This window comes from Trachypithecus francoisi, unplaced genomic scaffold (assembly GCF_009764315.1).
Source record: "Trachypithecus francoisi isolate TF-2019V2 unplaced genomic scaffold, Tfra_2.0 Lachesis_group3, whole genome shotgun sequence".
NCBI classification, from domain to species: Eukaryota; Metazoa; Chordata; class Mammalia; order Primates; family Cercopithecidae; genus Trachypithecus; species Trachypithecus francoisi.
The window spans coordinates 124,220,953-124,284,292 of record NW_022681468.1 but is presented as its reverse complement, the minus strand read 5'-3'; the positions used below and the strand labels follow the sequence as shown (position 1 = coordinate 124,284,292).

The 63,340-nt window shown below is 48.0% G+C and overlaps 1 protein-coding gene, 1 long non-coding RNA gene and 1 other non-coding gene across 5 annotated transcripts in view; all 3 read right to left on the bottom strand.

The window, feature by feature from the left end:
* The window catches only part of LOC117070498, a 13,794-nt gene extending 2,005 nt beyond the window's left edge, over positions 1-11,789 (bottom strand). Inside the window, exon 1 of the long non-coding RNA XR_004431941.1 lies at positions 11,554-11,789. This is a non-coding gene — a long non-coding RNA (uncharacterized LOC117070498). The remainder of the gene's footprint in view (positions 1-11,553) is intronic.
* A 10,851-nt stretch (positions 11,790-22,640) lies between these two features.
* PARP16 (poly(ADP-ribose) polymerase family member 16) lies at positions 22,641-56,185 on the bottom strand. 3 transcript variants are annotated; one of them, XM_033189742.1, is made up of 6 exons: positions 55,472-56,182; positions 36,950-37,087; positions 32,882-33,088; positions 29,144-29,315; positions 25,437-25,578; positions 22,646-24,090 (listed from the first exon to the last, which is right to left on the bottom strand). In XM_033189742.1, the coding sequence occupies exons 1-6, from the start codon at positions 55,643-55,645 to the stop codon at positions 23,955-23,957; spliced, it is 969 nt and encodes a 322-aa protein (XP_033045633.1). In that variant the 5' UTR covers positions 55,646-56,182; the 3' UTR covers positions 22,646-23,954. The 3 variants fall into 3 exon arrangements, with proteins under 3 accessions (XP_033045635.1, XP_033045633.1, XP_033045634.1); XM_033189743.1 differs by lacking the exon at positions 32,882-33,088 and having other exon boundaries at positions 55,472-56,184; XM_033189744.1 differs by lacking the exons at positions 32,882-33,088; positions 36,950-37,087 and having other exon boundaries at positions 22,641-24,090; positions 55,472-56,185.
* Positions 54,674-54,804, bottom strand: LOC117071883. The gene has a single exon (XR_004432611.1). It is a non-coding gene; the product is annotated as a small nucleolar RNA SNORA24 (small nucleolar RNA).
* Positions 56,186-63,340: the final 7,155 nt, after the last annotated feature.

The following is a 63,340-nucleotide window of genomic DNA, read 5'->3' as shown; positions in this document are numbered from 1 at the left end:
AGCTAGCAGGGGCAGGAAGTACGAAACGAGACTGCAATGGTGGGCTAGGGCCAGGCCCCTGGGCACTGTAGGCTGGGTAACGGTATTGATCTTCTGCATAAAAGTTGTGGGAAGCTGGTTGGGTGCGGTGGCTTATGCCTGTAATCCCAGCACTTTGGGAGGCTGAGGTGGGCGGATCACGAGGATTGAGACCATCCTGGCCAACATGGTGAAACCCCGTCTCTACTAAAAATACAAAAAATTAGCCAGGCATGGTGGCGGGCACCTGTAGTCCCAGCTACTCGGGAGGCTGAGGCAGGAGAATCACTTGAATCCCGGAGGCAGAGGTTGCAGTGAGCCGAGATTGCGCCACTGCACTCCAACCTGGGCGACAGAGCAAGATTCCATCTCAAAAAAAAAAGGTGTGGAAAGCTGTTGAAGGGTCACATACTGGAGAGTGATATGAACAGATTTACAACTTAAAGATCACTTTGGCTGCTGTGTAGATGGCCCCAGCCAGACGCTGAGTCAGGCCTGGGAGGGCTGGGAACCTCCTATCTGCAGTTCCTCCCCTCCCCATGAGACTCTCCCACACAGGCTGAAGCCAGCTGCAACCTTGGCACTATACTTCCTTGCCTGAGATTTCAGGCTGAGCACCCTATACTTAACCTACTCAGTCCCTCCTCCCAGACACAGGAAGTCCTGCCATTTTGCATTACTCAGTGAGTCACTCCTTATTTGTCAGTCAGTGGGTGTAATGGATTAAAAGGTGGTCCCAAAAGACGTGTCTACATCCTAATTCCTAGAACCTGTGAATGTAACCAAATTTGGAAAAAGGGTCATCATGGATGTAATTAATTAAGGATTTTGAGAAGAGGAGGACATCCTGGATTATCTGGGTAGACCCTAAATTCTATGTGTCCTTAGGGTCTTATAAGGAGTGAGGCACACGGGAGATTTGATTAGAACAGAAGCGGAGGAAGTAGTGTGACCACAGAGAGGGAGATTGGAGTGATGTGGCTACAAGTCAAGGAAGGCCAACAGCTGCCAGAGCTGGACGAGTCAAAGAACAACATCTCCCCTAGAGCCTCCAGAGGGAGTATAGCCCTGCCAACACCTTGATTTTGGCCCAGTGGTCTGATCTTGAACTTCTGGCCCTCAGAACTGTAAGAGAATAAATCTCTGGTTGTTCTAAGCTGCCCAGTCTGTGGTAATTTGTTACAGCAGTCACAGGAAATTAATGCAGTTGGGTGCTTCTCAAGCTGCTCCTTCCTGATGAGCTGTACAGGCTCCTTCTCCTTCAGGGGACCTCTAAATGTTGGGGTGCCCCAGGCTCAGTTCTCAGACTAATTTTTTCTCTACTCTCTGTCCCTACATTATCTCATCCATTCACTTGGCTTTAAAATACCATTTATTGGCTGGACGTGGTGGCTCATGCCTGTAATCCCAGCACTTTGGGAGGCCGAGGCAGGTGGATCACCTGAGGTCAGGAGTTTGAGACCAGCCTGGCCAACATGGTGAAACCCCGTATCTACTAAAAGTACAAAAACATTAGCTGGGTGTGGTGGGGCCTGTAATCCCAGCTACGTGGGAGACTGAGGCAGGAGAATCGCTTGAACCCGGGAGGCAGAGGTTGCAGTGAGCCGAGATGGTGCCACAGCACTCCAGCCTGGGCAACAAAAGCAAAATCTCTGTCTCAAGAGAAAAAAAAATACCATTTGCTAATATCCTCAAATTTTATCTCCACCCAGACCCTTCTCCTGATGCCCAGCCATCCCCAGAGGTAGATGAAAAGAGAACTCTTGTTCCAAGCTCACCACCACACCCGTCCCTGGCCCAGGCTGCTCCAGCCACTCCGTGCTCAAGTTGGGATGTCATAGCTATCCTGGGTTTCTCCATTTCCCTCATGCAGTTTATCCAAACTGCTAGCAAGTCCTGTCTTGTTGTTTAGATCTTATAATCTCTCTCAAATCTGTCCACTCGCCTCCACACTGCCATCACTGCAGCCACAGCATCTCTCACTCAGGTGACTGTGCCAGCTGCCTGGTGACTCCCATGTCGACTCTCATCCCCTCCATCCCTTCTCACAGCAGCCAGGGTGATTTTTTAAGAAACAAATTAGATCAGGTTGCAGTAGTTTTGACATACACCCATGAAAGCATCAGTATAATAAAGATAACAACCATATCCATGTGCAGTGGCTCTTGCCTGTAATCCAAGCAACTCAGGAGGCAGAGGCAGCAGCATTGCTTAAGGCCGTGAGTTTGAGACTAGCCTAGGCAAAATAGTAAGACCCCATTTCAACAAAAAATAAAAACCAATTAGCCAGGTTTGGTGGCATGTGCCCGTAGTCCCAGCTACTTAGGAGGCTGAGGTAGGAGGATTCTCTGAGCCTGGGAGTTTGAGGCTGCAGTGAACTGTGATTGCACTACTGCACACCAGCCTGGGTGACCGGGTGAGATCTTGACTCAAAGAAAAAAATGAAGGCCAGGCGTGGTGGCTCATGCCTGTAATCCTAGCACTTTGGAAGGCTGAGGTGGGCGGATCATGAGGTCTAGAGATTGAGACCATCCTGGCCAACATGGTGAAACCATGTCTCTACTAAAAATACAAAAATTAGCTGGGCGTGGTGGCTTGTGCCTGTAGTCCCAGCAACTCAGGAGGCTGAGGCAGGAGATTCGCTTGAACCCGGGAGGCGGAAGTTGCAGTGAGCCAAGATCATGCCACTGCACTCCAGCCTGGCAACAGAGCGAGACTCTGCCTCAAAAAAAAAAAAAAAAAAAAAAGAAAAGAAAAGAAAAGAAAAAGGAAAGGAAAGGAATAAAAGTAAAAGAAAAAATGAAAAAGCACTATACCTATGACCTCCAAAAGTCTTCTCATGCTCCTTTGAAATCCAACTTCCCTTCCCCACTTCCCATCTCCAGGCAATCACTGATCTGCTTTCTGTCATAACAGACTAGTTTGCATCTTCTGAATTTTATATGAGAGAAAACAGTATGTACTTTTTTTTTTTTGAGACAGTCTTGCTCTGTCGCCCAGGCTGGAGTGCAGTGTGGCACGATCTCGGCTTACTGCAAGCTCTGCCTGCTGGATTCACGCCATTCTCCTGTCTCAGCCTCCTGAGTAGCTGGGATTACAGGCGCCCGCCACCAGGCCCAGCTAATTTTTTGTATTTTTAGTAGAGACGGAGTTTCACCGTGTTAGGCAGGATGGTCTCCATTTCCTGATCTTGGGATCTGCCCACCTTGGCTTCCCAAAGTGCTGGGATTACAGGTGTGAGCCACCATGCCTGGACTTCTTTTTTTTTAAGACAGGGTCTCACTCCATCACCCAGGCTGGCATGCAGTGGCTCACTGCAGCCTTGACCTCCTGGGCTCAAGCAATCCTCCCACCTCTGCCTCCCAAGCAGCTGGGACTACAGGCATGCACCGCAACGTGCCCAGCTAATTTTTTTTTCTTTTGTGTTTTGAGACAGAGTCTTGCTCTGTCACCCAGGCTGAAGTATAGTGGCACGATCTCTGCTCACTGCAAGCTCTGCCTGCCAGGTTCAAGTCATTCTCCTGCCTCAGCCTCCCAAGTAGCTGGGACTACAGGCGCCCGCCACCTCGCCCGGCTAGTTTTTTTTTTTTCTCGTATTTTTAGTAGAGACGGAGTTTCACCATGTTAGCCAGGATCGTCTCAATCTCCTGACCTTGTGATCCGCCCACCTCCGCCTCCCAAAGTGCTGGGATTACAGTCATGAGCCACCGTGCCCGGCCAATTGTTTTGTATTTTTTGTAGGATGGGGTTTCATCATGTTCCCCAGGCTGGTCTCAAATTCCTGGACTCAAGCAATCGCCCACCTCAATCTCTGAAAGTGCTGAAAGTACAGGTGCAAGCCACTGTGCCTGGCCTATGTACTCTTCTTTATATGGCTTAATAATTTTGAAATTCATCCATGTTCATTGTATCAGTATTTTTTTATTGCTGAGTGCTAAGTATTTCATTGTATGAATGTACCACAAGTTTTTACCCACTCACTTGATGATGAACATTTGGGCTGTCCAGTTTTTAGCTCTTATCTGCAAGGCTGCTGTCATGTATAGGTGTTTGTATGAGCTTCTGCTGTCGTTTTTCTTGTGTAAATACTTAGGAGAGAAATGACTGGATCATGTGGTAGGTGTATTTTTTTTTTTTTTTGAGAAATTGCCAAATTTTCTTTTTTTTTTTTTTTTTTTTGAGACAGAGTCTCGCTCTGTCGCCCAGGCTGGAGTGCAGTGGCGCCATCTTGGCTCACTGCAAGCTCTGCCTCCCGGGTTCACGACATTCTCCTGCCTCAGCCTCCCGAGTAGATGGGACTACAGGCACCCGCCACCATGCCCGGCTAATTTTTTCTGTATTTTTAGTAGAGACAGGATTTCACCATGTTAGCCAGAATGGTCTCGGTCTCCTGACCTCGTGATCCACCCACCTCGGCCTCCCAAAGTGCTGGGATTACAGGCGTGAGCCACCATGCCCAGCCTCTATTTTTATTTTTTTGAGACAGAGTCTCGCTCGGTTGCCCAGCCTGGAGTGCAGTGGTGCAATCTCGGCTCACTGCAACTTCCGCCTCCTGGGTTCAAGCAATTCTCATGCCTCAGCCTCCCGAGTAGCTGGGACTGCAGGTGCACACCACCACGCCTGGATAATTTTTTGTATATTTTTAGTAGAGATGGGGTTTTGCCATGTTGGCCAGGCTGGTCTTGAACTCCTGACCTCAAGTGATCTACCTTCCTCAGCCTCCCAAAGTGCTGGGATTACAGGCATGAACCATTATGCCCATCCAAACTTTTTTTTTTTTTGAGATGGAGTCTTGCTCTATTGCCCAGGTTGGAGTGCAGTGGTGGCACGTTCTCAGCTCACTGTAACCTCCGCCTTCCAGGTTCAAGTGATTCTCCTACCTCAGCCTCCTGAGTAGCTGGGGTTACAGGTGTATGTCACCACACCCAGCTAATTTTTGTGTTTTTAGTAGAGACAGGGTTTCGCCATGTTGGCCAGTCTGGTCTCGAACTCCTGACCTCAGGTGATCCACCCACCTTGGCCTCCCAAAGTGCTGGGATTACAAGCATGAGCCACCATGCCCAGCCAGTTTTTTTTTGTTTTTTTTTTTTTTGAGACGGAGTCTCGTTCTGTCGCCCGGGCTGGAGTGCAGTGGCCAGATCTCAGCTCACTGCAAGCTCCGCCTCCCGGGTTCCCGCCATTCTCCTGCCTCAGCCTCCCGAGTAGCTGGGACTACAGGCGCCGGCCACCTCGCCCGGCTAGTTTTTTTTGTATTTTTAGTAGAGACGGGGTTTCACCGTGTTAGCCAGGATGGTCTCGATCTCCTGACCTCATGATCCGCCCGTCTCGGCCTCCCAAAGTGCTGGGATTACAGGCTTGAGCCACCGCGCCCGGCCGAACAGCCAGTTTTCTAAAGTGCTTATACATTCTTACCACTAGTGTAGAACTGGTTATAGTTGTTTCACATTCTTGCCAACACTTCATATGGTCAGTCTTTTAATTTTAGCTTTTTAAGTGGGTATGCAGTGGTATTTCATTGTGTTTTAGTTTACATTTCTTATAACCGAAGAGGATCCTTTCATGTGTTTATTTGCAATTTGTGTATCTTCTTTAGCAAAGTGTCCGGTTGAAAACTTTTGTTCTGGCCGGGCGCGGTGGCTCAAGCCTGTAATCCCAGCACTTTGGGAGGCCGAGGCGGGCGGATCATGAGGTCAGGAGATCGAGACCATCCTGGCTAACACTGTGAAACCCCGTCTCTACTAAAAAATATAAAAAACTAGCCGGGCGAGGTGGCGGGCGCCTGTAGTCCCAGCTACTCGGAGGCTGAGGCAGGAGAATGGCGTGAACCCGGGAGGCGGAGCTTGCAGTGAGCTGAGATCCGGCCACTGCACTCCAGCCTGGGCGACAGAGCGAGACTCCGTCTCAAAAAAAAAAAAAAAAAAAAGAAAACTTTTGTTCATTTTTTTACATTTGTATTGTGTATATTTTTATGTATTCTAGATACAAATCATTTATTCTTCATATATTCTAAGTATATAAGGAAGTTTTTAAAAAAATATATTCTAGATACAAGTCCTTTGTTGGATATATGTTTTGCAAATATTTTCTCCCACTGATAGCTGTCTTTTCATTTTTCTAGTGGTATCGTTACAGAGCAAAAGTTTTAAATTTTAGTGAAGTTTATAAACTTTCTCACTGATTATTAGTGTTTTGCCCAACCTAAGATTATAAAGATTTTCTCCTACATCATCTTCTAGAAGTTGTATAGTTTTTGCTCTTGTATTTAGATTTGTGGCCTATTTGGATTAATTTTTGTGTATGGTGTGAAGTAAGGATAGAGGTTCATTTTTTTTGCCACCAGATATCCAGTTGTTCTAGCTCCATTTGTTGAAAATACTATCTTTTCCCCAAAGTACCTTGTCACCTTCACAAAAAATCAGTCGACCATAGGTGTATATCTCTATTTCTGGATGGTCTTTTCTTTTTCAGTGATCTATATGTTTATCTTTATATCAATACCACACTGTCTTGATTATTGTAGCTTTATCTGTAGTCTCGAAGTCAATTAGAGCCAGTAATCTAATTTTATAATTCTTTAAAAAATTGTTTTGGCTATTCAAGGTCCTTTGCATTTCCACATACATTTAGAATCCGCTTGTTGTTTACTACAAAGAAACAAAAGATTGCTGCAATTTTGATAGAAATTATTTTGAATCTATATGCCAATTTCAGAAAATTGTAATCTTGAAAATATCACGTTTGGCCAGGCGCAGTGGCTCACGCCTGTAATCCCAGCACTCTGGGAGGCTGAGGCGGGCGGATCACAAGGTCAGGAGATCGAGACCATCCTGGCTAACATGGTGAAACCCCATCTCTACTAAATAATACAAAAAAAGTAGTCGGTCGTGGTGGCAGATGCCTGTAGTACCAGCTACTCGGGAGGCTGAGGCAGGAGAATGGTGTGAACCCGGGAGGCGGAGCTTGCAGTGAGCAGAGATTGTGCCACTGCACTCCAGCCTGGGTGACAGTGAGACTCCGACTCAAAAAAAAAAAAAAAAGAAAAAAGAAAATATCAGGTCTTCTGATCCATGAACAGAGTATCTCTCACCACTTATTTAGATCTTCTTTAATTGCCTGCATATGTTTTGTCAGATTTATCCCTAAATATTTTGGAGTTCTGATGATATTAGAGATTGTTTATATAATGTCAATTTCCAAGTGTTTGTTGCTCCTATAGAGAAACACAATTACTTTTCATATATTAATCTTGCATCCTGCAACTTTGCTAACCTCACTTGTTCATTTTATTTATTTATTTATTTTTTGAGATGGAGTCTTGCTCTATTGGCCAGGCTGGAGTGCAGTGGCACGATCTTGGCTCACTGCAACCTCTGCCTCCTGGGTTCAAGCGATTCTCCTGCCTCAGCCTCCCAAGTAGCTGGGATTACAGGTGCCTGCCACCACTCCCAGCTAATTTTTGTATTTTTAGTAGAGACGGGGTTTCACCATGTTGGCCAGGCTGGTCTCGAACTCCTGATCTCAGGTGATCTGCCCACCTCAGCCTCCTAAAGTGCTGGGATTACAGGCGTGAGCCACTGCGCCTGGCCCCTCACTTACTCATTTTAGGTTTCCCAGATTACTTAAGATTTTCCATATAGGTGCCATTTATAAATAAAGATAGTTTTACTTTTTTCTTTCCAAACTATATGGTTTATATTTTTCTTCCTATATTGCATTGACTAGAACCCCCAGTATAATCTTGAATAGAAATGATAAGAACAGATATTTTCTACCTCATTCTCAATCTTAGAGTGAAAGCATTCAATCTTTAACCATTAAGTATGATTTTATTGTTGTTTTTAGAGAGTAGGTCTGGCTCTATTGCCCAGGCTGGAGTGCAGTGGCGCGATCTCAGCTCTGCAACCTCTGCCTCCCCAGGTTCAAGTGCTCCTCCCGCCTCAGTCTCCCAAGTCGCCAGGACTACAGGTATGCACCACCATACCTGGCTAATTTTTGTCTTTTTTGTAGAGACGAGGTTTCACCATGTTGCCCAGGCTGGCCTCAAAATCCTGAGCTCAAGTGATCTACCCTCCTTGACCTCCCAAAGTGCTGGGATTATAGACATGAGCGGCCGTGCCTTCTTGGAATATCTCTGTCTGGTTTTGGTATCAGGGTAAGGCTGGCCTCAGAATGAGTTGGGAAGTATTCCCTCCTTTTCAATATTCTGGAAGATTTTATATAAAGTTGGTATTATTTCTTCCTTAAATGTTTAGTAGAGTTCACTAGTGAAGGCATTTAGGCCTGGAGGGTTTCATTTTATTTTTTTGTGGGAAGGTTTTTAACTATTACAAAAATTCCATTATATATTTATTTTTGAATGTGTGTCACACTTTTGCATAAACCCTCAGGGCCTTCCCCTCACTCCTCCCTAAGTCCTTACTGTGGATCCCAAGGCCCTGTCTCCTGTTTGGTAGGCTCCTGCCCTCCTCTGCAGCCCTTCCACATGCTGCCTTCCCCTTAGGCAAGAACCACCAAGAAGCTTCTTGTCCATCTCTATACTTACTGCCTTCCCCTCACCGTGTTCCAGTAACATGGATCTTCTGGCTATCCCAAGACTATGCCAAGCTCTTCCCCACCTCAAGCCCTTGGCATTGCCTTTCTCCATGTGGAAAGCTCTTCCACAGGCTTTTTGCATGGTCATTTCTCATTCTCAATCCCCAGGTCTCAGATAATGTGTCAGGAAGGTCTTTCCTGACTTTGGTTATATCCAGGGGAAGGCCTGTTGGATACTGTCTCCCACAGAATCTCATTTACTTCCTTCATAATATATAATATACAGATCACACTCTATCATTGTTTACTTACTATATTAGTCTATTCTCACACTGCTAATAAAGACATACCCAAGACTGGGTAATTTATAAAGGAAAGAGGTTTAATGGACTCACAGTTCTGCATGACTCGGAGGCCTCACAATCATGGTGTAAGACGAAGGAAGAGCAAAGTCACATTTTTTTTTTTTTTTTGAGGTAGAGTTTCATTCTTGTTGCCCAGGTTGGAGTGCAATGGCATGATCTCAGCTCACCGCAACCTCCACCTCCCAGGTTCAAGCAATTCACCTGCCTCAGCCTCCCTAGTACCTGGGATTATAGGCATGTGCCACCAGGCCCAGCTAATTTTGTATTTTTAGTAGAGATGGGGTTTCTCCATGTTGGTCAGGCTGGTCTCGAACTCCCGACCTCAGGTGATCCACCTGCCTCGGCCTCCCAAAGTGCTGGGATTACAGGCGTGAGCCACTGCGCCCGGCCTCAAAGTCACATCTTATATGGCAGCAGGCAAGAGAGTGTGTGCAGGAGAACTCCCCTTTATAAAACCATCAGATCTCGTGAGCCTTATTCCTATCATGAGAACAGCACAGGAAAGACCCACCCCCATGACTCAGTGATCTCCCACAGGGTCCCTCCCACAACACGTGGGAATTATGGGAACTACAATTCAAGAGGAGATTTGGGTGGGGACACAGCCAAGCCGTATGGTTACTCTCAGTGCCTTAAGAGCAGGGATCTTGTCTGTCTTGTTTTTGGCTGTATCCCTTGCACCCAGCACAAGATCTGGCACAAACTAGTGTTCGATGACTATTTGTTGAATAAGTAGGCTAACAGGATGGCCTATTGGTCAATCAGGCTGTACATCACAGAAGCAGTGAGTCTCCTGTGAGCCTGTTGGTTGGTCTGAGGATCTGGTCAGCCTGGAGTAGGTCAGGCAGCCGTGGAGTGGGCCACTTACTCTGTGGGGTTGGTCTGTGTGACTGACAGGTCAACTGGAAAGCCAGGCCAGGATGCTGGGGGGATACAAGAAGGAAAAGGCCCAGACCTACCCCCAAGAAGATTCTTGCCCACCTCTCTATTTAGAGTCTTACTGCTCCACATTCCCTGGCCAGGAGGTGACATGGGGATGGCCTGGGGGAGTGAGGAGGCTATAGAGCCTGTCCCAAACTGGCAGCTGCTCCTCAGTAATTCTGCTGCAGGGCTTTCAAACCCCATGAACCTCACCTCGTGGCTGCAAGGCTCAGGAAGAGCCTGTGGAGGAGGCACAGGGAGGGCTTTGTGGCTTCCTCCCCACCCCAGCTCGTAACCTCCCCTGACCCGGGCTCTCTGCTCATGGAAAGTCCCCTCTGGACCTGGCTGCCTAGCCCCAGGAGACAGGCTGTAGGGCATGTTGCCACTATCTGCTCTCTGCAGGGGCAGAACATGAGCCTGTACCTCTAGGGGCCACTCCTTACAACTGAACCCACCCTATGTGCCCTTCATAGACCAGGGGAAGCCCAGCTGTCTGGCTGAGGGAGAGGCTTTGGATAGAAGCTGGATATGGGACAGTTAAGCCCAGATCTTGCCAGGAACACCCCTGCTGTGGGGTCATGGATGTGGCTAGAGTCCCATGGAGTATGTGTAGGAGGGTGTCAGAGCTGCTTGTATGAAAGCAGCTGTTTGCAATAACTGGATTGCAGCACCCAGACCGCCAGCAATCACCGAGCTTCCATCCTGCTCACTGACAAACTGCATGACCAGGAGGCCCCACTCATGGTGACCTCATCCCCTCGCACGCTGATGAGGGAAATGAGCTCAGGGCAGCCATCAGAGGCAGCCTGTTTACTTACAGGCACCTTGGCCATCAGCAGCTATTTGACCAGACATTCCCTGTCCTGGCCAGCATGAAGCAGAAATTTCCTTAAACACATTACTTTGGCCACAACCCATTGCTTGCTCTCTTGCTTTCAATTTTTTTCAAGAGGAAAATTCCTAGTTCTGGCCCCAAACAGAGCAGCCAGATATGGTGGGGGGCCATCACAATGACCCCCAGGGGGCATTTTGAGGTTTAAGTTACTCCCATCTCTAGGGTAATCCCTAGAGCTCAGAGACCATCAAACCACGGCCGGGCGCGGTGGCTCAGCCTGTAATCCAGCACTTTGGGAGGCCGAGACGGGCGGATCACGAGGTCAGGAGATCGAGACCATCCTGGCTAACACGGTGAAACCCGTCTCTACTAAAAAAATACAAAAAAATTAGCCGGGCGAGGTGGCGGGCGCCTGTAGTCCCAGCTCTCGGGAGGCTGAGACAGGAGAATGGCGTAAACCGGGAGACGGAGCTTGCAGGAGCTGAGATCCGGCCACAGCACTCCAGCCTGGGCGGTGGAGCGAGACTCCGTCTCAAAAAAAAAAAAAAAAAAAAAAAAAAAAAAAAAAAGAGACCATCAACCAATTATCTGTGACCCACGTTGGGGACGGTCATTGGGGTGGTCAGCATGACCTCCAGGCAGACCCTCTCCCTGCTTCCCTCAGGGCCTCGGCCACCCTGAGCTCACTTCCAGAGAATTTCCCAACTCAGCAACCCTGGCTGCACCCTAAACCCCTCCTTCAGTCCCTCCAGGTCAGGGATATTTTGGGAGAGCACAGGAGCTGCCAGTTTTAACAGGCTCTAGGGGATTCCCGAGATAATCACCCCCAGCAACCCTGGTTGAGAGGCACTATCTCCAGACCACCCCCAACTCTCCTTGTACCTGCTGGAACTCAGCCATTCCAGAGGCCTTGAGGGTACAGGGGTCATGGAGGTCTCCTTGGTCTGTCAGGTGTTCTATGATTCTCAGCCACCTGAGCCAGGACCAGAGCGATGCCCTCCCAGAAATATCAATCATGGAGGCAGACACCCTCCGCCTGTCTGGATGTGCCCATCCTGGGGCTGGGCAGGCAGGCACAGACATGTCAGGGAGCTTGAAGACTTAACTGACTCAGCTCTGCCCTGTGGCCTGATCCTATTTAGCTCAGCATCCTGCCTCACTGGGTAGGGGCTCAGGGGCAGAATCAGGTCGGAAGAGGGTGTTGAACCTGTGTTTCATCGTACTTATCTGTGCATAAGACGAGAAGATGTCAAGGATCCACATCAGAGAATGGGGTGGAGGGAGTGGCTCACACAGATCTCAGCTGGCAACTTCTTAGAAGGTACCAAAGAAAGGGCCAGATTTTCTCCCCCACTGTCCCCACCCCCAACCACCATAGGGTCAGAATTCCCTAAACATGTGGTTTACATGAATTCAATTTGTCAACGTGTCTACTGAATCCAACATTTGTAAGATATGAAAGCTGGAAAGTCTGTAGATAAGAACAGAAGCTATTATTTATTGAACATCTAGTGTGTGCCTGGCATCATGCTCAACGATTTTTTTTCTCCAAGACAGGGTCTCACTCTGTTGCCCAGGCTGGACTGCAGTGGTGTGATCATGACTAACTGCAGCCTCGACCTCCTGGGCTCAAGTGATCTTCCAGCCTTAGCCTCCTGAGCAGCCAGGACTACCAGCACAGGCCACCATGCTGGGCTAATTTTTAAAAAATTTGTTGTAGAGACAGGGGTCTGGCTATGTTGCCCAAGCTGGTCTCGAACTCCTGACCTCAAGTGATCCTCCTGACTTGGCCTCCCGAAATGCTGGGATTACAGGCATGAACCACCACGCCTGGCCCATGCTCAACACTTTACACACGTTATTTTATTTAATCCTCACAACAATCCTGATGAGGTTAAAGAACTCCAAAGGACACAAAATACATATGGCAGAGCTGCGATTCAAACTGAGTTCTGTCTGAACCCAGAGCTTCTACAATTAGGCATCTCCCAATTTGACCTCTAAAAAGTAATTAATTAACTCAGGAATCAATCATACTCCTGTAAACCAAACAAGGCCTATACAGTTAATGATGAGGTACTCTAACCCTTTCATTCTACAGATGAGGAAACTGAGGCCAGCTTACAGTGAGTCTAAGCTGAGCATAGGCTAGTGTCTTGGACTCTTAGGTCACTGCCCTCTCACCACCCCAGCCTGTCTACCCAGGCAAGGGAATGGATGGCTGGAAAGCTGTGAGTTCTACGGAAACACACACATGAACAATCACACAGACACACAGAGACATGTATACACAGGCGATAACACACACAGGCACTTAGACCAATGCACCGTTCTTATCTCTCTACTTTCCACAGTTCCTTTCCTGGGCCCACCCTTTAGATGGCCACATTCTGGCTCTACTCTGGCCATAGACACCTCTTCAAATTCCCAGTGCCTAGTGTGGGGACAGTCATAGAACAAGCACTTTAAAAATATTTGTTGAGTAAATTAGTAAATCATAAATCAAGAATGAGTGAATGAATGCTTCTGCACAAATAGGCATATGTGCTTTCCGAGGCTCACTGACATATTATTTATACCAAAATAACCTCACTTGAGTACCCCCACAAACACATGTAGGCAGGTGGTAAACCAATTCAACTATGCAAGCAGTAGAGGCCCACACTTCCCTCAGAGATACTCACATTCATGGGCTTACACAGATGTGAATACTTACACACAGGGAAACACACAAGTACATGCTTTCTACGGAGGAACCAGCAGCAACCAGCAATGCAGCCGCCTACACACACAACCCCAGAAGTCACACAATCCCACACTGACCTGCTCAGCTAGACAAAGGCAAAGCTGTAGGCCCAAAACAGACTGGGAGTGAGACATTTGTCCACAGAGACCCCTGGGCTGCCCCTGGCTCCCACACTGTCTGCCTCCTTCCCCCTCCTGTCTGCGGCCAGAGGGGGTTCCTAGAGGAATTCCTTTTACAGACTGGCTAAAAAAGCCGGCTCTTCCTCCTCCCCTACAGACCCAGGCCAGAGTCCTAGGTCAGGGAAGCAGATGTTATATGTTGGGGGGAACTCCGCCTTCCCAAGGACTCTGCCCTTGGTCCCCAGTTGCCTCCCAAAGCCTGGCTAAGGCCAGGCTGGATGCTGGACACTGGACTCTGGACGGTGGCAGAGCACACTCAGGTTGCACTGCCCCAGCTCTGCTGCCGAATAGATGATTTAGGAGCATCTAGTGAACAGCGCTTTTCCAGAAGCCTTGCTTCCTCAGGAAACAGCTCGGCCACCAGCCTGATCTTCAAAACAGGCCTGGAATGAAAACACTCCTGCTTCTCTGCAAAAACATGGGCAACTCCTCTTGCTCAAAGCCCCTAGTGTCATCCTAACCACAGCATCTCAAGGCTGTAGGAATTAAAGGCCAGGGTTCTAGTCCTGCTTCTGTCTCAACTCTGTGGACTGTGTCCACTTTTGTAAAATGAGCCATTTCAGTGTGATGACTTCAGATCTAGCTGGAATGGTGTCGGAATCTAATTCCCCAGGCAACCCCTGGGCAGGGGTGAAGGGGCTCCCACCCCAGGGACAGTGGCCCAGTAGGGGCCTCCTCTCAAGTGACAGTCATATTACAAACACAGGACTTGTGCCTGGAGTGGTTTGAGGCTGAGGTGCCTAGTGCTGGGGCAAAATGGGGACTCAGGAGAAATGTCCCGTTCAAACTGGAGATAGATACCTACCTTCCTTCTCCCTTGTACCCACTCACCAGATACTCAAAGATACTCACATACATGGGCTTACACAGATGTGAATACTTACGCACAGGGAAACACACAAGTACATGCTTTCTACCGAGGAACCAGCTACAACCAGCAATGCAGCCACCTACACACACAACCCCAGAAGTCACACAAACCTACACTGATCTGCTCAGCTAAACAAACGCAAAGCTGTAGGCCCGAAACAGACTGAGAGTGAGACATTTGTCCACAGAGATCCCTGGGCTGTCCCTGGCTCCCACACTGTCTGCCTCCTTCCCCCTCCTGTCTCCAGGCCTCTGCTGGAGGTGGACGAAGGGCTGCAGCCCCACCCAGCCAGGCAGGCCCGGAGACAGGAATGCTGCTTAGCCCAGCTGGCCAGACAGGGGTGACTGTTTATTCCCTGATGTGAGGAACATCTCAGGCAATCAGGGGTATTTGGCTGCCAGCAGCCCATGGATGCAAGGTCTCAAAAATTTCAACTTGATCAGAGCAGGCTGATGGCTTGAGCAGGCAGTGGGGGTGGAAGGCAGGGGCCGTCCCCTTCCTGCCCCACATTCAGTGCCATGTGTGCCTCTGGGCTCACCTCCTGGGTCTGCAATGATGGGGCTGGGAAGGTTACAGGAGATGAGCTCAGAGCTCTGACTGAGTGGGTGTCGGGGGACTTCCCATGGTATCCACTTCTGACATTGCAGGTGCCTTCTGCTCACAAAACAGAGCAGAGCTCACAACCCCAGCCTGGAAAGAGAACTCATTTTCTATCCACTAGGCCTGGTGTCGGCACTCTTGTCTTCCTATGCCACCACCCTAGGTCTTCTTTGCTCAGACAGCCCCTCTAGCTGCAGTCTTGCACCTGCTTGCCTTTTTTTTTTTTTTTTTTGAGACAGAGTCTCTCTCTATTACCCAGGCTGGAGTGTAATGGTGCACTCTCAGCTCGCTGCAACCCCTGCCTCCCAGGTTCAAGCGATTCTCCTGTCTCAGCCTGTCCACTAGCTGGGATTATAGGTGCATGCCATGTCCAGCTGATTTTTGTGTTATTAGTACACGTGGGGTTTCACCATGTTGGCCGGGCTGGTCTCGATCTCCTGACCTCAAGTGATCCGCCCGCCTCAGCCTCCCAAAGTGCTGGGATTACAGGTGTGACCCACTGCACCTGGCCATGCCTGTCTTTCTTATTCCTGCTCTAGAGTCAGCCCTGGTTCTGCCTCTTTTCACCTTGCACGAGTCACCTCCAAACCTGTTTCTTCTGTAAAATAAACAGAATAGTATCTGCCTTGCAGGGATATTGTGAAGATTAAATAATTCTTTTAATATGCACATCATGCAGGAGGCACTTGATACACGGTAGTGTCCTTTTCCCTCCTCCCTTCTCCTACTGCTGCAGACTGCATCTCTGGTCTTCCTGAGGGCCAGGCCACTCCAATGTAGTTTATAGCCACAGCCCTGGTCAGACCAACCCATTGCTGCTTCCGGACTTTGAGGTGCCCTGGGGTTTCCGAGGCCAGGAGCCAGTCCAAGCTGACCGAAGGAGGCACCTTGAGACTGAGGCTGCAGAAGGCCCCAAAACACAGTGGCTTTTGTGTGTGTGTTTTTCCCATCTCTTATTTATTTATTTAGAGATGGAGTCTCACTCTGCTGCCCAGGCTGGAGTATAGTGGTGCGATCTTGGCTCACTCAACCTCCGCCTCACTGTAACCTCTGCCTCCCAGGTTCAAGCGATTCTCGTGCCTCAGCCTCCTGAGTAGCTGGGATTACAGGCATGCACCACCATGCCTGGCTAATTTTTGTATTTTTAGTAGAGACAGGGTTTCACCATGTTGCCCAGGCTGGTCTCAAACTCCTGACCTTAAGTGATCCACAGGCTTCGGCCTCCCCAAGTGCTGGGATTACAGGCGTGAGTCACCATGCCCCCGCCTCCCATCTCTTATTTTGCACAGGTTTGAGTGCCTTGTGGGAATAGTCCAGGGGTCAGGACAGTCAAACTTCATCAATCCAGACTCACTAGTTTGGAATTCATACCTTTCTATAGTTAACAAAGGATTTACATTAAAAATAATGATGCTCCAGGATGGCAAAGGGTGTCAGTTAAGATCTACCCACGTTTATTCCCTGTAAGACCCAATTTACTCTGTTAAATAAAAAGGAATGTATTGGTCACCTAAGTGAAAATTCTGGCTTTAAGCACAACTAGATTCAGAACTCAACATCATCAGGGCAGCAGCTCTGCTTTCCACTGTGTTGGCATCAGTCTGAAACTTTGCATGGCAGCAAGATGGCAGCCTCTCACATTCAGGACCACTGGAGATGCAAGTCTCTTTTCCAGGACCCCCAGCAAAACTTATGGTTCATTTTGATGAGATATTATTATTATATCAAAATGAGATACTATTATCTCAAAACTCATGGCTCATTTTGATGAGATACTAGTTGGGTCCCAGGCCTAGGTCTGAAGCAATCACTGAGGCCGGGAGGAGGTAACTCACTAATTGGCTTGGACCTGAGTCAATGCTCTACTTGTAGAGTGTGTGGGTGGCAGTCAGTCAGCTTTCCAAGACCAATGAGAGTAGGAAAGGGAGTTGGTTCCCCAGAGAGGAAGTTGAGGTATGGTACCAGGAGGGTGAATGAACCCTGGGTGACAAGAACAACAGATGGCCTTATCCAAAGGAAATCGATGGCCAAGAACTAATAAGACAAATATTTTTCTAGCCCTTTAAAAATATAATTGATGTGCTAGTTTTAAATCCCTACAGACCTCTGATAGGCAATATATTATGGGCTCATTTGGGATAGCCTGCACTTGCTCAAGAATAAAACTGCATCTTTAAAGCAGCCTGCGATCCATGCTTCCAACAAATTGACACTGGCCTTCCTGACCCACCAGTGGGCAGTTTGACTAAATTAACCAATGTCACCAGCGATGGCTGGAAAGCCTGGCAGCACCGCATGCTGTTTTCACTGGGGTCCTCCTTTGGCCAAACGGGGTTAGAGCAAAGTTTGACTCCAGTGGCTCCACTCCTTGACATGGTCAAAGCTCCTGCCCTTGAATCCCTAGTGATTTCTCTTTCACCACCCTCCCCTAACTCATTACTAAAACCTGCTCTTGTTATCAGTCACTTGCACATAGGTATGAATAAGTTTCAACTTTAGCCTCTCTCAGGATCATCTGCACTTTAAATAAAACGCAAGGCGGCCGGGCACAATGGCTCACACCTGTAATCCCAGCACTTTGGGAGATCAAGGTGGGTGGATCACCTGAGGTCAGGAGTTTGAGACCAGCCTGGCCAACATGGTGAAACCCTGTCTCTACTACTAATACAAAAATATTAGCTGGACATGGTGGCACGTGCCTGTAATCCCAGCTACTCAGGAGGCTGAGGCAGGAGAATCACTTGAACCTGGGAGGTGGATGTAGTAGCGGTGAGCCGAGACTGCACCACAGAACCTCAGCCTGGGAGACAAGAGTGAAACTCCGTCTCAAAAACAAACAAACAAACAAACAAACAATGCAAGGCACTGTCCTTTCTACCCCACTAACCTCAAAAGGTATTTCTGGGGAAACAGCAAATGGGACTCCCTGAATTCAAGCAACAAATGTCCACAACCTTCTTTGAAACCCCCCCTCATCCACAATGTCTTGTCAATGCATTTTTTTTTCCTTCAAGTCTAATTTCATTCTCTTTTTGCTGACATTCAACCATTACCCTCTACTGTGATAGGGACGTTTCTTGTATCCTTGCACCCCTTTATTCACTCAACAAACTCTTCTCCAGCACCCACCATATCTTAAATACTTGGGTATACAAAGACTGCCTAGTCACTGTCCTCAAGGAGCTTGCAGTTGAATTTTAATGCAGGAAAACAGATTTTTTATTTGTCTGTCTCTTTGTTTGTTTGTTTGTTTATTTATTGAGATGGAATCTCTCTCTGTCACCAGGCTGGAGTGCAGTGGCACAATCTAGGCTCACTGCAACCTCTGCCTCCCGGATTCAAGTGATTCTCCTGCCTCAGCCTCCTGAGCAGCTGGGACTATAGGCACACACCACCACACTTGGCTAATTTTTGTATTTTTAGTAGACAGGGGGTTTCACCATGTTGGCCAGGATGGTCTCGATCTCCTGACCTCAGGTGATCCACCCGCCTCAGCCTCCCAAAGTGCTGGGATTACAGGCATGAGCCACCGCACCCAGCCTAATTTCCAGATTTTTAACACAAGCAAAGTCTAGCCCAGTGGCTGATATAAAGTAAGTATTCAATAAATGTTGCTTCCCCTTTTCAGGGCTGCAGTATATGGACACTACAGCAGAACACTGGAAATTTTCGAAAAACCCTTTCCAGGTGGACAAGGGCACCAGCCAGTGGGTGGAGACGGTGGTTTCTATCTTTACTTGGGAATGTCATGATTTGTTTTGGATGTTCCAAATGTCAGGTTGGAGATGCAAGCAGAGGAGAGGGGCTTATTCTAACCAGATCAGGGCTAGAGGCAGCCCAGGACACTGTCTCCATGGTGCACAGCCCCAGACAGTTTGGAAACACACAGAAACCCATCCAGAGGCAGGAGATTGACAAAGGCAAAAACAAACAAAGACCAAGAGATGGAAAACTCATGAGGTGGGGCACAGTGGAGAGGAGGGTAGTGGGGAGAGAGACAAGTGGGGGCCATGGAGGGGGCTTAGAGAGGGGTGTGGTCCTGTTTTTGTGTGAGCTAAATCCTGCCCCAGGGCCTAAGAATCACCATGGCAACAGGATGAATGCTGCTGACTCCATGCCAACACAAGCCTCCTGGGCTTAGCAGGAATGGGCTCAGATGCGATGGGGCCACGTTCTCAAGAAAAATATCTGAATCGGGCTGTTTAAATCACAAACTCTCCACCCCTCTCCTGGTTTTGTAGGCAATCAGTGTTTAATGAAATGAATTAAACAGAAATGACATGGAACCACTTCCCCTACTCTCTCTCTCTCTCATACACATGTGCACTTATTCCCACAGAGCAAAACTCTTTCCCTTTCTGATAGAAACTGACAGCTCATGGGATGCTGCACATTTTCAGAAGCAAGGACCTCACCTGTGAGAGGTTCCCCCTTACAATGGCATTAGTGACAGAAGACAGATGGGGTTGCTTTTCACAAGACCTAAGGCAGCTGGGGGCCCCTATGAGGTGGCTCCAACTAAACCACTTTTACCTTTCCCAGAGCTGCTTGGCCTATGGGATCTCCCTGAGATTTAGGGTTGCTGCTAAATAGAATGTTCAGTCTCGTGTAGGGCTTGTCTCCTTCCTGCCTCTCCATTCCCAGGTACCCAGAGGTCTCACACTATCCCCTAGTACACTAGTCCAGCGCTAACTCATCCATTAGACATAGGAGGCACAGTGCCTAAGGCCCACATTGCAAAAATGTTTTGATTTCTTTTAAAATTAGAAGAAAAAAACTTTTAAGTGGAAGAAAATGGTTTAGTACATATTAATATATTCATCTTTATATCAATGCAGTAATAAAATGTAATTTTAAAGAGTTTTTTTTGGCCGGGCGCGGTGGCTTAAGCCTGTAATCCCAGCACTTTGGGAGGCCAAGACGGGCGGATCACGAGGTCAGGAGATCGAGACCATCCTGGCTAACACAGTGAAACCCTGTCTCTACTAAAAAATACAAAAAACTAGCCGGGCGAGGTGGCGGGCGCCTGTAGTCCCAGCTACTCGGGAGGCTGAGGCAGGAGAATGGCGTAAACCCGGGAGGCGGAGCTTGCAGTGAGCTGAGATCCGGCCACTGCACTCCAGCCTGGGCGACAGAGCGAGACTCCATCTCAAAAAAAAAAAAAAAGAGTTTTTTATGGAGGAAAGGGGGCCCAGAAAGGCAAAAGTGCCCAGGGCCCATGGAAGTCATAATGTGGCCCTGCCCTAGTCTTCCCTCCTGCCCACTCAAACCCTCTAGACTCCAGAGTTTTCCTTCCCCCATATCAAAACGTACCTGCTATCTCATGTCCCTCCACTAACCCTGGAGCTCCTGGAGGGCAAGACCATTCGTTATGTATCCTCTGTGCCCACAGTCGTATCAGGTATTGCGTTACCATTTCTTCTTTTTGCGGGGAGGGGGGTTGGAGGTGGGATGTATGGGGTGGAGCAGAAAACTCAGAAAAAAAAAGACAAGGCTAGGTTTGAAACAAATATTGCCGGAATGAGAGGCCCACTCCTCAGCCCTGCTCTCTAGAAGTAAGCTAATGTGACAGCAGAGTCAAGCCAAAGCAGGGGTTCTTCACTTGAGACATATGGCCAGGTCTCGGGGAGCAGAGAATTCCTGGAAACTGCAAAAACTTCCCATCTATGCAGTCTGACTTTGTCCACATCCCCTATACTGAACTCCACTGAAACTGTTTCTGCTGAGTTTGCCAATATCTCCAATCCAGTAAATCCAACAGACACTTCGCAGGTATAACCCTGGGTTCTCAGCACCTTTTGACACTGCTCATCTAGCCCTCCTCTTTGGCTTCCATGACACTTTGCTATCTCAGTCTCCTCCTATTTCTCTGGTCACTACTACTGTCTCCTTTGCAGGCTCTCTGCTCTGTTGGGCCCTTAAAAATAAGTAATAAAAATAGCAGCAACAGATACATATCAGTGATTTACTCTGCACTGGGCACTACAAAAGCATCAATCCTTTTAATCCTCAAAATAATCCTAGATCTGTTCTCCAACCACCAGCTACAGTGATTCTTCTAAAAACCATATCTCATCATTTCCTTGCTTAGAACCTTCTAATGGCTTTCCTCTGCCCACAGTTTTTAAAGTCTTTCAAGATCTGGTCCCTGCCTACATCTTCAGCCTGATTTCTCATCACTGCCTCTTCCTTTACAACCCGCCTGCTTTTAGCTTCTCCAAGAACTTCAGGTCTTTGCATGTGCTGTTCCTACTGCCTGAAACATTTTTCCTCCACTGTTTAGCCTAGAACCAATTCCTCTGGGGGAAGGAGACTGGTTATGTGATTGACACTGAAATCAGTCTGCCAGGTTCAACTCCCAGCTCTGCCATATCCTAGCAATAAAACCTTGGACAAGCTATTAAACTCTCTGGGACTGGCTGGACATGGTGGCTCACACCTGTAATTGGGAGGCTGAGGAGGGTGGATCACTTGAGGTCAGAAGTTTGAGACCAGCCTGGCCAACAAGGCAAAACCCTGTCTCTACTAAAAATACAAAAATGGCCAGGCATGGCGGCTCACACCTGTAATCCCAGTACTTTGGGAGGCCAAGGTGGGCAGATCACTTGAGGTCAGGAGTTCATGACCAGCCTGGCCAACATGATAAAACCCTATCTCTACTAAAAACACAAAAATTAGCCAGGTGCGGTGGCATGTGCCTATAATTCCAGCTACTTAGGAAGCTAAGGCAGAAGAATTGCTTGAACCCAGGAGGCAGAGGTTGCAGTGAGCCGGAGGTTGCAGTGAGCCGAGATTGCACCACTGCACTCTAGCCTGGGCGACAGAGTGAGATTCCATCAAAAAAAAGAAAAAGAAAAGAAAAGGAAAGAAAAGAAAAGAAAAGAAAGAAAAAGAAAGAAAGGAAGAGAAGAGAAAAGAAGAGAAGAGAAGAAAAAGAGAAAGAAAGAAAGAAAATAAAAATACAAAAATTAGCCAGGCATGGTGGCGTGTGCCTGTAATCCCAGCTACAGGGAGGCTAAGGCAGGAAAACTGCTTGAACCCGGGAGGCAGAGGTTGCAGTGAGCCAAGATTGCACCACTGCACTTCAGCCTGGGTGACAGAGCGAGACTCCGTCTCAAAAAAAAAAAAAAAGTGGATAAGGCCTGTTGTGAAAATTGATCAGTATAGTAAGGTGCCTTGCAATGTTACATGTGTCACCTGAGTATTTTCTGACCCTAGACCATGTTAGGACTTCTTGCCAAGTATTTCCCTCAACTTTATAATACCATAAACTCCCAACTTCACTCTTGAAATGTTTGTCCATCTGCCCACCTTGCCAGGCTGGCAGCTCTGTGAAAGCAGTGGCTTTCTGACTTTGATCCTGCTCATATTCCTAGTGCCTGGCATACAGTAGGTACTCATGTTTGTTAAGTCGTTAACTAGAAATCCAAGACCTCCTAGATATCATATCCTGGTGATATATGCTCTCCAGCAAAAAGCTAGTTTGAACAAGGAAGGATGGAAGATAAGGTTTTTAACAACAAGGCATATAGGGCAGACTCATGCTGAGGCTGAAAGCATTCACAAAAGCAACTTAAATCATTAAGAAAATATCTTTATTTATTTTGAAATGTTCCAATAATCAATGTAAAAACTGTGGTAGTGGCTCTTTCACAACTTTACAAATTATAGAAAAATTATTTTTCACTTTCTCTGCAGAAATCTCACTCCCAAATTGTACAGGGCTCTCTTATGGCTAAAACCCAGCAGGAAGAAGGGAGCAGAGAATACAGCAAGCAGGGCTCTGGCTCTCTGGGTGGCCAGAAGGCTTTTCCTACACATTAAAGCCCAGGTTGAGTCCCAAAGACCTGTGACCCCCTCTGAAGGAGGCTCCATTCACACGGTTCTGTGGCACACTGGGGCAGGCCTCTATCTCGAAGGCCAGTAGGCCACAGAAGGCCTGAAAGCATGGCACTCGTGGTTGCAGGCCACAGTCAAGGCAGCTTTGTGAGAATGAGAACAGGAGGCGAGCCTATAGCTCAAATCCCTTTCTCTAAAACACAGCCAGGAAAGAGGCTGTGGACACTGGCCAAACAGTGCACTAGGTTTAGAAATTTCCCCTTTTACTCAGCTCACAAAGACTAATTTGTCAAACAGCTATTAAAAAAAAAAAATCAGAAAACAAACATTTGGTTCCATTTCAGCTATAATCAGCAGTTGGTAATTTTCAGAAAAAGATGACTTGAGTTGCTCATTAAGTCTGTATTTTTTGTCAGGCCCCTAACTCCTTTCTTTCCCATCCATAGTTTTTTGGGGAGGTGGGGAGGTACAGCTGTAGGAGAAGGCTGTTTGTTGATTTGAGAAAACTGTTAAAATGTTTTGCACTCACATACAAAGGCTGATGGAATTCAAAAATGATCCCACTGATTTTTATGAGAAACATGACTGTTCCTCTTGGGTGTCTCAAGTCAAAACAAGGCAACCGCCTAGTGATTTATAGTTCCCACATTTTCCGCCTTCCAGAAGGCATTAGAGAAAGGGCCAACCTCCGCCAGGAGAGATTGTAAACACACCACTGACAGCTTGGACACTTTGTTTTTAAATGCAGCAGGGCCTTTGCCTTTGGCCCTGGCTGAAAAGCCAACTCCCTAGGACAGTTTAAGAAGGAGCAGATGGAAGCGCTCCCCCAAAACCTAAGAGTGAGGGACTAGAAGTCCCCGTTGCCTGGAGTGTGGCTAGGAACATCATCAAAGGCAATCGATACATTTAGGACATACGAAAATTGTCCTGTGGTTCCCCAACTGCTGGCCCGTAGGCTCAACCTGGCTGGACACGTGGCATAGGAGGTACAGAACAAGTTACCATAAGGCACATAGTTGAGGTAGCCCCCACACCAGGCCCAGAAAGATTATCTTTTTGCACGATTCCAAAAGTGTTGGAAAGCAGAGGAGTTGATGACACTCACTATGAGCAGCAGCAGCAGATACAGGGATATCATGACGGTAAACCAATGGCTGGAAAACCAGGAGAGCTGGCTCGAAGTCCTGTTTAAGAGTGAAAAAAGAGTGGTGTTGGCAAAAAGAGAAAAACATTTTTTTTTAAAGTGTGTACAAGAAGTCTGGCTCAAAGAAGACAAAATGATGAATTTCATCCTTTGCCTGAGCCATGAAATGAAGCTTCGTGCTTCCTCGCTCAAGAAACCTGGGGCTGTTTGCCCGGGCACTGACACGCCTTTCAACAGGATATTTTCTAAATGTGCAAAGACAGCTATGCAATGAGCTCATCCTGATCTTCCCGTTTGCAGCTCCTCTTTTACCATTTACAACCCATCTTGATATCTATAACAATGACCTAGCTCAGGGTGCCTGCCCAGATGATGGCAGGTGGCAGGTTATTTAGTTAAAGTCTTTTCACTTTTAGACACATGCAGATATAAATCCAAGCTGGGGAAATCCTCTTTGGCCCACTAGGAGATGATCTAAACCACCCAAGTGTGCACTAAAGAGAGGCTCCAGGGAGAAGTGGGAAAGGAATAGAATTTTCAAGGATAAAAAGTCAGATGATTTTAAACCAAAGCATAATGTCACCCGGACCCAAGCACCTTATGTCGATTTCCCAAATTTGGGCAGGGGTCTAGAGGAGACTCTACTGATTTATGAAGTCTGGAAGTATGGAAACCACCGGTGTGTACAAGCTGGAGTGGGGATTATTTAAAGTGACCCCTTCTCCTGTCATATCTACTCACCTGCTGCTGGCCCCTGCAAGGAGCACCAGCATGGATTCTAACAGTGCAACAAAATCTCAAGAGTGGCCCCCAACCCTGGTGAGCCCCATACATACCCCCACACTGCAGAGATGGAACTAGGCATCCACCAAAGCTGATAAGGTTTGAAGGCCCACATCTGCTATTGAGTTCAATGCTCTCATTTTAGAGATAAAGATGAAGCATCTCAGGTCCAGAGAGGGGCAGTTGGTGGTTCAGCAGCCACTGTGGGAAGCTACTGAGCTAGCCTGTGCACAATCCCACCCAGTGTCCAGTCACTGCCCTGCCTCTCAGCTTAACCTCATCGGTGGGTCTCAGACTGCAATCATGGGCCTAGTGGCTAAGGGGCCACACTGTTTAGGGCAGTCAATTTGGACTCAGTCAGTCCCTCATGCTATTTGTGTTTACCAATCTTTCTCTCTTCTCACTGGAATATAGTCCCTAATTAGGGTTGAGATCACATCTTCTTCAGCTCTTATCTCCCACCCCTCACTGTGTCCAGCATGGTGCTTTACATACTTCACCCCTAGCGGAAGTCTAAGGCTGGGGGAGGGGAAGCTGATACCTACAACAACTAAGAAAGTCAGCACTCTGAATACAGCCATTAGTTGTTCTCCTGGACCTTACCTCTTGGGTGGCTTCTGTGAATACACCAGGAGGTACTTCACTCGCAGGAGCTGGTTATTGGTGACCACAAAGTACTTGGGAGGGATGTCTCCCCCTTCACTATGTTTGATTCTCGCTCGTCTGCGATCTATCTCCTTGGAATCTGAATAAGGAGAGCAAAACACACCTTCACTGGGGGGAAATAGAACTAAGGAAGCACATTATGAATAGAAGTAAGTCAAGCCTCCTGGTGCTGAGGGGGAAGAAGGCCTGGCAGGCTGAGGAACAGACCTGTCTGTGCATAAAGCAGCACTGAAAAAACTAGAGAATCTGGCAGACAGGCAAATGGGAGGAGGAAAAAGGGAGTAGGAAAATATAAGGTATAGAAGGAGGAAAAAACAAAACTCAACAGCGGGGAGAGCAGAAGGAAGAAGCAAATTGATGGCCATAGCAAAGAAATACGCTGGGACTGGGAGCTAGGACCAGGACTTGATCTGAACATGCTTCTTAACAGGCATGTTTTACATATATATATATGGTTTTTTTTTTTTTTTTTTTTGAGATGGAGTCTCGCTTTTGTTGTCCAGGCTGGAGTGCAACATCACAGTCTCGGCTTACTAAAAACCCCCGCCAACCCCCTTACATGCCATCCAGGTCAACCAAGTCCTGGCCCCTCCCCACCCTCTTTTCTTGAGACAGAGTCCCTCTGCCACCCAGGCTGGAGTGCAATGATGCGATCTCTACTCACTGCAACCACTGCATCATGATTTCAAGTTATTCTCGGTGCCTCAGCCTCCCTAGTTGCTGGGATTACAGGCCCCCGCTGCCACACCCGACTAATTTTTATATTTTTAGTGGTTTTGTATTTTTAGTAGAGATGGGGTTTCGCAGTGTTGGCCAGGCTGGTCTCGAACTCCTGGCCTCAGGTGATCTGCCCACCTCCGCCCCCCAAAGTGCTGGGGTTACAGGTGTGAACCACTGCGCCTGGCCCCATAGCCCCTTTTAAGCCTTCACTTTCTGCTGAGAAAGCTGAAGTGGTTCCTTTTTTTTTTTTTTTTTGTTGAGACGGAGTTCGCTCTGTCGCCGGGCTGGAGTGCAGTGGCCGGATCTCAGCTCACTGCAAGCTCCGCCTCCCGGGTTTACGCCATTCTCTCGCCTCAGCCTCCCGAGTAGCTGGGACTACAGGCGCACGCCATCTCGCCCGGCTAATTTTTTTGTATTTTTTTTTTAGTAGAGACGGGGTTTCACCGTGTTAGCCAGGATGGTCTCGATCTCCTGACCTCGTGATCCCCCGTCTCGGCCTCCCAAAGTGCTGGGATTACAGGCTGAGCCACCGCGCCCGGCCTGAAGTGGTTTCCTTAAGGCAGGAGACTGTACTGCTTCTCCTCAGCCAAGCTCTGGAATAGTCTTTTTTTTTTTTTTTTTTTTTTGAGACGGAGTCTCGCTCTGTCGCCCGGGCTGGAGTGCAGTGGCGGATCTCAGCTCACTGCAAGCTCCGCCTCCCGGGTTTACGCCATTCTCTCGCCTCAGCCTCCCGAGTAGCTGGGACTACAGGCGCACGCCATCTCGCCCGGCTAATTTTTTGTATTTTTTTTTTAGTAGAGACGGGGTTTCACCGTGTTAGCCAGGATGGTCTCGATCTCCTGACCTCGTGATCCGCCCGTCTCGGCCTCCCAAAGTGCTGGGATTACAGGCTGAGCCACCGCGCCCGGCCTGAAGTGGTTTCCTTAAGGCAGGAGACTGTACTGCTTCTCCTCAGCCAAGCTCTGGAATAGTCTTTTTTTTTTTTTTTTTTTTTGAGACGGAGTCTCGCTCTGTCGCCCGGGCTGGAGTGCAGTGACCGGATCTCAGCTCACTGCAAGCTCCGCCTCCCGGATTCACGCCATTCTCTGCCTCAGCCTCCCGAGTAGCTGGGACTACAGGCACCCGCCACCTCGACGGCTAGTTTTTTGTATTTTTTAGTAGAGACGGGGTTCACCATGTTAGCCAGGATGTCTCGATCTCCTGACCTTGTGATCCGCCCGTCTCGGCCTCCCAAAGTGCGGATTACAGGCTTGAGCCACCGCGCCCAGCCTTTTTTTTTTTAAGATAGAGCTTTGCTCTTGTCATCCAGGCTGGAGTGCAGTGGCGCGATCTCAGCCCACTGCAACCTCTGCCTCCCAGGTTCAAGCAGTTCTCTTGCCTCAGCCTCCCAAGTAGCTGGGATTACAGGCGCCTGCCACCACTCCTGGCTAATTTTTGTATTTTCAGTAGAAACGGGGTTTCACCATATTGGCCAGGCTGGTCTCAAACTCCTGACACCTCAGGTGATCGGCCTGCCTCAGCCTCCCAAAGTGCTGGGATTATAGGTGTGAGCCACTGCACCCAGGCTTAACAGGCATTTTAAATGAACCATTCTGGATCTGAGATTCTTAGAACATTTATCTTCCACCCTTCGTACCAAGACTTGTTTTAAAACAAACAAATAACCCTTTTCTTTTAATAACACAAAAAAGCTCTACAAAAAACAAAGAAGACCAAAGCTGCGTGACAGCAGAGGTTGGAAGATTTTGTTGTTTAATGTCATGGTTTGCAAACTTCCTAACAATTATAAATGCAAATATCCATGACGTCTGGTTTGGAGGGTGGTGTCAGACCTGGACCTGTATCTCAGAATTTCAGTTGTTTTACATTAGAGGCCAGAACAGTTTTCTGAATTCTCTTGGAACCAACAAGCCAGATCTTTCTTTTTTTTTTTTTTGAAGTCTTGCTCTGTTGCCCAGGCTAGAGTGCAGTGGCACGATCTTGGCTCACGGCAACCTCTGCCTCCTGGGATCAAGCGAATCTCATGCCTCAGTCTCCCAAGTAGCTGGGACCATAGGCACATGCCACCACACCCAGCTCATGTTTTTATTTTAGTAGAGTGGGGGTTTCACCACGTTGGCCAGGTTGGTCACAAACTTCTGACCTCAGGTGATCCGCCCGACTTGGCCTCCCAAAGTGCTGGGATTACAGGCGTGAGTCACCATGCCCGGCCCCAACAAGCCAGCTCTGGAGACTGGAATAACAGTTCTGTAACTCTTCTGCCTTTGAGGAGAGCCACACAGTGGTGGGGGGAGACAAGGCGAACAGTCTCAGGGACACAGTAGGGGAGCGGGAGGAGGCAGCTGGCTAGTCATCACTCTGGAGAGCCCAGGACACCCCAGCGCCTTGGCTGCCCTTCACATCCTGGAGGGCTCTGGCACACGCCGGTGTAGATCGGAGGGTCTGGACCCAGCGTCCTTTGCTTCATTTAGCAAATATTTATTGAATATCAAGTACGTACCAAGGCTTTCTGCTGATACCAGGTGCCCAAGAATGAACGAGACCTCATTCCTACCTTCAAGCGGCCCATGCACTGGCCTCATCATTCCTTTTTTAAAAACATAAAATCTCTCCTCCTCCTGCAAAGCTTTCCCTGGCTGTTTGGACCCACCATGATTACTACTTCCTCTGAGCTGCCTCTGTGGACCTCATCAGCCTCCTTACCTGGCACCCCCTACCTACCCCCTTGTAGTGAATGGTCTCCATTATGTGTTCAGTCTCTAAGAAAACTGCTCACTCCTTGGGCAGGACCCTGTCCGGCACTGCCCTGGATCCAGCCCAACCCTTGGGCATGCAATGGGTGCTCTACCCAACAGCTGGGCCAGCAAGAGCCTGTACACCCAACAGAAGCCTGTAACCCAGGTCTGGGCCAAGTGCTCACTCACCCTTCTTCTTGGTTTGGCACTTGACGTCCGGATGGTCAATGACCTCACACACGGCCACACAGCTAAGGATGGGGCCGAGGAGGCTGTGCTGCCACCCGTGGCCGTGGGGGCTGTATATGAGGGCCAGGCTCAAGTCACTGGTGAGGTAGGTCCCCTCTCCGAACAAGGATGTCTGCAATAACAAGGCCAATGGAAAAGAAACACAGATGGGTGAATGTACAGCGGCACGACACGACGACACAGGTCTCTCTTCAAGAGTTGTAAACACAAAATTTATAACCCCCCTTTTTTCCCCCAGCAAGACACAGGATCAAATAATCCTGTGATATCATCTTAGGGTTATTACTGAACACATTCCTGCCTGACAACAGTTTAACTGATTGTGGATTTGGCCATCTGGCCTGGCAAACTAGCAGTTCCTTGTGGTCAAGGCTGAGTGAGAAAAGCATAGGTATAAGCATCCAAACCGACCTCGGTTTGAATCCTCCAGCAAGTGGCAAGTTATATAAACTCTCTGTGTCTCAGTTTCTAGATCTACAAAATAATGTTACTAGTAGCTCCTTTACAAGGTTGCCAGTGAGGATTAAATAAGGCAATATACATAAAAGAGTGGGATACCTGGCACATGGAAATAAATGAGGGGCCAGTACTCCATTGCAGGCTTTTATGTTCTAGTATATAAAGTAATTCCTGTTACATGAATGCAGTAAGCATGGTTACTCTGATGGGCTTGAAATGCAAAGTCACACCCTTAGGTACAGGTAGCGGTCCCACCTGATAAGGGAGGTAATCTGAGTCATTACTTGGAAAATAAATGAGTCTCTCACAAATAAAGAAAAACCAAAATTAAAAATAAATAAGTTAGAAATTAGTCTCTTAGACCAGAAACTATAACCAAATGAGGGTTACATGCAGGGCAAGGTACGTCTTACTCTTTGTATTGGTGTTGACCCAGAAAACATCTAAAAATCTAGGCAGCATCTCCCTAGTGGTGCCCTCCATGAGGAAGCATGCCAGGTGAAGGACCTGTAAGTTGAGGCTACAGCAGGCATAGTGAACACATCTTTGCCCATGGTAGATGACCAGTAATCAACCACAATCGCCAACACAGTAATATCAAGCATGGCACTTATTCCTAATGATCCAGAATCCTCAACTGAACATTCCAGGTAGCTGCTACCAATGAATGGACATTGACACTCAAGTTGAAATTCAATTGCTATCCCTGGGCCACACGATCAGTATCTCAAGATGATAAGCGGACTTGAGTAGCTCACAGAAGAATATCGTATGCTCTGGAATTGAGAAATGTTCTTTTCAGTGGCACCAGGCTTCCAAAATCCTAAATCTGTTAAATGAAGCTTAGGAGATATGAAACAAACCTTTGCTTGGCCTTTGGGAAGCTCTTTGCCAAGTTAGGCAGGGTCTCCATCTCTCAAAAGCTGACACAGACCTTCTCCAGTGACAGAAGATCAGATCTTCTCTGATCTGACCCCACATCCATTCTCTGCTTATGCCATCATGTGTTCACCCTTCCTTGAGAACCCCATGCAAGGCTGCCATGAGCAGTGGTGCACAACAGTGGGAAGCTTGGTGTATCTCTGCCATGAAAACAGTATCAGTATCAACTGGCAGATGGACTCCCTCAAGCAAGCCCTTCATTGAAAACCCAGGCAGAGGAGGCCATAAGAGGATTGATTCGCTTTACCAAAGCATTTTTATAAGATGCCTGTAAGCAGCAAACTCCTTGGGGCACTGAAATAAAGGTTTAGTGTACAAGAGTGTAATCTGCAGGCAACTTCTCCAGGCCAGCACCAGTGTAAAGCGGAAGCCCCCTGGATTCCAGTACCCTGGACATAATGGTACGCTGAGAGCTAGTGGTGGACTGAGAGACAGTGACTGTCATCCTTTTACACTAACAAGCCCGTCATCCTTAGCAAAACCCAAAGACATTAATCAGATACAACAGGGAAATGTCTCCAGTCTCAGGGCGGCAGCAGCCACAACTGAGCCCATGGCTCATGGAGCCAGCTCGTCACAGACAAGGCAGATACTGCCATGACTGGGGGAAAGGCCTGAAGCTCCTCCAACTACCCTAGGTGCCCATCCGTCAGCATATAAAAGCAGCAACCTCTTCCTTGGTACTTAGTACACAAAGAGCCCTTTGCATACATGAACTGTTTCAATCCTCTGACATATGAGAAGGAGGGTAATGGTGTCCTTTTTCACAGATGAAGAACCTGAGACTCAGAGTTTAATTTACCTCAGGGCCATAGAGTTGCTAAATAAGTCTGTGTAGCTCCAGGGTCTGTCTGTAATGCTCCTCCTATGCCTGAAGGGCAAAATAAATGCCTGCAGAGAAGTGGGTAGGTGACTCTGTTTTGACTCATAAAAATGGGACAAAAGAAGCTCAAGCCGGGAGGGAAAGGACCCCTGCTCAGTGTATCTTGGCATATCCTTCAGTTTCTCCAAGGGCTGATTTCCTGGAGTGTGGCTCCCAAGGAAATTGCTTCTCAAACTTCAATGTGCATACAAATCACCTGGGGACCTTGTTAAAGTGTGGATTCCATTCAGGTGGTCTGGGGCTTGAGATTTGCATTTCCAACGAGCTACCAGGTGATGAAGATGCTGCTGGTCCAAGGAACACACAGAGGAGCTAGGGTTGGCTACACATTGGGATCACCTGGAGAGCTATTGCAGCAACTGATGCCTGTACTCCACTCGGAGATTCTGATTTAATCGGTCTGGGATGCAGCCAGGCATCTGAGATTTTTTATTTTATTTATTTTTATTTTTTATTTTTTTTGAGACAGAGTCTCACTCTGTCCCCCAGGCTGGAGTGCGGTGGCGGGATCTCAGCTCACTGCAAGCTCCGCCTCCCGGGTTCCTGCCATTCTCCTGCCTCAGCCTCTCGAGTAGCTGGGACTACAGGCGCCCACCACCTCGCCCGGCTAGTTTTTTGTATTTTTTAGTAGAGACAGGGTTTCACCGGGTTAGCTAGGATGGTCTCAATCTCCTGACCTCGTGATCCGCCCGTCTCGGCCTCCCAAAGTGCTGGGATTACAGGCTTGAGCCACCGCGCCCGGCCTATTTTTTTTTTTTTTTTTGAGATGGAGTCTCGCCCTGTCACCTAGGCTGGAGTGCAATGGCACGATCTCAGTTCACTGCCACCTCTGCCTCTCAGGTTCAAGCGATTCTCCTGCCTCAGCCTCCTGAGCAGCTGGGACTACAGGCACCCACCACCATGCCTGGCTAACTTTTGTATTTTTATTAGAGATGGGGTTTCACCACGTTGGCCAGGCTAGTCTCGAACTCCCTCAGCCTCCCAAAGTGCTGGGATTACAGGCGTGAGCCACCAAGCCCGGCCTGGCATCTGGGATTTTTAAAAGCTCCCCGAGTGATTCTAAATATGCAGCCAAGATTGGGAACTATCTTTAAATCGATGCTTCTCAAACTATAACCAGTGCAGGAATCACCTAAAGATCTTGTTAAAATGCAGGTTCTGATTCAGAAGGTTTAGAGTGTGCCCAAGATTTTGCATTTTCACAGGCTTCCAGGTGATGCTGCTACTGCTGGTCTGCAGACCACATTTGGAGCCAGAAGGCGATAGTAAACCTACCCACCCCCCCCAACTCTACACCCCACCTGCAAACTCCTAGGGTTCTGAATCTCCCCCTCCCCACTCTCCCACCTCCATCCCTACTTCCCCACATCAGCAGGGTGTCCCTTAGGCCCCACCTTGTTCAGATGGCAGTGCAGGCCATTGTGGATAATGGAATGGAAGTTTTCTAGGCGACTACCATGAAAGGCATAGATTAGGTCTCGTTCTCCTTTGGTCTCATAAAATTTGGCGTTGGCTGGGTCAAAGTACTCAATTTCAAACAGGAAGTCCGGTGCGGGAACAGGCGTGTGAGGAGCCCCAGTCAGCTTTTGGATCTTTTCAAACTTGAAAACATGAAGAGGGTCAAAATTTTATTTGGGGAGCTGGTAAATGTGCTGCAAAAATAGCCCCCTAAACCCTCAGGCTTAACTCCCACAGACTCTGCTCATGAGAACAACAGGTTTCATGAGGATAGAGACATAAGCAAACTCAGAGCTTATAGCACAAGACTGCTTTCCTTTAATAACATTTTTCCCGGCCGGGTGCGGTGGCTCATGCCTGTAATCCCAACACTTTGGGAGGCCAAGGCAGGTGGATCATCTGAGGTCAGGAGTTTGAGACCAGCCTGACCAACATAGTGAACCCCATCTCTGCTAAAAATACAAAATTAGCCAGGTGTGGTGGCTAATTTTAGTCCCAGCTACTTGGGATTTTATAGTCCCAAATAATCCCAGCTATTTAGTTCCAGCCCTTTAGTCCCAGCCACTTGGGAGGCCGAGGCACAAGAATCACTTGAACCCAGGAGGTGGAGGTTGCAGTGAGTCGAGATCACGTCACTGCACTCCAGACTGGGCAACAAAAGTGAAACTCCATCTAAAAAAAAATAATAAATAATAACATTTTTTCCCTACAGGAGGCTGAGAAGCATGAATTGTTCCTTCTAAGTGGAGATCACTTCTAATTTTCCTAACACTTTTACATCTATTTCCTGCATTCCATTTTTACAATAATCTCATGATTATTGTAAAAATTCCCTCTCGTCCTTGTCCATGCACCCCTCTGCAATGTGATTTTGCAGGTGGGATTCTACCAAGATCCCATCAAGAGATGGAACTTACTTCTCCACACTTGAAACTATGCTTGGCCATGTGACTTGCTTTGGCCAATGGGACATTAACATATATATGGCAAACAGAGACTTGAGAAGGGCTTGTCCTTCCTTGTTTGCTGCTAAGAACCCCTCACCATTGTCCTGGCTTGTCTCCTATGGAGTATGAGTGTCACAGAGGAAGGCTTCCAGCATGGTGGCCATCCCAGCTGAAGCCCCAGAAATGTAAGTGAGGCCACCCTAGCTCATCTAGCCAAGCCCAGAACCACCCAACCAACCTACAAAATCATGAGAAGCAATCAGCATTTGTTGCTGTTGTTTTTGAGACAGGATCTGGTTCTGTCGCCCAGGCTGGAGTACAGCGGTGCGATCATAGCTCATTGCAGCCTTGAACTCCTGGGTTCGAGCAATCCTCTATCTTCAGTTTCTTGAGTAGCTGGGATTATAGGTACAACCATTATATGCAACTAAATCTTAATTTTTTCATAGAGAGAGGGTCTTGCTATGTTGCCCAGGCTGGTCTTGAACTCCCAGGCTCAAGCAATACTCCCACCTCAGCCTCCCAAAGTACTAGGATTACAGGCACAAGCCACTGCCCCTAGTCTATTTAAGTGGTTTTTTTCTTTTTTTTTTTTGAGATGGAGTCTCAGTCTGTCTCTCAGCCTAGAGTGCAGTGGCACCATCTCGGCTCACTGCAGCCTCCACCTCCCAGGTTCAAGCGATTCTCCTGCCTCAGCCTCCCAAGTAGCTGGGATTACAGGCATGTGCCACAATGCCTGGCTAATTTTTGTATTTTTATTAGAGACAAGGTTTCAAGATGTTGGCCAGGCTGGTCTCGAACTCCTGGCCTCAAGTGATCCACCTGCCTCGGCCTCCCAAAGTGCTGGAATTACAGGCGTGATCTTGTAGAGTTTAGTATTATTTGGAATGGGGACTGTAGACCTGTGAATTTCCTCTCCATAGTGCTTACACCTATAGTCCCAGTTACTCAAGACAAGCCAGGACAATGGGCCACACCTGGCCCATTTTAGTGGTTTTCTTTTTTTCTTTTCTTTTCTTTTTTTTTTTTTTTGAGACCGAGTCTCGCTGTCGCCCAGGCTGGAGTGCAGTGGCCGGATCTCAGCTCACTGCAAGCTTCCCGGGTTTACGCCATTCTCCTGCCTCAGCCTCCCGAGTAGCTGGGACTACAGGCGCCAGCCACCTCACCCGGCTAGCTTTTTGTATTTTTTAGTAGAGACGGGGTTTCACCGTGTTAGCCAGGATGGTCTCGAACTCCTGACCTCGTGATCCGCCTGTCTCGGCCTCCCAAAGTGCTGGGATTACAGGCTTGAGCCACCGTGCCCGGCCTTTTTTTTTTTTTTTTTTGAGATAGAGTCTCGCACTTTCGCCCAGGCTGGAGTGCAGTGGCGTGATCTCAACTCACTGCAACCTCCACCTCCCGGCTTCAAGCGATTCTCCTGCCTCAGCCTCCCAAGTAGCTGGGATTACAGGCACCTGCCACCATGCCCAGCTCATTTTTTGTATTTTTAGTAGAGATGGGGTTCCACTATGTTAGCCAGGCTGGTCTCAAACTCCTGACCTCATGATCCGCCCACCTCGGCCTCCCAAAGTGCAGGGATTTACAGGCATGAGCCACCGCGCCTGCCAGTGGTTTTCAAATAGGTCACAGACCAAAGCCAGTGTATGGCAAAGTTTTCTCTGGATTATGACTGAATGAGCAAAATAAGTGCAATATAACAGATATATTGATGTAAGGTTGCCATGTACCTTTCTTTTGAAGAACAGTTCTTTATTCTGAAGTCAAGGCTATCCTCCTTTCTTAGTACTATAATATCCTTTTATAAAATGATGATACATGGTAGGCTAACATACTTGGGCAAAACAAAAAGTTGACAATCCTGGGTCCCAATATTCCACATTTTAACAGAAATTTAACCGGTCCACAATCAAAAGTCTAGGAGCTATTTACTGCCTTATCTACTTTAGCACCCGACATCTAATAGGTGCTTGATGCCCATATTATGAGTGAGGTAAGAATAAATGAAAGAATAAATATGAATTCAACAGATGACAACAGTGAAACCCAGAGATTCACCAGGAATTAGCCACCCAGCCTGGACCTGAATACAGATCTCCTGACTCCTACTCCAGGGCTCTTTATGGTGTTTTAACATCTAACACAGAAGAATGTCCCTTAGATACCAGAATCCAAGGTACCAAATTCTACGCCACATAGGGAAGATTTGTGTCTTTGGCAGGAGCTTGTAAAACTGAATACTCTTAAATTGAAATGAATTAAGTGATGAATGGTATGGGTAAGGGAAGAGCACAAGAGCAGGAATCAAGTCCTACACCCTGGTCCTTGTCATCCAGCCTGTCCCTGGGAGACCCCAGCCAGGCAAGGTAAACCAAATTATGGAATGTCTGACTCGTGATAGAAACCGTGCTGGGGGGCAGTGACACACATTTTATCATTGCCCCACTTGGAGGTAACTAACAGTATCTCAATTAACAAATGGGAAAAAGGAGGCCCTTTTTGATAGAAATGGCATTTGAACCCAGAGCATGAGGTTTTCCACTTCTCTGAGCTCTGCCTCTCCATCTCCTGATAACCTTAAGAAACCAGATCAGTGTTTCTTAAGGTATGGTCAGGGTCACCCTTATCAGAATTACCAGCGGTGCTTGTTAAATAAAGTGAATCCCAACACATACCAAGCCCTTAGTATGTGCCCTTAGGCATTATTCAAAGTGTGAAAATTCATTCAATTCTCATAGTCAGTGCCCTGAGGGAAGTATACTATTATCATCCTGATTTTACAGATGAGGAAGCGGAGGTACTGAAATGCACCTGGTACCTACTCAAGGTCACAGAGCTGAGATGAGACAGAACTCGGCTTTGTACAGCCAGTGGGAAAGTTCCTGGGCCTGACTCCAGACACAGAAATAGAAAGTCTAAAGGTGAGGACCAGGCATCTGCATTCTCAAGCTGCCCAGGTCACTGGTACACAGGGAAGTCTCAGTGCCACTGGATTCAGTGCTGTCCTAGAGCCCTTAGGCCCCTAAAGTCTGTGATCCTAACGGAAACAAAGGATCTCACCTCTGTCTTCCCTGCACTGTGGATTGTCAGGATCTTTGAGGATAAAATCCAGCTCACCAGGTCCCAGGCCCGTTTGTGGTTGTCTCCAGAGGACTGGAGAAGTTCTTTCAGGTTAGGTAACTTGCTGGCATCTGCGAGCTGAAGCGACAGAAGAACGCCCATTAGCAAGGATCACACAGTGATAATCAGGGGCCCTCTAGTGGGAAGGCAGGCAACGTTCACGCGTTGCACATCTCAAGGGATCTCCTGAGGAAATTCACAGGTCTACAATCCCCTTTCCAAATAATACTAAACTTTACAAGCTCTAAAATCTGAAAGGTTTTTTTTTTTTTTTTGGTGGAGTTTTGTTTTGTTTTTGAGACAGGGTCTCACTCTGTTGCCCAGGCTGGAGAGCAGTGGTATGATCTTGGCTCATTGCAGCCTCTACCTCCTGGGTTCAAGCAATTCTCCCACCTCAGCCTCCTGGGTAGCTGGGACTACAAGCGTGTACCATCACGCCCGGCTACTTTTCATATTTTTTGGTAGAGATGAGGTTCCACCATGTTGGCCAGCCTGGTCTCGAGCTCCTGACCTCCAGTGATCTGCCTGCCTCGGCCTCCCAAAGTGCTGGGATTACAGGCATGAACCACCATGCCCAGCCTTGGTGGTGGTGTTTTTTTTTTTTTTTTAAACTCTTTGGGTACCAAACCTGACCTGAGCTGATGGAGGTTTAATCTTTACCTATCCCCTTCCTGTTAGGATAGATGCATTCTGCTGCAGGAATATTAACATGCCATGAGTATGGCCTGCCACCCACTGGAGGTGTGACTGAATACGTGATATACGCATATGTGGGTAAAGCGCTACAGTACAAAGCCTTTTCCCTTCTGTGTGAGAATTAGTTAACTTCTATTAAGTTGTTCCCCTGGAGACTGGATAAAGGTAGTACGACAACTACATATATAACCAGGCAACACTGCTTAAGGTGAAAATGACCCAGCATGGTACCCGGCATCTGGCCTGGGAAGCACTGTAAATGGGGAATGCACAACTTTGGGTTTCCCAGAGTGCGACAATGTTTTGTTGGAACGCTGGCAGCTTTGTTGATGACAATCTCATGAGTGAGACCAGCCTCTGAGGAAAATGGAGCTTCACTTAGGCCAGAGCAGTTCCTGCACCCACCCCATGTGGATTTTGTCAGGCCTCTGAGTCCAAGCCAAGCCATCGCATCCCCTGTGACTTGCACGTAGAAGCCTAGATAGCCTGAAGTAACTGAAGAATCACACAAGAAGTGCAAATGCCCTGCCTCGCCTTAACTGATGACATTCCACCACAAAAGAAGTGAAAATGGCCGGTCCTTGCCTTAAGCGATGATATTATCTTGTGAAATTCCTTTTCCTGGCTCATCCTGGCTCAAAAAGCTCCCCCACTGAGCACCTTGTGACCCCCACTCCTGCCCGCCAGAGAACAACCCCCCTTTGACAGTAATTTTCCTTTACCTACCCAAATCCTATAAAACGGCCCCACCCTTATCTCCCTTCGCTGACTCTCTTTTTGGACTCAGCCCGTCTGCACCCAGGTGAAATAAACAGCCATGTTGCTCACACAAAGCCTGTTTGGTGGTCTCTTCACACGGACGCGCATGACAGATTTCATCTCTTTACTCCCAAGTTTTTACTTCTGGGGGCAAAGACCAGGTCTTGGACCTCTATGTGGACCGCTGCAAGGACTTCCACAGAAACAGAATGGCTGATGCTGTGCTGCTGAAAGCTGTCACTAGTCCTAGAGTCTTCCGATTTAGGCTGATGCCCCGTGGGACCTGTGATAGGGCTCAGCCTAGCTGTCATTACAGCACATTATTTACCATTCTAAAATCAGGAAGAATTGGAATCCTGAAACATATTCAGTGCCAGGATTTCTGATAAGGGACTGGGGACCTGGACTAACAGATAGCAACAAAGTATCTGTAGCTTTTGCTCAGAAGTTATGACTGACTAGAGGTCAAACCTCTCCAGCATGGCATTTAAACACCTCTAGCCTAATCTCAACCCCTTACCATCCCCTCCGTCACAGACTGGTGCTATCCAGGAACATGTCTTGTTCCAAGAATATCCCTTCCCCCACCTCTACTACCTGGGCACTTCTGGCCCAAGAGACCATTTTCTCCTCTAAGTCCCTAAAGCCCATTGCCCCAGTACTCCCTTCCGAGTATGCCCAGACTCCTGGAGGTCAAGAACTGTCTTGTGTATTTCCACTTCTCCTCTTTCCTGGATGCAGAGGAAAGAACATGAACTCTGGAATCAGATCTCAGTTAGAATCTCTGTTGAGCTTCTATCTCCTCTCCAACAAGGGAACCTCACTCCCTCCCCATGGGGTTGTCAGGAAATTGAAGAAGGTCACAGAATCTCAGGGCTTGGTCTATATATGTCCATTTCTTTTCTTTCCCTTTACATTTCTCCCCAGACAACACTGTCCTCCCAAACCCTGGCAACCTTTCCTTCTGCTTTGCTAGCGATGTAGTTGGCACTTCAAGAATACCTGTGGTGGCCGGGCATGGTGGCTCACACCCGTAATCCCAGCACTTTGGGAGGCTGGGGGGTGCGGGTCACAAGGTCAAGAGATTGAGACCATCCTGACCAACAGGGTGAAACCTCGTCTCTACTAAAAATACAAAAATTGGCCGGGCGCAGTGGCTCAAGCCTGTAATCCCAGCACTTTGGGAGGCTGACACTTTGGGAGGCCGAGGCGGGCAGATCACGAGGTCAGGAGATCGAGACTATCCTGGCTAACACGGTGAAACCCCGTCTCTACTAAAAAAAATACAAAAAAACTAGCCGGGCGAGGTGGCGGGCACCTGTAGTCCCAGCTACTCGGGAGGCTGAGGCAGGAGAATGGCATGAACCCGGGAGGCGGAGCTTGCAGTGAGCTGAGATCCGGCCACTGCACTCCAGCCCAGGCGACAGAGCAAGACTCCGCCTCAACAAAAAAAAAAAAAATTAGCCAGGCGTGGTGGTGGGTGCCTGTAGTCCCAGCTACTCAGGAGGCTGAGGCAGGAGAATCGCCTGAACCCAGGAGGCAGAGGTAGCAGTGAGCCAAGATGGCCCCACTGCACTCCAGCCTGGCGACAGAGGGAGACACTGTCTCAAAAAAAAAAAAAATTAGCCAGGCGTGGTGGTGGGTGCCTGTAGTCCCAGCTACTCAGGAGGCTGAGGCAGGAGAATCGCCTGAACCCAGGAGGCAGAGGTAGCAGTGAGCCAAGATGGCCCCACTGCACTCCAGCCTGGCGACAGAGGGAGACACTGTCTCAAAAAAAAAAAAATACCTATGGTTCTTTTCCATTTTTCTAGAAAATTGTTACTGACTTTGGGAGTTCTTCTTAGCTCTGCAGTTGAAAACTAGAAACAGAGCCAGGTGTGGGAACTCATGCCTATAATCCCAGCTACTCAGGAGGCTGGGGTGGATTTCTTAAGGCCAGGAGTTAGAGACCAGCCAGGGAAACACAGTGAGATGGCTCCAAAAATAAATAAATAAAAAGAAAATTAAAAACATCTTAGGGCCGGGCGCGGTGGCTCAAGCCTGTAATCCCAGCACTTTGGGAGGCCGAGACGGGCGGATCACGAGGTCAGGAGATCGAGACCATCCTGGCTAATACGCTGAAACCCCGTCTCTACTAAAAATACAAAAACTAGCTGGGCGAGGTGGCTGGCGCCTGTAGTCCCAGCTACTCGGGAGGCTGAGGCAGGAGAATGGCGTAAACCCAGGAGGCAGAGCTTGCAGTGAGCTGAGATCTGGCCACTGCACTCCAGTCCGGGCGACAGAGTGAGACTCCGTCTCAAAGAAACAAACAAACAAACAAACAAACAAACAAAAAAAATCTTAGGACCACTTTATTTCTATTTCCAGAGATTCAATCAATAGCCTCATATATTGTAATGAAACTATCTCAGGTCAGGTGCAGTGGCTAATGCCTGTAATCCCAGCACTTTGGGAGGCTGGGGCGGGTGGATCACCTGAGGTCGGGAGTTCAAACCAGCCTGACCAACATGAGAAACCCCGTCTCTAATAAAGATACAAAATTAGCCGGGCGTAGTGGCATATGCCTGTAATTCCAGTTACTTGGGAGGGAGGCTGAGGCAGGAAAGTCGCTTGAACCCAGGAGGTGGAGGTTGCGGTGATCCAAGACCACGCCATTGCACTCCAGCAAGTCAGTACCCCCCCCAAAAAAAGAAAAAATAAATTTTAAAAAAACACTATCTCTACAGGCCTCATGAGGTATCATTGAAAATCTAATATTTATTTTTGTTTTGTTTTGTTTTGTTTTTTTGAGACGGAGTCTCGCTCTGTCACCCAGGCTGAAGTGCAGTGGCCGGATCTCAGCTCACTGCAAGTTCCGCCTCCCGGGTTTACGCCATTCTCCTGCCTCAGCCTCCCGAGTAGCTGGGACTATAGGCGCCCGCCACCTCACCCGGCTAGCTTTTTGTATTTTTTAGTAGAGACGGGATTTCACCGGGTTAGCCAGGATGGTCTTGATCTCCTGACCTCGTGACCCGCCCGTCTTGGCCTCCCAAAGTGCTGGGATTACAGGCTTGAGCCACCGCGCCCAGCCGAAAATCTAACATTAAAAGAAAAAAATTTTTTGGAGACAGGGTCATGCTCTGCTGCCCAAGCTGGAGTGCAGTGGCACAAACACGGCTCACTGCAGGATCCATCCCACCCTCACCAGAAGTGATTCTCCCGCATAGCTGGGACTATAGGCACATGCCACCATGCCCAGCTAATTTTTTTTTATTTTTAGTAGAGATGAGGTCTTGCTATGCTGCCCAGGCTGGTCTCAAACTCATGAACTCAAGTGATCCTCCTGCCTCAGCCTCTCAAAGTGCTGGGATTACAGGCATGAGCCACCAAGCCCAGCCTACTTTTTTTTTTTTTTTTTAATGTACGTGTGAGCCTGGGCATGGTGCTTTACGCCTGTAATCCCAGCACTTGAGGAAGCTGAGGTAGGCAGAACTCTCCAGCTCAGGAGCTCAATACCAGCACGGGCAACATGGCAAAACCGCATCTGCACAAAACAAAACAAAACAAAATAATCAGCCAGGCATGGTGGTATACACCTGTAGTCCCGGCTACTTGGACTGAGGTGGGAGGATCGCTAGAGCCTGGGAGGTAGCAGATGCAGTGAGCCACGATTGTCCTACTGCACTCCAGCCTGGGTGACAGAGTGAAACCCTGTCTCAAAAAAAAAAAAAAAAAAGGATGTGTGGAGTGTAAATGCTCCATGAGTATTGGTACTATTTCTATGCCTTGCTTACTGTTCTACCTCGCCTGCTTCACCCCCAGGCTGCATGGCCTTGCGTTATTCAGGGAGCATTTTCTAAGCATCTACTTTGTGCCAGGCCCTGTGCTTTTAGAAGGGGACATTAGATTTAAAATGGGCCCCTTAATCAAGTGGGGAGGCAGAAAGGTAAATAATTATGACTTAAAAGTATTCATTGTCGCCGGGCGTGGTGGCTCTCGCCTGTAATCCCAGCACTTCGGGAGGCTGAGGCAGGCGGATCATCTGAGCTCAGGAGTTCAAGACCAGCCTGGCCAACACGGCGAAACCCCATCTCTACTAAAAATATAAAAATTAGATGGGCGTGGTGGCAGGCGCCTGTAATTCCAGCTACTCTGGAGGCTGAGGCAGGAGAATCTCTTGAACTCAGGAGGCAGAGGTTGCAGTGAGCCAGTGAGCCACCACTGTACTCCAGCCTGGGTGACAGAGCGAGACCCTGTCTCAAAAAAACAAAAAGTATTCACTGTCATAACAAAGTTGGATACAAACTACTCAGAGGACAAGGTGGGACTTCTGTTGGGTAGGTGCTAAAGGAAAAGTGGGTGGGGTTGGGACCAGCTTCACCGAGGAGGTACTGTATGATCTGGGTTTGCTACACAAAACCACAGAAGTATGAAAACGCAGCGTGTAGCTGGGGAAGTGGGTGGTGGCATATAGTTAATTGTGCAGTTCTCCCAGGCATCTGGGGCTCTATTCCTCTACTAGCTGTATGACTTTGAGTGAGATGTTTGACTTCCTGTGTCTCAGCTTTCTCAAATACATAATTGGGATAATATTAGTAGCTACTTCATAGGGTCCCGGTGGAGATTAATCAAGTTAAACAAGTGCTCAAACCAACAGAAAAGTGTTACGTACTCTAATGTTACTGCGACTGCAATGACTGCCATCATTAACAACAGGTGATTCTGTGTGGCTGGAACCTAGAGTGCGGGGAAGTGGTTGCCAAGAGGAACAGTGGGAAGGTGACCTCAAGTGAGGTCATCTCAAATGATCCTGTGAAGGACCTTGCACTCCACTTGGGAACCCCAAGCTTTGTTCTGTAGGTTATATACGGAGTCACTGAAGACACATCCCAAACGGTGTACCCTCAGGTAGCTACCCATACAGGATTGCTGCCTGCACAGTCCAAAGGGCACTGATCCCCCTTCCTTCTTTTCTATTCCTTGTTATCTCAGAGCCAGAGCTGAGTCATCTTCTCTCCCAGGATTACTACTATTCCCATCACTCCTGTCTTCAAATCCCACCTGTGAGCCACAGCCCTTGTCAATAGTCCATATCCAGAGAGCCCCACAAAAGGACAGTCAGCTAGCCAGGCGCCTTTCAGGGACTCAGTCTGGACAAAGGGGAGAGACATCTCCCAGCTTCAAGCTGGACCCAGGCCTCTTCCAGGCCCTCCCACTGCATCTGCCCAGACAGGGTCCTTGCTGCATCCTGCCCTCCTGGCTCCCCACCATCTGTCCACACTCTTTAACTCCTCAACTGACCTTCTTTATGTTCCATTTCACTTTTCATGTTACTCTGAAAAATAAATCTGCTTTAACAATTTAATGGGATTCTTCCTCTTGTGACTAAAACCTGTCTGCATTTTAGCAGGGCCTTTTGGGAACCAGGCACACAAGTAGGGTTGCCATTTAAAATACGCTGTGCCCGGTTAAATTTGAATTTCAGATAAACAACAACAACAGGCCGGGCGCGGTGGCTCAAGCCTGTAATCCCAGCACTTTGGGAGGCCGAGACGGGCGGATCACGAGGTCAGGAGATCGAGACCATCCTGGCTAACATGGTGAAACCCCGTCTCTACTAAAAAATACAAAAAACTAGCTGGGCGAGGTGGCAGGTGCCTGTAGTCCCAGCTACTCGGGAGGCTGAGGCAGGAGAATGGCATAAACTAGGGAGGCAGAGCTTGTAGTGAGCTGAGATCCGGCCACTGCACTCCAGCCTGGGCGACAGAGCGAGACTCCATCTCAAAACAACAACAACAACAACAACAAAAGACCCTTTTTAATAAAAGACAGGGGACGGGGTCTCATTCTGTCACCCAGGCTGGAGTGCAGTGGCAAGATCACAGCTCACAGCAGTGTCGACCTTCCGGGCTCAAGCAATCCTCCCACCTCAGCCTCCAGAGTAGCTGGGACTAAAGGTATGTGACATCATGCCCAGCTAATTTTTTGTAGAGACAGGGTTCCACCATGTTGCCCACGCTGGTCTCAAAACTCCTGGGCTCATGCAATCCACCAGCCTCAGCCTCACAAAGTGCTGGGATTACAGGCATGAGCCACTGTGTTCAGTCAACAAATTTTTTTTTAGTATAAATAACCCATGCAATATTTGGGATATATTTATACTTAAAATCCCAGCACTTTGGGAGGTCGAGGTGGGTGGATTACCTAAGATCAGAACTTTAAGACCAGCCTGGTTAACATCGTGAAACCCTGTCTCTACTAAAAATACAAAAAATTAGCCAGGCGTGGTGGCGGGCACCTTTAATCCCAGCTACTTGGGAGGCTGAGGCAGGAGAATCGCTTGAACCGGGAAGGTGGATGTTGCAGTGAGCCAAGATCACGCCACTGCACTCCAGCCTGGGCAACAAGAGTGAAACTTCATCTAAAAAAAAAAAAAAAAAAAAAAAAAAAAACTTATTGGTTGCTCAGCTGAAATTCAAATTTAACTAGGTGGCCTATATTTTTATTTGCTAAATCTAGTACTCCTACCCTTAATAAGGCCCTTAGGAATCCAGTCTGGCCTCTCTGCCTAATAGTACTTCCTGCCACCAGTTCCCTCCCCAACCCCAATGCTATTCCAAGTGACCTATGGCTTTCTTCCTCTGTGCTTCTGTGGCTGCCTAGCATGACATCCCATTGAGTATTCAAGGCCAGCAATCACCTCCCATGTGAAGCCTTCCCTGACCACCTACAACCTCTGTACTCAAAAACTGTGTTCTATGTTCAACAATTACAGCAGAGCCCCATGTTGGTACCTGACCCTCTGGGGCCAACTCATATCTGGTTGGGACAAACACTCCCTGAGGCCAACCACATCTTACTTACCCTGGAGCCCCATGCCAGCCTGGAACCTGGCATGAAGTTAAGAACAAAGAGTAATAGCAACTATTTATTTGAACCCTTATAGGTGCCAGCCACCAGAATAAATGCTTTGCATGAATTTATTCTGTTATCTCGTGTTATTCTCACAACCTATTTTGAAGATGAGGAAACTGAGGCTTGGAGATGCTAAGCACCTTGCCTAGGGACACACAGCTATTCTGTGGCAGGGCAGGGATATGAAGCCAGGCGGCCCGACTCCGGAGTCTATTCTCCTGCCATACCCTTCTACCAAATGAATGGAGAAATTTAGTAGTGGACTGAGTATTTTAGCCCAAAGGAACAATTCCGGCAGAACTTTTAAGAGGCTGTTTTGGGAAGCTAATTAGATATGATATTGGAATTCCCCCCAATCCCAAAATAATGCAACTGAGACAGCCACTGGCTGTGCCTAAACCAAAGGTAGGGAGAAAGATGTATGTGATATGTAGTATAGGGGCATGTGGAAGAAATCACCATCCAGGCAAGCATTCTGAATCACACATCAGTATATGGCAGTGGAAGTCATTTGCCAACTGGTCCAGAAGAATAATTGTTGAAGAGGAAGGCAGGCATTTCCAGGGATGGGGAGGGTTTCCCACTCCAGGTGGGAAAGAGCAGGGCAGATGGGCAGAGAAGTGAGCAGAGTGTGTCCCAAAAAGTGCTCCTAGGCTCAAATGTTCCCCAGGGCCTGAGAGGTAAAGAAAATGAGTAACAGGGGAGTCCGGGAAAGAGTTGTGAAGACTGTTGAACTGGTGACTCTGGCCTCCATTAATAGCTAAGGCCAACCAACCCTCAGCTCCAACTTCTTCCTGCCCTAGGGCAACCTCCACCAAAGGCGGCAAGGCCTCCAATTTTTGTTTCAAAAAGAAATCAACAAGCTGTCTTTTTAATTTCCCAATTTCTAAAAAGCTAGAGGACAAACAAAATCCGTCAGCTCACAGGCAACACATCTGCAGCCTCTGCTATGGGGAATAAGGAAGGATATAGCTGGAGAGATAGTTGGGGGAATCTGAATGGTGAGCAGAGCTGAGAGTTTCAGGGGTTTGGGAAGAGAAGCCTCTTAGGAAAGAGGTAGTTTGGGTGAACAGGCCTCACGGAGGAAAGAGAGGACCAATGAGCTACAAAGAGGCAACTCAACCTCCTTGCTTTGAGCAGGAGCAATCACCTTGATCACAAGCTCCTGGGGAGGAGGTAGCCCAGGAATCTGTGTTTACAGATGTGGGTACAAGTGATTCTTAACAGGAAAAGCTGGAGATACTCAGGTTTTGATCTTAGACAATGTTGTCCTAGAAAGTTGTGGCAACAGGAAAGAACAAACATCTGAAAAACATACTTGTCTAGGAAAGTGTCAGCGGCCATAGTTACTAGATGTGGTGGAGATGCTGCGAAGGAAATGAACCAAAAGTCTGCCAAGGTCACCATTCTCAGGACCATGGTGACACCCAGAACAGTGGGGCAGGTGCGATGATTGGAGCTGGGAGGCTGCTGAGATGTAGGCTGAAGAGGTGGATACCGCAGGTACAATTTGCTTTGCACAAACCTACAGTATGAAAGGCCAGATTTGCCAAACAGATTAGGGATCAGAGTCTACAAAAGAACTCTGCACAGGAGGAGCCAGCATGGGGACCCTAAAGGGTTCTCCTAGGAACTTTTAGTCCCAGTGCCTGGCAGCAAGAGTGGTGTGCCATCACTACATCTAGTGATTAGCTGACGATGATGAAGATAATAATAAAACCTACAACCCTGAGTTGTTAGGAGGACTAAATGAGCTACATGTAGAAACAGCTCAGGACAGTGCCACACAAACAGTAAGTGCTATTAGTGGGGTACAGGTGTTGGTTGCTATATTATCAATCAAATGCTCCCTCTCTGCTGCTCACCAATCTGCTAAGGAAAGGTCTGCTTTTCTGGGATGGTTGGGAAAGAAAGAGATGGCTAGTTCTGGAGGAATGGATCCCACCCCCTTCATCCTCCATATCACCATCCCATTAGCTGATAACCTACCCACTGACAGTCACATCATATTACATGTATCTATGTCTGTACTCGTATACTTTCAGACCTGTGTACTTTTTCTCCTCCACTCTTCAGATGCCATCTTTGAGAGGAGCACAGAAATAAAAAGGTAATCTGAGGGACCAAGAATCTTACCTTGAGATATCAAGTATAGACCTAATAGGCACTTTTATTATTAACAAATCTAATTGTTATCATTTCCTTACCATCCAGCAGTTATGGATGCTCATGAAAATAATCAAATCAGTTAATAGAAAAATAGAAAAGCTACATATTATCTGTAAGTAAACAAAAAATCTCAATGCCCAGGCTGCACTTCAAACCAATCAAATCAGAATCTCTGAGGATGGGGCTCGGACGTCAGGGGTTTTTTCCTTAGTTTCCCACGTGATTTCAATGACAGTCAAGGTTGAGGATTGTAAAGAATGATCTTTCCAAACTGGGCTCAGTGGCACAACTCCTGCTTGAGACCAGGAGTTTGTAGACCAGCCTAGGCAACATAGCGAGACTCCTGCCTTTTTTTCTTTTAATCCAATAGTAATAATAATAATAATAATAATAATAATAATGATCTTCCCCAGCTAATGTCAATATTCAACTTCCAATATGGAAATAAGCATTGAAAGCCTTCCTTAGAAAGGTTAGCCATAAGCCAGGCATGGTGGCTCACACCTATAATCCCAGCACTTTGGAAGACTGAGACAGGCAGATTGCTTGAGTCCAGGAGTTTGAGACCAGCCTGGGCAACATGGTGAAACCCCATCTCTACTAAAAATACAAAAATTGGCCGGGCGTGGTGGCTCACACCTGTAATCCCAGGACTTTGGGAGGCCGAGGCAGGCGGATCACGAGGTCAGGAGATCGAGACCATCCTGGTGAACACGGTGAAACCCCATCTCTACTAAAAATACAAAAATTAGCCGGGCGTGGTGGTGGGCGCCTGTAGTCCCAGCTTCTAGGGAGGCTGAGGCAGGAGAATGGCATGAACCCAGGAGGCAGCGGAGCTTGCAGTGAGCTGAGATCTGGCCACTGCACTCCAGCCTGGGCGACAGAGTGAGACGCTGTCTCAAAAAAATAAATAAATAAATAAAATAAAAATAAAAATAAAAATAAATAAATAAAAATACAAAAATTAGCCAGGCACAGTGGTATGTGCCTGGGGTCCCAGCTACATGGGAGGCTGAAGTGGGAGGATCGCTTGAGCCCAGGAGGCAGAGGTTGCAGTGAGCCAAGATCACACCACTGCACTCCAAACTGGGCAACAGAGCAAGACCATGTCTCAGAAAAAAAAAAAAAGAAGAAAAGAAAAAGCCATGAACCAGCAATTTCACCTCTCAGAATGTATCTCAAAAAGATAACAACAGATATAAACAATGATTAATGTAGAAGGATGCTTATCAAAGTATTATTTATAAAAGTAAAATTTTTAAATTGTAAAGAAACCCAAAGGAAGGACTCCTCACTGCTAGGGAGTGGAGGCACAGAATAAGGTGGAAATTTCAGGTTCATCTTAAAGGATGAGAGGGAGTTTGCTTCAACAAAGATGGGAAGGCATCAGGAGGGGTCAGGACAGAGAGGAGCTTATATGTGCTTTAACCCAGACACTGGGGAGTCACTGTGTCTAGACAGTGCAAGCCAGAAACCAGAAAGAAGAAGGAAAAAAAGAGAAAGACTCCTTACTCCTCCAGGACCAGGAGACCCAATTAGAGCAGTCTGGCACCCCAAATGAGAACAGGGTAAGCTTTTTTTTTCTTTTTTTCTTTTTTTTTTGAGATGGAGTCTCGCTCTGTCACCCAGGCTGGAGTGCAGTGGCTGGATCTCAGCTCACTGTAAGCTCCGCCTCCCAGGTTCACGCTATTCTCCTACCTCAGCCTCCCGAGTAGCTGGGACTACAGGCGCCCACCACCTCGCCCGGCTAGTTTTTTGTATTTTTTTAGTAGAGACGGGGTTTCACCGTGTTAGTCAGGATGGTCTCGATCTCCTGACCTCGTGATCCACCCGTCTTGGCCTCCCAAAGTGCTGGGATTACAGGCTTGAGCCACCGCGCCCGGCCCCAGGGTAAGCTTAATGCAATGCTTTTCAGGCTTCACTATGTATACAGATTGCCCAGATTTGTTAAAATGCAGATCCTGACTGGATAGGTCTGGGGCAGGGCCTGCTTTTCTTTTCTTTTTTTTTTGAGACAGAGTCTCGCTCTGTCACCCAGGCTGAAGTGCAGTGGCGTGATCTCGGCTCACTGCAAGCTCTGCCTCCCGGGTTCCCGCCATTCTCCTGGCTCAGCCTCCTGAGTAGCTGGGACTACAGGCGACCGCCACCTCACCCGGCTAATTTTTTGTATATTTAGTAGAGACGGGGTTTCACCATGTTAGCCAGGATGCTCTCGATCTCCCGACCTCCCACCTGCCTCGGCCTCCCAAAGTGTAGGGATTACAGGTGTGAGCCACTGCGCCTGGCCAGGGCCTGCTTTTCTAATGAGCACCCAGGTGAGGCTCATGTTGCTGGTCCTCAACCACACTAAGCAGCGAGGGCTTGGAGCTAACACAAAGAAGCCCGTCCCACCCACTTCCCACCCCCAGAAAGGGTCTACAGGCTAATGGAGAACCAGAACATGCTATTTTGGGGGGCAGGGGGGGAAACAAACAAAAAACTTTACAGCTGCGACTGTGTCAAGTGACAAACCTGAAGTTTGGAGGCCAATGGTCAAGGGGTACAGAGAATCCCAAGAATGCTACGTATGGGTTCTTTCATCCAACCCCAGTCCCAAAAAACAAGGTAAGAAATCCTGAGACCGGGTATTCAGCACACACACAACGTAATTCCTCAAACGTTTGATAAGTACTTCCCAAGCCAGGCACTGGAAATACCAAAAGCTCCCAGTGTAAAATCAGAGAGCTGGCCAGGCGCGGTTGCTCATCCCTGTAATCCCAGCAGTCTGGGAGGCCGAGGAGGGCAAATCACCTGAGGTCAGGAGTTCAAAACCAGCCTTGACCAACATGGTGAAACCCCATCTCTACTAAAACTACAAAAATTAGCTGGGCGTCATGGCATCTGTCTGTAATCCCAACTACTAGGGAGACAGGCAGGATAATCGCTTGAACCCAGGAGGCAGAGGTTGCAGTGAGCCGAGATTGCACCATTGCACCACTCCAGCCTGGGCAACAAGAGGGAAACTCCATCTCAAAAGAATAATAATAATAATAAATCAGAGAGCTTATCGGCACGGAAATGGTCTCAAAACAAGACACCTCAGAGATAATCTGGGACTTTGGGGACAGTGACAAGATAATGCTAGATCAGACCTAAAGCCAAGAGCTCGGTTCAGCAGTGGGGAGTTCTCAGGAAATCACCAATCAATAAAGTAATTTAAGTCACTGCTCTAATTTTTGGAAACTGCAACCCTTGTGTTATAGGTGTGTAATAACACCTCACAGTGTGGAGAAAGATTTAAATGACTGAAAATGGTAAACTTTCACATTACTTCCTAGTGCTTTTAACTAAACAAATGAAAGCGAAAGACTTTTTGAGACAGGGTCCCACTCTGTCACCCAGAATGGAGTGCAGGGGCACAATCATGGCCCACTACAGCCTTGAGCCTGTGGCTCAGGTGAACCTCCCACCTCAGCCTCCTGAGTAGCTGGGACTACAGGCATGCACCACCACACAGGCTAATTTTTTTCATCTCTTTATATAGACAGGGTTTCGCCGTGTTGCCCAGGCTGCTTTTGAACTCCTGTACTGAAATGACCCACCCACCCCAGCCTCCCAGAGGGCTGGGATTACAGGTGTGAACCACCGTGCCTGGCCAAGAGATTTTTTAACAGCTCCACACTTTTCTTCTTCAGGTAACTACAAAATGATCTAGTCAGTCAAGTCCAGACCTGATTCCTTTTTCTTTAAAAGTTAGACTTTGATTCAGATACAGGTCCAGATGCCCACTTCTCTGCATCATTTCAGTAACTCATACGACATGTGGCAAAAGGAGACCTAAAGTGTGTTTATCTAAGAATGTATGTATGTCCCCAGAGATGGTGCCGGGCCCCACCAGTGAGCAGCCTTGCTGCTGACGGCCATGCCTACAGACAGCCAAGAATCTATGTGGTCTGGGCTACTTTCCTCAACAATGGGTGCCCAATAAGGAATATGGCAACAGAACTGGATGGTAAGAATCTGTGTTTCTCCAGTAGCCCTCAAGAGAAAGGGTAACTGTCTGGGACTGGTACAATAAGCCCCATGGGAAGGGCAGTCTGTCTCTTTAGAGGAGGTGGCTTTTTGGGGCAACCTACATTGCTGATGCTTTTTTTTTCTTTTTTTTTTAGACGGAGTCTCACTCTGTTGCCCAGGCTGGAGTGCAGTGGCGCAGTCTCAGCTCACTGCAAGCTCCGCCTCCAGGGTTCATGCCATTCTCCTGCCTCAGCCTCTCGAGTAGCTGGGACTACAGGCACTCGCCACCATGCCCGGCTGATTTTTTTGTATTTTTAGGAGAGACGGGGTTTCACCATGTTAGCCAGGATGGTCTCGATCTCCTGACCGCGTGATCCGCCCGCCTCGGCCTCCCAAAGTGCTGGGATTACAGGCGTGAGCCACCGTGCCCGGCCAACTGATGCTCTCTTAAGGGATTACAAGTGGGGTGGGGGAGAGGGGAGAGGATGTGCCCTAAACAGAGCAACTGATACCTTTGCAGAGGGGTGAGGGATAGAGTGAGATCTATTAGGGGCATGTTTACTTTACTGGTATCATTTGAACTTTTTTATAATGAGAATATATTCAAACATTACTTGCATAATTAAAAATAAATTTTAAAGAGCATGATCAAAACAATTCCACAGGTCCCTTTGCATGTATCCCATATTCACCAAACAAACCTGATTCCATTGGCCAAGACCTTCCAGCAGAAAGAAAATAAGTTGAGCATTCTAGTCCACTTGAAGGTATGTTTCTTGGTAAAAAATAAAGTTGCACTGTGGCCAAGTGCAGTGGCTCACGCCTGTAATCCCAGCACTTTGGAAGGATGAGGTGGGAGAATTGCTTGCACCCAGAAGTTCAACACCAGCCTGGACAACATAGCGAGACCCCATCTCAATTTTTTTTTTTTTTTTTCAAGCTGCATTGTGAGTTTGATCCCTCTGACTCCTGACCCGAAACACTCCTCCCAAACAGGTCCTTCTCTCACCTGCCACCACGGCTGTCTTTCTGGATCTCACCCCAATACCCTCCCCTGCCCAAGGATAAAAATCTCCACAACTTAGCAGGACATGTGTAGCCCTGCATGCTCCATAGGCTGGCCTCATCTCTTCCTGTTCCCCACAACAGTTACACTAAAGCAGTTTTGTCCTTCTCTGTAAGCTCACACCTCCTGGCTTTCTGACCATCCTGCTGCTCCTCCTGGAATACTCTTTCCCTCTTCTCTGCTCTTGAAGTTCTGCCTTGGGACTCGACAAAGCATCAGCCTCCAACCCTAGTTGGTGTTCCCAGAGCCTGGCCCACAGCTGAGAGCTAGGGGGTGTCCTTGCTGTGGGCTTCCATGTTGTACCGCACTTACCTAGTATGGCTGAGCACACTGTTAACCTCTTCAAGGGTCTAATCCTGTATCCTTAGCACCTGGCCCATAGCAAACACTCCATAAGTACCTGTTGCCAAAACCGAAGGAAGTTTCGTTCCCAAGGCTCTGATATAGCACACTCAGAAAACTGAGTATCTGAACCTGCAAGAACAAACCTCAAGGGAAGTCAGTGAACTTGCCTCTTTCTCCAACCTCACACTTCCGGTACCCAGAAACGCCTGTGCACCATGGTCACCACTTGAGATGCCCTCAACACATCATTAGGTGGGCTACCAGGACCAGGCGGGGCCAGGAGGCTCAGCCTTTGTTTGTCCCTCAACCTCCTAGGAATGATAGCAAAGGAGGAACCAAACACTGATGATTTCATCAGAGATAACGCTAAACACGTGTTAATTATAAATACCTCATTTAATCTAGCAATGTGGTTCCTGTCATTAATTGATTGCCTAATGCTGAACTAATTTTGCATTCCTGGGATGAACCCAACTTGGTCATAAGGAATTACCCTTTTTTATAAGTTGCTAACTTTAAGATCCTAATACCTTGAAGATAATTTTTGCATTTCTACTCATGACATTGGCCTATAATTTTCTTTCCTTTTTTTTTTTAAGACAGAGTCTTGCTGTGTTGCCCAGGCTGGAGTGCAGTGGCACGATCTCGGCTCACTGCTACCTCTGCCTCCCAAGTCCCGGTTCAAACAATTCTCCTGCCTCAGTCTCCCGAGTAGCTGGGATTACTGCCACGTGCCACCATAATGGGGAGATGGGGTTTCACCATATTGGCCAGGCTGGTCTTGAACTCCTGACCTTGGGATCCACCCGCCTCAACCTCCCAAAGTGCTGGGATTACAGGTGTGAGCCACCACACTCAGCCTATAATTTTCTTTTTTTGCATCAACCTTATTAGATTTAGGGTCAAGGTTATGTTAGCCTCTTTTTTAATACTCTGTGTAAAACTGGGAATTACTTATCCCCTCAGTGATTGCTAGAACTCACCAATGACACCAGCTACGTCCAGAGTTTTCTTTGAGGGAAAAGCTTTGACTACTAATTCAATGTTTTTTTGTTTTGTTTATTTTTGTTTGAGGGAGAAAGACTTGCTCTGTTGCCCAGGCTGGAGTGCAGTGGTGTGATCACGGCTCACTGCAGCCTCAACCTCTTGGACTCAAGCCATCCTCCCACTTCAGCCTCCCAAGTAGCTGGGACTACAGGCACGCACCACCACACCCAGCTAATTCTTAAATTTTTTTTTTCTGTAGAGACAGGGTTTCACCATGCTGCCTAGGCTGGTCTCAAACGATCCTCCTGGTTTGCCTTCCCAAACTCCTGGGATTATAGGCGTGAGCCACCCAGCCTTTTTCTTCTTTTTCTACAATAGTTTAGAAAAGTTCGCCTAATAACCTGGCACCCTCCAGGTTTTTTTGTTTTGTTTTGCTTTTTTTTTTTTTTTAATGGAGTTTCATTCTTGTTGCCCACGCTCGACTGCAATGGCGCAATCTTGGCTCACCCCAACGTCCGCCTCCCGGGTTCAAGCAATTCTCCTGTTTCAGCCTCCAGAGTAGCTGGGATTACAGGCATGTGCTACCATGCCCGGCTAATTTTTGTATTTTTAATAGAGACGGGGTTTCCCCATGTTAGTGAGGCTGGTCTCGAACTCCCTACCTCAGGTGATCCGCCCCCGCCTTGGCCTCCCAAAGTGCTAGGATTACAGGCATGACCCACCAAGCCCGGCCCCTCCAAGTTTTTAACAGTGAAGAATGTTACTTGTGCAAGTCAGAATCTGATACCAATTAAATGGTGACAGCTTTGCTGATGAACAAGAATATGCTCTTCCATGGCTAGGAAGGGAGACTGCCACACTTGACAGTTCCCAAAGATACATGGAGTTCGGTGTCTTTAATGAATATCAGCTATTGGCTATTTCAATATTCTGCTTTTTACTGAATCGATTTTGGTAAGTTATATTTTTCTAGGCAATTCGAAACATTTGGATTATAAGGATAACTGATATCTTGAATGCTGACCCAGAGGTGAACTCTGCAAAAAAAAAAAAGTGCCTGGTGAATCAGAGAAATAACAGCTGACATACGTACTGGACGTTACAGTTTATAAAAGCACTGCCCATAGATCACCTCATCTGAAGACCAAGGTCTGGGTGGCTTTGGTGACTTTTTGGTGTCTATTTGCAAAAGGATGGATCTTTCTAGCTAAGCAAAACAGCTGATTCACATCAACCCTATTTCTGGCCAGGCTAGAAAATCTGTGGAGGACTATGCAACGATTCCTGATTCCTCACTTCAGTCCCCGGAGTCACTTGTCATTGACAGGAGAGAAGCAGCCACCAAGTGCCTTGGGAGTGAGAGTTGACATGAGGGTGTTAGGAGTGTTCTTAGCTAATGGAAACCTTCCCCAAGGCAAGGCCATGCCAAGCTGGGAATGGAAAGTCTGGGGGCTGTCATGTTTACTAGCGCGGATGGAACTGCCTCTACCTCTGGTTCCACAGGGCACTTGGTCCAGGACGCAGTGGGCAGCTCCAGGATAAAGCACACTCACCAGGGCTTCAAAATCCTTACAGTCGCCGCGGGCGTAGGACGCGGGGAAGGGCCGCAGCACCGAGTCGCGCTTGTAGCTCTGCAGGGCCGAGGCGAAGAGGCTGCACCGGAGGTCGGCAGCCAACACGTCGCGGCCCGTCGCCTCCCTGGCGGTCGCCCAGCCTGAGGGCTGCATCTCAGGTCACTGCGCGTTGCCGGGGGAGACAACGCTGGTTAGGGGCAAGGGCGAGCGTGCGTTCAGCGCGGGGCTGGGCCCGCGGACAATGGGCCGTCAGGGGCCGGGTTCCCAAGCCTGGGGTGGAGCTAGGCAGAGGGCTGAGATGACAGAGGTGAGAACGTGCCGAGGAGGGTCCTCTGCCGGGGTCTGGGCCGCGGCTCGCTGCCGAGGAGAGAGACCGAGGCCTGGACCGCGGGTTCGCGGGGAGGTTGGGCCCAGGGATAATGGGGCCGGGGTTGGTGGCTGGGAGCGGTTCCCGGCCTGGAGGAGGGGCTATGACAATGGAATGACAACCGCGGGAACGTGCTGACACGTGTCCTCCGCGGAGGCCTGGGGCGGGAAGCAGCCCCCGGGGGACAGCGGGCAGAGCCCACTTTCCGCGACGGGCGAGGCTGCTGCGCCGCGAGCGCTTTCCTGCCCCGCCTCCCGCCGCGCCGCCGAAGCCCCGCCTCTCGCCCGGCTGCCCTCGGCGCCACCTGTCTTCCGCCTGCAGCGTACGTCCGCTTGCCTTGCCCGGCCTACCTCCCCTACCGCCGCCGCGCTCCCACGCTGCTTAGCGCCCCGCCCAGCCCAGCCGAGGGCCCGCCCCTTCCCGCTCCAGCCAGCTCCTCCGTACGGGTTGTGCCCGCCCCTCCCAGACCCGGATCAGCGGCAGCTGCGAGAGGTGCCGCCGCCAGTGTGTGCCGGGCGACGTCGCCCACGCCCCTGCCACCCATCCTCACAGCAGCCCCTGGTAGAAACTGATTTGGGCACCCTCTCGACCCGCCCCTGTACTTGTCTTTGTCCCAGCTCGGCGGGCTGAGCCTACTTCTCTTCCTTGGGGAATTAATGCTACCTATTGTCTCTCTCTTGAATCGTTTCCCTCAAAAATTGCACAGAAGGAGCCATTTAACACCCAGGGAAACTGAGGCTTAGAGTGCTGCAATGCTTGCCCAAGATCCCACAGTCAGATGGGTGAATCTAGGATTCGCACCGAGGTCTTTGGAAAAACAAAAGACTTCCTCTGCTTTTCAGCCTCCAGAATTCTCTGAATTGCTTAAGCCTCTGGCCTCAAATGCCCCAAGATCCTCCTTGGGAGGCCTCTCTGACAGGGAGCTTGGGGAAGAGCAGAGGGGCATTGACTTAACTCCCTACTCAGAACCTTCATTAGAAGAAAACCCCAAAGTGTGACCTCATGGTCACGTGCAAATCTAGACACAGACCATTGTGCTTAGACCAACACAGTGCACACACTCCTACCCTGCAGGATCTTCTGAGGAAGAGACTTCTCCTTCTGCATCCAGGCTGCGCTGGGCCCTGGGCTCAGAGGAGAGGTTGTCCCATGCCATTGGATTGCGTATATGACTTCCGGAGGTAGGGTGCAGACTGGTCCCCCAGACACCACAGAACTTCCCATCTTTTTTTGCCCGGTAAAGGTTGGGGGCTGCTCCCAGGAGCCCACATCAAATCTCTGTTTGCTCTGAGGCCTAGAACCACAAGGCCCCTAGTGCTTCAAAAGTCCTGGGGGTTCTCATGGGACCCAGGAACTCTAAGGTGGCTTCTGAAGCTCAGACCCCAGGAAGGAAGAGCTTGGAGTGGGGCAGGAGAACAGGGAACCATCTCTCATTCCACCTCTTCTTCATTGCAGCCCTTAGACAAAAGCCACCCTCTGATACCTCCTTGGCCTCAAGAATTGTTTGTCGGATGGATATATAAAATTTGCTTATCTGAAGATATTTCTCACATATGGTATGAGAATCATAGTGATAATATTCACATCACAGGGTGGTGTGGAAGGGCCTCTGATGGCCAGCATTCTCATGACTTAGCTCATGCAGAATATTAGAATTATTTTTAAGTCTTGTCAATTCCATAGACACAAAGTTGAATTTCATTATAGTTTTAATTTGCATTTACTTAATTGATAGTGAAGTTGAATGTTTTTATGTTTACTTCATTCTAGATTTTATCATAATTTGCTAAGGTGGTCTCAGAACCACATTTCTTGCAGAGGGGTTTCAATTCTGCTTATATACATTTGATATAATCCACAGACCATACAATTCACCCATTTAAAGTGTACAATTGAATAGTTTTTAGTACATTCACAGATATGTGCAACTGTCACCACGATAAATTTTAGAACATTTTTATCACCTCAAAAAGAAACTCTCTACACTTAGGCTATCACTGCTCTACCCACACCACCATGTCGCCCACTCCTAAGCAATCACTAACATACTTGTTTTTTGTTTTTTAAGAGACTGGGCCTCGCTATGTTACCTCGGCTACAGCACAGTGGCTATTCACAAGCATGATCATAGCACATTGCAGCCTAGAACTTCTGGCCTCAAGTGATCCTCCTGGCTCAGCCTCCTGAGTACCTCGGACTACAGGCTCACACCACCACACCTGGCTTAGAGAACACATTTTGTTAACTCCTGTCCTTTGAAATTCATTGAGGTTTGTCTGTCTCCTAGCATAAGGCCTATCCTGGAGAATGTTTCGTGTGAATATATATTCTGCTGTTGTTAGGTCAAGTGCTCTATGGATGTCTGTTAGGACTAGTTGATTTATATTGTTTTCAAATCTTAGATTTTCTTGTTGATCTTCTGTTTCTTCTATTCATTATTGAAAGTGAGGACCGGGCATGTGGCTCACACCTGTAATCCCAGCACTTTGGGAGGCCGAAGCGGGTGGATCACCTGAGGTCAGGAGTTCGAGACCAGCCTGGCCAATATGGTGAACCCCTGTCTCTAATAAAGATGCAAAAATTAGCCAGGCACAGTGACATGTGCCTGTAGCCCCAGCTACTCAGGAGGCTAAAGCCCAAGAATCGCTTAAACCCGGGAGGTGGAGGTTGCAGTGAGCGGAGATCATGCCACTGCACTCTAGCCTGGGTAACAGAGCGAGACTTCGTCTCCGAAAAAAAAAAAAAAAATCACTGACAACAAAGATATCCACCTGAACAGGTTTTTAATGCAGATGAACGTGCCCCGTTCTGGAAGAATATGCCACAAAAGACGTTTATTAGTAAGGAAGAAAATCAAGCACAAAGATTTAAGGCAGAAAGGGATAGTCTAACTATTGTTTTGTACAAATTTGGTCAGGTTTATTATCAGAACTTCCCTTATCTGTAAAGCTGCTAACCCCCAAGCTTTGAAGAGAAAAGATAAACAAAAGCTGCCACTCTTTGTACAACAAGAAGGCCTGAACAACAAGAACCCTTTTTCTGGATTGGTTGAATGCTTTATCCTTAAAGTCAGGAAGTATTATATCTTGCCAGTAAGGAGCTGCCATTTATTTATTTATTTATTCATTCATTCATTCTTTATTTAGATGGAATCTTGCTCTGTCGCTCAGGCTGGAGTGCAGTGGCGTGATCTTGATCTTGGCTCACTGCAACCTCCACCTCCCAGGTTCAAGCAATTCCCCTGCCTCAGCCTCCCGAGTAGCTGGGATTACAGGTGTGTGCCACCATGCTTGGCTAATTTTTGTATTTTTAGTAGAGACAGGGTTTCACCATGTTGGCCAGGCCGGTCTCGAACTCCCAACCTCAAGTGATCCACCTGCCTCAACCTCCCAAAGTGCTGGGATTACAGGTGTGAGCCAAGTTCTTTTGATATTGGACAATGATCTTGGCCACCTGGAACCCCTTGAGTTCAACACCGAAGGTGCAAGTGATCTACTTGCCCCTAAATACGATGTCTGTAATTCATCCTCTAGATCAAGGGGTCATAAGAACCTTTAATGCTTATTACACCCCGTACTCTGTGGAAGGGATTGTCAACACTGTGGAAGAGGACCTCAACCAAGAGAACATCATGAACGTCTGGAAGGATTACACCATTGAAGATGTTGTAGAAAAACTCGTGAAGGCCATCAAACCTGAAACAATAAATTCCTACTGGAGAAAAATTGTGGCCAGATGTTGTACATGACTTCACAGGATTTATGACAGAGACTGTCAAGGAAATCACAAAAGACATTGTGGATATGCAAAAGAGGTTTGTGTGGGGTAAAGGGTTCAAGGTACGAATCTTGGAGAAATCCAAGAGCTAATAGATATCACACTAGAGGAACGAATAGAAGATGACTTGGTGGAGATGAGTGCCTTCAAACCAGTGCAAGATGATGAAGAAGATGGAGAAGATGCAGTGCCAGAGAACAACTGACATTAGACAATCTGGTAGAAGTGTTCCTAGTATTCAAGACCGCTTTTACAACATGCCCTTTATGATATGGGCACTGAAACTAAAGCGAGTATGCCTGCCTCTCCTGCCTCCCTTCTACCTCCACATCTTCCTCCTCTGCCACTCCTCAGACAGTAAAACCAACCTCTCCTCCCCCTCCTCAATGTACCAAACGTGAAGACAATGCGGAAGAAGACCTTTATGATGACCCACTTCCACTTGATGAACAGTAAATATGTGTTCTTTTTGTTTATTTAGTGAGCTTTTTTTTAATAGTAAATATATTTAAATATATTTTCTCTCTCTCTCTCTTTTTTTTTTTTTTTTGAGACAAGGTCTCACTGTGTTGCCAGGCTGGAGTACAGTGGTGTGATCTCATTGCAACCTGTGCCTCCCAGGTTCAAGCAATTCTCGTGTCTCAGCCTCCTGAGTAGCTAGGACTATATAGATGCATGATGCCATCTCTGGCAATTTTTTTTCCTTTCTTCTTTTTCTTTTTTTTTCGTTGGTTTTTTTTTTTTTTTTTTGAGACGGAGTCTCACTCTGTCACCCGGGCTGGAGTGCAGTGGCCGGTTCTCAGCTCACTGCAAGCTCCGCCTCCTGGGTTTATGCCATTCTCCTGCCTCAGCCTCCGAGTAGCTGGGACTACAGGCGCCCGCCACCTCACCCGGCTAGTTTTTTGTATTTTTTTTAGTAGAGATGGGGTTTCACCGTGTTAGCCAGGATGGTCTCGATCTCCTGACCTCGTGATCCGCCCGTCTCGGCCTCCCAAAGTGCTGGGATTACAGGCTTGAGCCACTGCGCCCGGCCTCCTTTCTTCTTTTTCTTTTCTTTTCTTTTTTTTTTTAGTAGAGACAAAATCTCGAACAGGCTGGTGTTGAACTCCTGGCCCCAAGTGATCCTTCTGCCTTGGCCTCCCAAAGTACTGGGTTTACAGGCGAAAGCCACCATGCCCATCCTATTTTCTCTTCTTCTTTAATAACATTTTCCTTCCTCTACCTCATTTTGTAGTAAGAATACGGTATATAATACGTTTAGCACACATAATATGTGTTAGTCGACTGTTACCTGTAAGGCTTTCAGTCAACAGTAGACTATTTGTAGTTAAGTTTAGGGAGAGTCAGAAGTTATATGCATCAGCGAGGTGGCTCACACCTGTAATCCCAGCACTTTGGGAGGCCGAGGCGGGCTGATCACTTGTGGCCAGGAGTTCTAGACCAGCCTGGCCAACATGGCAAAACCCCGTCTTTACTAAAGATACAAAAATTAGCTGGGCATGGTGGCACATGCCTGTAGCCCCAGCTACTCAGGAGGCTGAGACAGGAGAATCGCTTGAGCCCAGGAGGTGGAGGTTGCAGTGAGCTGAGATCAAGCCACTGCACTCCAGCTTGGACCACAGTGAGACCCCATCTCCCCACCAAAAAAAAGTTATATGCAAATTTTCAACTGCGAGAGGGGTCAGCAACTCTAACCCCCCATGTTGTTCAAGGGTCTACTGTATATCTGTTGTTTTTCTTTGTTTTTCTTTTTTGAGATGGAGTCTCGCTCTGTCACCAGGCTGGAGAGCAGTGGCATGATCTTGGCTCACTGCAACCTCCACCTCCCGGGTTCAAGCATTCTTCTGCCTCAGCCTCCCAAGTAGCTGGGACTACAGGTGCGTGCCACCACACCCAGCTAATTTTTGTAGTTTTAGTAGAGACGGGGTTTCACCATGTTAGACAGGGTGGTCTTAATCTCCTGACCTCATGATCCACATGCCTTGGCCTCCGAAAGTGCTGGAATTACAGGCGTGAGCCACTGTGCCCAGCACCTTTCTTTCCCTTCCCTTCCTTCCTTCCTTCCTTTCTTTCCTTTCTTTCCTTCCTTCTTTCTTCCTTTCTTTTTTCCCCTTCCCTCCCCTCCCCTCCCCTCCCCTCCCCTCCCCTCCCCTCCCCTCCCCTTCCCTCCCCTCCCCTCCCCCCCTCCCCTTCTCTCCCTCCCCTCCCCTCCCCCCCTCCCCTTCTCTTTCCTCGGAGTCTAGCTCTGTTGCCCAGGTAGGAGTGCCGTGGTGTCATCTCGGCTCACTGCAACCTCCGCCTCCTGGGTTCAAGTGACTCTCCTGTCTCAGCTCCCGAGTAGCTGGGATTACAAGCACACACCACCATGCCCAGCTAATTTTTGTATTTTTAGTAGAGACCCGGTTTCACTGTGTTGGCCAGGCTGGTCTTGAACTTCTGACCTCATGATTCGCCCGCCTCAGCTTCCCAAAGTGCTGGGATTACAAGCGTGAGGCACCATGCCTGGCCTTTTTTTCTTTTTGAGACAGAGTCTCTCTCTGTTGCCCAGGCTGGATTGCAGTGGGGTGATGTTGGTTCACTGCAACCTCCATTTCCCAGGTTCAAGCAATTCTCATGCCTCAGCCTCCGGAGTTGCTGGGATTACCGGCGCCCTCTGCCACGCGTGGCTAATTTTTGTATTTTTAGTGGAGATGGAGTTTTGCCATGTTGGCCAGGCTGGTCTCGAACTCCTGGCCTCAATCTTCCACCTTGGCCCCACTAAGTGCTGGGATTTCCGGTGTGAGCCACCATGCCCAGCCAGTTGTTTTTCTTTATGTTTTATGCATGTCTTATATATTTTATGCTCCTTAAACAGGCACTTCACCAAAGAAGATACATGGATGACAAGCGCTTGAGAAGATGCTCAACATCATTAGTCATTAGGAAAATGCAAATTAAACCACAGAGATACCACTACACACCCAGTGAAGTGGTTTATTTTATTTTATTTATTTATTTATTTGAGACAGAGTCTCTCTCTGTCGCCAGGCTGGAGTGCAATGGCACGATCTCTGCTCACTGCAACCTCTGCCTCCCAGGTTCAAGTGATTCTCTTGCCTCAGCCTCCCGAGTAGCTGGGACTACAGGCACACACCACCAGGACCAGCTAATTTTTCTATTTTTAGTAGAGACTGGGTTTCACCATGTTGGCCAGGATGGTCTCGATCTCTTGACCTCATGATCCGCCCGCCTCAGCCTCCCAAAGTACTGGAATTACAGGCGTGAGCCACTGCGCCCAGCCGAAGTGGTTTAAAAAATAAAATGAACAATTCTACATGTTGGAGAGGATGCGGAGTAACTGAAACTCATACATTGATGGTGGGAATATAAACTGATAACTACTCTGTAAAAACAGTTATTATAAAGTTAAACATCCACCTACCATAAGACTTAGGAATACCCACTTCTAGGTGTTTAGAGAAGTGAAAACTCTTGCTCAGACAAAAATCTGTACAAAAATGTTTACAGTAGCTCTGTTAGCAGTCACTAAAAACTGGAAATGACAGGTGGATGGGTAAACAACTCATGGTACAGCCATACAGGAACAGAAAGGAATGCAACAACATGAGTGAATCTCAAGGCATCATGCTGAGCACAAGAAGCCAGTTCAAAAGGGTATGTACTGAATGTTTCATTTAAATGTCGGAAATGGCAAAACTAGTGAT

Coding starts and splice junctions, on each gene's coding strand:
- PARP16 (XM_033189742.1), bottom strand. CDS start 55,645: ATGCAGCCCTCAGGCTGGGCGACCGCCAGGGAGGCGACGGGCCGCGAC. Junction 37,088..55,471: donor GTAAGGATTTTGAAGCCCTG/GTGAGTGTGCTT, acceptor CTGTCGCTTCAG/CTCGCAGATGCCAGCAAGTT. Junction 24,091..25,436: donor TCACAGAAGCCACCCAAGAG/GTAAGGTCCAGG, acceptor ACTCTTAAACAG/GACTTCGAGCCAGCTCTCCT.